Genomic DNA, 70,977 nt, shown 5'->3' with positions numbered 1-70,977 from the left:
AGCTGTTACAAGGTGGAACGTCATGAACTACCTTGCGTCATCAGTGTTGTCCGCTATTCACAGACTTTGTGTTATCGATCATCTGTGGTTCCTGGAGGGTTACAAAAGCTAAGCTCATTTCAAAAAGTACACCTGAGGTGCAGAATTGATCATTTACGTAAAACTGCATATCATTCTGCCTGTGCTGTATGTCCTGAGATTCAACTAAAGCAGCATTTATAAGTCATGAAAAAACGGTAAAGGCCCAAAATAAAACTATAGGTAATATGTACAACTAATATGTACAATTTCTCAACCGGACAACACTGTCCCTTTGCATGAGTAGTTTTTTTTTCTTCCATATCACACACTATTTATCATGCCTGTAAATTCATTATTCTTATAAAAAAAAACAAGAAATCCACAAATCCCATTATTGTTAAAACTAAGACCAAAAGATAATTACAAAAGATAAAAACAAAGACTAAGACAATGAGAAGTGCTAAAGGAGAGGTTGATGTTGTCTGAGGTTGTGTTGTTTTCTCTTTGGGCTTACTAGAATCTTCTGGGAGTCCTGGACGGATGACCCAGCTATGTGCCTTTGTGCCTCTTGGTAAAAAAAAAACAGTGGTTCTGTGGTTTTTTTCATTATTCTCCAACAAATTATTCTCTGAATGTCCATCTGCTGAGGCTGTGTGAAAAAAGGGGGCTTCCAAGCACAACAGATACCATTCGTAGATCTCCTCTGGCTTTGAAGCAATAGCTCTATTTGCAACCAGTCTTTGCATTGACATGAGTTTATATCTCGTCATCAAGACTGACAATCTGTCGCTGGAAAAGAAGAATAAAGAGCAATTAGGCACAACGGCACCACCAATCATGAGCTCTATACTAATATTCAAATACTTCTTAAAAGAAATGCTAATGCTAATGTAATGTTTACAGTGAAGAGTAAAGTAAAGTCATGTTGTATCTTACAGGTGGGTAGGAGTAGCCATCTGAGCTAAAGCTTTTGCATATGTGAACCTTGTCCTCTGTGGTCTTTTGGTAGACTGGATTTTCAAAGTGAATGCTGTTGGTGTTTTTTAGCTTCCAGGTCCTCCAGAGAAGCACACCGCCAATGCCAAGCAGACACAACACTCCTTAAAAGAGAATGTAAAATACTGCTGTTAGTAAGCGCCTTGACATTGATCCATGTAGCCCGCCAAATATTACTTATCTATAATGAGTTCACATCCAGTTGGTTATACTGACCTAAGGGCAATGTAACATATAGAGCCACTGATGCTGGAGATGTTGTCTTGGCCATGGCTGCAGCAATACCACTGTGATCATCTACAAAAACAAAACAATATCAAACAGAGAATCAGAGAGTGTCACATGATCTGTATGATCAACATATGTAGTACTGTTATACTTAAAGTCTTTTCAAATCATGCATTACTATATAATGCCTACGTTAATACAGTTTAGACTGACCCATACTTGTCTGTGTGGACACTCCGATTGGAGAGGTGGTTGGCAGAGCTTTGGTATTGCTAGCCTGAGTGGACTGGACAGGCGTAGGAGTGATGGCGCTTGGAGTTGAAGCTTTAGTAGGAGAAGGTTTGGGTACATTGTCTGTAGGCATATGAGTGTGAACTGTTGTAGAAGCTTTGGGTTGGACTGGTGGCACTGTCGTTGGCACAGCTGTCCAAAACAAAAACATAGGAAAATGTTTATAATGTATCTTGAACAAAGCTTGAACCTGTATTAACATTAAACTGACAAAGCTTATCCTTGTGCCTAATATAAATCACTAAAGCTTGATGTTCTTACCAGGGACACATTTCCTCATATTCGTGTCCAGCATCATGTTGTCAGGGCAGGCGCAAGTGTACTTGGGAGAGAACCTGTTGACTTGTGGGGCAGCCAAGCACAGGAACTCACATCCACCATTGGCAACCATGCACCAGTTTACAGCTGGAGAAGGGCAACAGTGTACAATAAGAATAGTGAGCAAACACAATTCTTTTTTTGTACAGAGATAAACAATGTGAGCAATCTCCTAATGTCTAATCTGTATATTGAAAAATCTGTGCTCTCCAGAACACTATTAGAAACATAGGCAGCCACTACAATGGGTACTGGGTTTAAAAAATGTCATTGTGATGGAAAGGCCCCTTGAGAAAATACATGTCAGTAAAAATGCATAAAGAAGTGTGAATGTAGCACAGCTATTAGAAATAGGCCAATCTCAAGCAAAACCACTTAGTTAATTACAGAAACTAATCACAGTTGACTGCAATATACTTTTGAAATTTGATTCTCACTGCTACGATGCTAATGACATTTGTTAGTGACTGCAGCCATCCCTACAGCTCTTGAAGCTCAAAGTCTGCTTTGCATTCGAGAAGGTTAAAAATAAGGAAGACAAAGCTGCAGCTGAACTAAAGACTATTAGTTGAAAATGAATGGGCCAGCACTGTAAAGGTATTGGTCTAGACAATGTGATTAGAATATACAAAATACAGTGCGAAATAAAAAGAAAGCAGCATTTTTTATTCAAAAGTTTCATACACTAATTTGACCAATATAAAAGATAAAATAACAATAAGAACCAATGTACCTTTAGGTTGCTTGAGGTTGTGGAACAGCACAATGTCCTCAGGGGATGAGAGATGCTCTGCCACTTTTGTGATGTCTCCTCCTGTCACTCGGTTAGCACTCAGGATAGCATTGTTGCTAACATCAGTCCAGAACACTTTCTCCTGAAGAAAGGAAATAAGGTTAATAAGCCTTCTTTACACATTCACAATGCAGTCTCTTAGCACTCAAGAGAACATTATGCAGAAGCTGCAGACTGAAAATTGAAACTAAAATTTTAATCAATACCTCATTTGTAATGAGTTACAACAATGAGGTACATTTAAATGCTTTATTTTTTGGTAATGAAACAAATAAAAAAAATGGTCTCAAACATACCAATACAAAATGAAAATCAGTAAAGGTCATTTTTTAACTAATTATGCAATATCATAGATAAATATGTGGTGTACATTGAATGGGCAGGAAAACATCTAAGCGTTAACTAGGTGCGCTCACCTCAAAAACAGTGACGCTCAGTGGGTGGGCCAGTCTGCCATGGTCTACAATGAGTGTGCGGCGACTGCCTCCCTGCACATCAATACTGGAGAGGGTGTGCAGTTTGGAGTCCACCCAGTAAAGGCGCTGGTTCAACAGATCTGAATGGAGGACATGGAAACTGGTTGAACCAAACTGATCAAATACACACGCCCATTCTGTCATGCTGAACAAAGTGCTGTGAGGAAAGATGTCAATACAGCCAGTGCACATACTTGTCACTGACTGACAATGAAGCTGTCAGACAGGTTCTTACCAAGAGTGATCCCATTGGGCCAGACAATGTTATCAGACACTAGGGCACTACGATCGACTCCATTCAGACCACCCCTCTCAATCTTAGCTGGTGTCCCCCAGTCAGTCCAGTACACAAAGCTAGAAAATACAACATGGAGCTCATGTTCCAAGTCTGGCTTCTTCATTTTACGTCATTACAACTGTATAAAATGGTAAGTAGGCGTGGTTTTATATGCTTTTAATTAAACTTCAGGTTTGGGACTTAACTCACTTCTTAATTGGGTCGACCACAATAGCTCTTGGCTTGGCCAGGTCTTTTCTGAAGAGCGTCTTGCGCTTCGTTCCATCTGCTGTTGCTACAGAGATTGTGCCACGAATACTGTCTGTCCAGTAGATGTTACCATGGATCCAGTCCACAGCGATCCCCTCAGGTGCATCCACACCAGTGCCAATCACAATGTTGTGCTGGGAGGAGTCTGCTGCTGAATCCATAGAAGCTCTAGGAAAAGCATAGCAGTCCAGTGATTACACAGTGGCACATTTTTTGTTGTTTTGATTCGACTTGATTCGATCTGAAATAACACAGTGACTATATAACACAATATAACAGGTCTGAATCTGAATCTATACTGTGTGAACCCTGTCATTATAGATCTTTATAAGCATTTATAAGTAACTGGATTATTGCTCAATAGGTTCATAGTCAGCTGTGTTAAAATCAATCAGAGACAAAGCCAAACTGACCAGTAAATTTACACAAGCAGTTTTAGATTTATATAATGTTAATACTGGTAAAATAGTTGTAGATCTGGTAAAACGCCCTACATGTATCTTCTAACTCTGCATATATTTAGAAAATATGTTTTAGTCCAAAACATAATTGCAAAAATAGTCTAATACAATCTCTGGCAACATATCTGGGTAATTATTTACTATTTTCATTTTATTTAACTTATAGTGCCAACATTTCAAATATCCTGTTCCTATCACCCCATTTTCTGGCATGGAACATTTCTCTAGCAACAAACCTCTGAAAGAGTCTTTGAACAGTTAAATTGAGCAGCTATTTTTGAAAAACTATTAGAAAAACTATAGAATTCTGCTTTAATTATGTCAGTGGTGAACGTCAGAAATGTCTTTTTTAATTCCTTGTCAGTAATGAAAACTCGAGTGTAATACCTGAATGCTTGCATGGCATGGTCACATAATCATGTTACATTTATTACATTAATTTGTTCATTTGGATGCATAACTTCTCTGAACCATCCACTTTTGTTTAGTAATTTGAAAAGTGATTAAAATCTCTGAGGGATAAATGCAGTGTGTCCCTTTTTTTTCCTTAAATGTGAGGCGACATCTGGCTGGAGATGTGCATCTGGACTGGACTAAAATGATCAGACCACCACTTAGCTTAGTGAAAAACTGTAAGTTACACGGCCTGTAATTATCTCAGGGGAGAAAAGAAGGGAGGAGAAAAAAAACAGACATTGCTTATCTGGACGGAAGGAGCTCCTGTGAAAGACAGCATTACCTCAGGACTTCAAGTAGATTTAATTCTATCTGAATATGACTAAAGACTATGTAAGGAAAAGTCCATAAACAGAAGATACCTAGCATCTGGGTCATAGACTTAAGTCAGTCATCAGCTGCAATGAAACAGCAACCTTGCACCAAATATGTAATTCATTTGTTCCCTTGAAATAAGAGTCTAAATACAAAATGGGCTTTGGCCACTGTATGATTCACGCAGTATAGAAATACCCTTGAAATAAAGCTGATGTTATGCACGTTTGGTACAGTCTGCTTGTAAAAAGCCAAAACCACACAGTTAATAAAATGGAAAGGTCAGCATTTGATGTGGGAGCATCCACAGGTGTAATAGGGGTTTCCTTATACCTGTAAATCTTTTTGAGGGACAGATCGCACCAGAAGATCTCCTTGGTGGCAACATTCATGTCTAGCGCAACTACGTTCTTTAAGCGAGAGAGAACCCGTGTGTACTCGCTCCGGTCCAGAGTCATCTTTCTCACTTCATGCCGGTTGGTGAAGAACAGGTAAGCAATAGTTCCTGAACAGGACACACAAGAACAACAATGGAGTTAACAAACCCACCCTGAACAAACATAACAGTAACTGCGTGCTATAGTTGGAGTACACACCAATAGCTTTGCAGGCTTTGGTTGCTGGGTCTATTTGGTATCCCTCCTCACACTCACACTTGTAGCTGCCCACTTGGTTTATACAGATTTGGCTGCAGGTGTCTGGGTTTGCACACTCATCAATGTCTGCATGGGGGGAAAGCAAATGTCAGACTGGGTGGTCATCATATGTCAGTATAGGAGTGGAACAGAATTTAAATGACATTTTTACACACATTCAAAAGGCTAGAGAGCACTTATTGGGACCATCTCTTAAGTCCTATAGCTGGGTGTCCTGTAATTTACTGATAATGTATTGCACCCTCCAAAACATACACATCCTGTCTTATATAAAGTCATGTGAAAAAGTTAGAACACTCTATAAAATCTCTTTTTAACATATTTAAACATTATATCACTAGGTAATATCACTAAACCCGTAAAACTAAAGAGATGATTGATAGAGAAAATGTATCTTATTTAAACCTCCGACATTTACTCTGGTTTGCTCTTGATTATTGAAGTAAGTCGTATCACCAAGGCTAGATTCAAAGAGCTCTCTGAGGCCTTCAGAAATAATTATATATGTATATGAGTCTGAGAAGGGGTTAAAAAAAGATCTCAGAACAATTAAAAATCAGCTGTTAGACTGTCCCGAAAATAATTCAGAAATAGTGGAGAACATTTAAACAAATACCAGCATGACCAATTCAGACCGTCCCAGCGAGTTCAGTCCTGGAGAGGTCTCCAATAATCCTAAAATGTCATAATGGGACCTACAGGTAGCTTTTGTCACAGTTCACATCAAAGTACAGCTTCTTCTCTTCATAGAGACTGTGCAAGTTTGATTTTCATAGGTGTGGAAGGAGGAAACCCCACCAGGACAAGACCCAAGATTCAACTGTCCAAAGCACATTGTTTCAGAAGGCAAACTTCAGTTTTACCCTGTTTTGGTCTTGCCAAGGCTCATATGTATCTTTACCCTTTTTTCTGATAACCTCAGAGAGCTCTTTGGATCTTGCCGTGGCGATACCACTCACTACAAGGTTTTCATTGGATGTCCTACTGTTTTGACTGTATGATAGAACATTTTGTGAACATTCTCAACATTGGATTCCCACCGATCCCGGCAACTGGGAAAGGGTATAAGCCATAACGTAAACAGAAGCTTTAGCCAGGAATTTTGTGTGTCTTGTTTGGGCATGAAAGCTTCTTTGGTTTCTTTACAGTGCATTAGATCCATTGCTGCATCATCAAGATCTCACCTTCACAGCGTTTCTTGTCCACTAAGTGGAATCCACTGGGACACAAGCATTCATAGCCAATCTTAAGGTCATTGCAGACATGAGAGCAGCCGCCATTATTGTACAGACACTCGTTCGAATCTGTTGGTTTGAAGGTCAAGGTTACTCACAAAATCTTGCAATCAGAATCCACTGGCTGTAATTAAGTAACCTTACAAGTTCATTTAGCAGACACAGCAAGATGAACAGCAATGCTTATTATTTATAGCTAACTGAACTTACCACACTCACGCAGTGGCTCATCAGACCAGTCTCTACAGTCGCGCTGCTTGTTGCAAACTTTGTCCATGCTAATACATTCGCCACTGCGGCACTTAAACCTGGATGGTGCTTCGCAATGGGATGCTGCAGAAATAGGTGGAGGACAGAGGTTAACACCCTGTAGCCATACTGTAATTCTGAAAAGAAGAGCTAGTGCACTGAAACTCACCGTTAACACAACCCAGTTCATCAGACATGTCCTTACAGTCGTACACCTGGTTGCACTGACGGCTGCCATGAATACAAGATCCATCACCACACCGGAATTCATCTGGTCGGCATGTGGATATGGCTGTTCAAAGAATTCCAGTTACTTAACATGCCTTTAACAAAGCAGTAAGAGCACTCTTACAGAAAGTCCACTATTTGGAAATGAATCACTGTGTGAAACAGAAGGACACAGCCTTCTTACATTAACATTTATTGTATTTGGAAGATGCTTTTATCCAGAGGTTCTAACAATGTACTCATGTTACAGTTAGTCTGGTTTAACTGGAAGACATGCAGTACTGTTTGAATAAAAATCAGTGTGGGGCAGTTTATGAATTGCAGTTTTTAACAATCTGCTGCTACTGATGTATTTTTCTATCCCATGTATCATGAGAAATATTGTTAACATACGTACAGAATGTCCTTACATATCATGATATAATACTTTTTTTTAACATACTGTCCACCCCTAGAAATGGTTCTTAAAATCTTTACTAAAGACAATGAGTCTACATTGAACTTTAACAACAGCTCATGTCCATGTACAAAGCCTATTCAGAGGGTGCTTTATTGAACTGTTTGGTTCTATATAGCACCAAAAATGTTTCATTATAGAAAACCCTTTAACGAAGCATGCTGGACAAAAAAATGAGTCACGTTGTGTATTTAAAGTGCTAGTAACTTCAAGCTAATGCAGATGCTGTTGCAAGAGGACGATCGAGCTACGAATACCTATTGGGAGTGCAACAGCATTTTTATAGATTGAGAAGAGGTGGCACTGTGCAGTGAATGTCTCGTTCGATGTGTGGAAAATGGGACGCAAAGCAGATGTTAATAATTGACAAAAAGAAGTGATTGCATTTGGATGTGCAAAAATCTACAAGATATACGTAACATTGTGCCCCACTTTAACGATGAATGGACCAAAAGAAATGTTTCAAAATAACTTGGAATATTTTGCTGAGATGGATTATACAGGAGTATAATTATATATAACTAAAAGTAATGTAGTAAAACTAGTAAAACTATACAATGAAATATCTGAAAATATTTTCACTATACAGGACAATATACTATTTACTTTTTTCTAAAATTTGATAAGCTAAAACTCATTGCACATAGTGCCACGTGTGGACTTATATAACTTATATTAGTTATCTTAGATCTTAAAAGGTGAAATTCGAAGGAATCAAGAATAACTGTGTACTATCATGGGTGTTCTTGTTTCTTATATGTACATACAGTGATACAGTCCTCAGAATTTAAGGGAATAAAAGAGCAACATAGATGATTTTGACTTACAGCAGTTTTTCTCATCTGATCGGTCCGGACAGTCAGCCTCCCCATCACATCTCCAGGTGTTGAGAATGCATTGTCCACTATCACAGTGGAACTCCAAAATGGAGCAGTGCCTGCTCCTGTTGGGAGGTGCTGTGGACTGTACTCCGCAGTTCTGTGGCCACTCATCTGAACCATCAGTGCAGTCCGTATCTCCGTCACAGGCCCACAGACGAGGGAGACACGCGGAGTTGTTGCAGCGAAAGGACGCGGAGCTGCAAGTGCTGGGCAAGCAGTGGGCTTCATCGCTGCCGTCGTCACAGTCTGCCTCTTCGTCACATACAAACGCCCGAGACACACACTGGCCACTAGCACAGCGGAATTCAGCATTCAGACACTGCTTGGGATCTGTGAAAGACGAGGAAAACATTGAGACTTTTTTAGCCTTTCAACAGAGACCCTCATAATAATGTTATTAGCGCTAGTGATTAAGTCAAAGGTAGCTCACCACAGCCAACCTCATCTGCCCCGTTCTCACAGTCGGCATTGCCGTCACATTTCCAGCTGTTAGGCACACACTGGTTTAGTCGTCCACCGCAGCTGAACTCGCTGGTTCTGCATGTCTTTGTCACTGAGGGGTAAATGTAGGTTGAGATTAGGATGTACTGGCTTTCAGTTTCAACATGACACCTGTTCTTAACAATATTCTAGAGAAATATACCAAGGTAAAGCAGACATTGTTGAGGTGCTGCTTTTTTGCAATAAAATAGGATGACAATATGGGAGGAGACAGTATGATATGGGACGAGGGAGAACATATTACATATTACTAATGTTTCATGCCAAAACAGTATCAAAAATCCATATTTACCACCATATATTACTATTCACAACATTATGCAGTTCCATCAAGCAGAGTTATGAAATAATTCATTTTAAAATCCTCCTCCTCCCAACCTAACATACTTTAAATTCCATCTTTGCCTTGTCCACATGTTCACAACAAAAAGTTTCACAGCCCACCACTACTCTACTGAGCAAAATGTCTGAGCATAGATGAGCAAATGTCACCCAAACTCCAGCCCAAAGTTTTTGCAGCCCCCCCACCCCCCTTCATACAGTGTCCTCCCATGTTAACGTAAAATGTACATCAAAATTAACATAAGACAAACTGATTATAAATAATCATCCCTTGAGAAAAACTTTTATCCACCACCAACTGACCTCTGACAAATTACCCCCCCCCCCAGTCAACCAAATATGGTGGATAACTGCAATCAACGAAACTAGACACACCCATGTTTGATTACAACCAGCCCTGTTCTAAACATCTAAACATCATGTAAATAGATCTTCAACAGTAATCTGAAACTGGTTACATTATCTCAACAAGCAGCATACAAGGAAATTGTGGAAGGGATTACTGAAACATATATTGGTCTGGAAAGCATTATAAAGCCATTTCTACAGGCCCAGGCACTTGTACCCCATTGAGATTCTGTGGCAGAACCTAAAATGGGCAGTGTATGTCTGAAAATTCCTGAGGTGGAAAGCTGATCTCAAGTTACAGGAAGCATTTTGTTACAGTTGTTGCTAAAGGTGGCATAACCAGTTATTAAGGTTAGAAAGGCAATGACTTTTTTTCACATGGGAGATGTAGATGTTGCAAAACCATTTAATTGAATAAAATGACATTTAGGGAGTGGCAAATAGCAATGTTGATGAAAACTCATGAGGACCCTGTCTCCCCGGGCCTACTGGTCATTTTGGACAGTAAATAAAACAGTTATAATTGTGCTGTAGAAGTTGCAGGTTTTTTCAATGGTTTGATTCAAGTATGTGATGATTAGCCAGCTAACGTTTGTCTCATAACTATATTAAACATTCTAAGGGCGTCCATGGGTAGGTAAAGACACACTCACAGCAGGCAGCAGGGAGTTCATCAGTGCCATCACCACAGTCATCTGTACCATCACACGTCCAGCTCATTGCAATACACTTCCCATTGTCACACTGGAAATTCCTGGAGCCACATGATGCAGCATCTGTGGAACATATAGATAATGGTGTTATTATTCATATTTCAGCACTGGCGCAGTAATAACGTCAGTATGATACGACGTGAAATCAGTACTCAGAAAGGACTGAAAGTCCAACTCACTGACCTTAAACACACATTTAGCAAGTTTTCCCAAATAGACAAACAGAATGACAAGCACACATCAAACATACAGTCGCCCTGGTTATTATGTGCCAGCTTCCAGCAGATCAGGAGCCGACTGCTGCTAACGACAGTTAGTTGAACCCTGTTACCTCAGGGCCCTTTTAAGACCAATGTGAAAATACACATACGAATAGAAGAATAAGATAAGATGTGGAGGTTGAATCTCAGGGCAGATAATTGTGAGATATTATTTGGAAGTGGTTTCACCACTTAAACCGTAAAAACGGTTAATCAGGTTTGACCTGTCTTGCAGCCAAATAAACATAAATGAGGGTGTGTAATATTACAGTTACTCTCTAACTGTAATAAACAGTATATTACTGTAAACGTTCTGTTTGTTAGACGTTACTTATTATTATTACTACTGTAAAAGTAGCAATAATAGTAGATGCATTCACATTCTTGTTATTTAGTACAACTTAGGATATTCTGAATATTGGGATATTGCACTCTCAAGCACTTAATTAGGAATATACTAATACTGCGTTGGAGCTTTTTGCTCTCTTCATGGCCTAGATTCCACTAGATGGTGGAAACATTCCTTTGAAACTCTGGTCCCTGTTGACATGATTGCGTCATTCAATTCCTGCATTCCTAATTTTTCAGGAGCACTTTAATGCTGCCAAGCTGTTCCACATCATCCCAAAGGTGCTCTTCTGGATTCAGATCTAGACACTGATAAGGCCACTAAAGAACAATGCACTCTTGCACATCCCTGAAACCAGTCTGACAGATGACTTTTGCTTTGTGGCGTGGTGCATTGCCATGCTGGACATAACAATTAGAAGAAGGATAAATTGTGTGGAATTCAAGAGATGATTGACTGGGATTCAGGCTCACGGTGTACCAAGAAAACAAACATTCCCCACACTATTACACCACCTCCAACAGCCTGGACTGTTGACACAAAGAAGGTTGGGTGCATGGATTCATGTCGCTGTCGCCAAATTCTAACCCTATTATCTATGTGCCTCAGAAGAAATCTAGATTCATCAGACCAGGCTAATTTTTTTCCACTCTTCACCTGTCAAGGCCTGCAGGTCCTTAGATATTACCCTGGGATTCTTAGAGACTTCTTATAACATTATTCGCTCTTGCCCCTGCAGTGTTTTTTGGGTTTTTTTTTTTGCTGGAAAACCACTACTTTGGAGAGTAACAATAGTGCTAAATTTCCTCCATATGTATATCACTTGTCTTACAGTGGCTGGGTGGAGGCCAAACTCTGTAGAAATGGTTTTATAACCTTTTTTTAGTCTTGTAAGCTTCAAAAACTCTTTTCAGGGGTCCTGAGGAATCGAACTTTTGAGGCAAGGCTTACTTTTTTAAACTTATGAGGTGAAGACTAGATTTGAATAGTGAAGACCCTAGTTAATGTTCTTGAAACATAGAAAGGCCTGCTCAGCTCACACCTGATTGCCAACCTCTTGATTAAAACCACTAATTTCAATTTCTCCTTTACATACTTCTGTTTTCTGAATAAATCAAAGTAAAAACTATCTTTCTGATATACTGCCCACTCCATAAGTACCTATCAAATCTCCTTAAAATGACCTCACTCTGCTTGTTCAGCCAACAAAGACCAACCTGCAACCCCCAACAGCTGAGCGAATTACTGTCCCGAGTCTGGACAAGCGTCAGGGGAATGATGGGGCACAGTACAGTCGGTGACAGGGTCACCTGTTTCTGATAGGAACTGAAGAGGAGGAGCTATTGGATCACACCACTGTCTGCCGATTGGGTTAACTGGACACAACTCATGATTAAACCATAGAACGTAGAACAAGTGCTCAAAGGGACGTATGCATAATTTATAACGTTTTTTTGACCATGTCTTTCTGATTCCACGTCTAATTTGGCTATAAAAGAATACAGAACGGCCTAGAAAACCATGTCAAAATCACAGCTGTGGGTTGTCAAGGGAACATTTAGACCAGGGGTCTCCAATAGCCACCTTCCTTCAAGTTTCAACTTCAACCCAAAGCTAACACACCCCATTCAAGCAACCAATGACTTCTGAAGGTAGTAATTAGTGAGGTGAGGTGAATTAGGGTTGAATCCAAAGTCTGTGGAAAGGTAGGAGAAGGTTGGAGACCACTGGTTTAGAGTGAACGGTAAATTTAACAGTGGTCCAGTGGTCGTGTAACATGATTACAACAGTGGTCTATTAATGATCTTCAACGCTGAGTCAATTGAACTTACAGTAGTTAAAATTACTGACTCGTTTTTTTTGTTGACATAGACTTCTATTCGCTATAGTTGCCCTGTAACTCCAGCGCAAAGATAAAAAAATCTAAGTTCAGACAAAAAAGTAAGGGCAAAATGCATAGATTCGATTTTTTTGTTGAAGTAGTTCTTTAAATGGCTGGCATGGACTGCATGCACGAGGCAAGGTTTCCTCAGTCTCGCTGTTCCTAGGTCAGTTCAGCACAAACATAAGATACAAAGTCAAAAGACGTACCAGATCCCCCTCAGCTGTGCTTCAGTAAAGTAACATATTAACCCTGCTCCTCTTATAAACCAACAGTGGCCATAGCAAGTGGAACCATGCAGCGGTGCTGGGAGATATACATGCTATCCAGTACCAGCACGAAAACCAGTATACCAGGGTATTGACATGCTGTGACACTGCTTTTCAGTTTCATTTCTTTTTTGATAGATGACAAGCAATAAATGCTCTAATGTAATGGTCATCAACTACACAGCAATGTGGGGTGACAGTGAATTGTGTCATTTGCTGGGTCCTTCTGGATCTTTTGGAAGACTATTTTTGGAAGGGACAGACAGCATTAAAACAATGGACATCGTGGACTATGTGTGTGTGTGTGTGTGTGAGTGAGTGTGTCGAAGAGGCCTCTGGTCTGGTTTGGTTCATAAATCAGGACAAGGAGGCCAGTTTCGACACGTTTGTGGTGTCACGCTTAGAGTAAACCAGACGGTACCACACTCACACAAACACAGGTACGGAGCGAGCGGCGGAGGGAGGCGGCAGGGGGCGAGAGCGCTGTGAAAGGCTGCCTCCCTTTCTGTCCCCTGCAGGAGTGAACGAGGGGATGCTGCGACTCTGAGTTTAACCGAGCTGTGATTCACCACAGAACCTGTTTAGCAGTAATTTAACGGACAGACGAGCTGACGAGCTTTTGTCAAGGTTGACAAACTACCGTAACCTGTTTCTGCAGCCGTTATGATGCTCGTTTACATAGTCTGAAAGGATTTGCCTGCAAAGATAGCTCACGAGCGACAAATGGATTTCACTCAAACTTGTGAGTTTGAGTTTTTTTTTTTTTTTTTAACTTTTATCATTTTTTATTTACTTAAAAACATAATACAAAATACATTTAAAAAAAAACAGCTGTGTCTTACCTGTTAGAAGAGGAGCAATTACAAACACAGTGACGAGCAAAAGTAAAGCTTTTCCCATAGCTTTCGACCGCAGTGTCAGCAACACGCTGCTCCTGGTGGGGCGAAGACTGTAGCACAACACACAGGGACTACTCAACCAACGTTACAGCGCTTTTCAGAGCCTGTTACAGCGCTTTTACTTTAACTGTACTTTTTTTGTAACTCTTCCCGGACAGTTAAACTACTCCACTGTGGAACAGGGTCCGTGAGACCACCCTGTGAAAACTTAGCTAGCTAAACTGTGGCGTGCACTGATGAACCAGTTCAATTTCAATAGGTTTTTGGGGCGGTGTGTGGGCGGGGCTTTGTTGCGGGGTGGTGTGAGGAGGCGTGGTCTGTGGAACACCCACACACTGCGGCCTCAGCTTCCCTCCAAAACATGCGACTCGTCGTTGAGGAGGATGGAGAGAGGAGAGAGCTCACACACCTGCACTGCACTTTCTCAGCTGTGCGGGCGAGATACCTCATATGCCCATATCTAGTGCGAAGGTGTAAGAGGCTGAAACTGGTGCGGGCAGATCTGAATTATTATTAATGTAACTGTGAGCTGTGGCTGTAGCTGGTCTAATCTCCTAATATACCACGTGGAGGAAATGCTACCAGCAGCTAGCTACCACCTCAGCATTTTCCAGTCAATATAAAATATATATTTTTAAATGTATTTATTTGTAGTGTTCTTTTCAGGTCCTTAAAGTATTGTAAGACTCTATAAATACTCTCTCAGCACTGATATAACACATTTAATGACTTTACAGCCTTCTGTCCTTGACTTGTTGCAGGGGCTAACTCTGCTGAACAAAGGTAAACAGAAGCCCAGAACCATAAAAATAGTGAGTAGCTATCATCATCATCATCATGATGCTGTTTAGATCAGTTCAGTTTATTCCTGATAACGGAGTCAGGGTTTTATGATCAGAAAACCAGGGTTACTACGTTAACAATCAAAACATGACCTGGAATGATAAAGGATATCGTCTCTTAAAATAAAGGTGCTTGAAATGGTTCTTTAAACAATGCCATAGAAGAGACATTTTTAATTTCATAAAGAACCGTGTTTGTAAGAGATTAGAACGGAAAAGGATCTTCTTTAAAAATGTAAAGGTTTCTTCACACCAAAACCAAAAGTGGTTCTTCTATGGCATCCATCAAAGAGCCATCTAAAGCACCTTTATTTTTTAGTGTATACAGAATATTTCTAATAGTGCTGTTAGCATAAGATTGCCAAGTTTCCAACCAGAATCATATCATTCTACGTCATTCTAAAAGTTTCTAGAAAGAAACAGGGTTTTTTTTTTTTATCACACTTAGCCATATATTGAAGAAAACATGTCAGGTCAGGGTGCATAATATTTGTACATGCTGCCCCTTTGTACCAGTGTTACGTATTTGTTCTCCTCTAGCATGGGAAGCTCATATTGATCAGCCAATGAATTACTAAACCAAGCGCCTCCCTCACATGCACATCCGATTTTTTAGCACACTCCCTCCAATTAAACAAATGAACAGTTCCCAAAACAAATAGGCTTAGCCACAAAAACAAGCTAGACGCATGAGAAAGGCCACAGGCAGTAACAGGATTACAGGGGCACGTGATGACCAAGTTAAAGAGTACTAATGTTTTAAGCAAGAACATTTTTATTGATATTTTACAGTTTCAGAAACCTCCCTGGGACAGCTTGGCAATATGCCGATATTTTATTGTATTGTGAGAAATTCTGTTTTTGTGATACACAATATGCTTTTCTAAGCATATTGAGGATACTGTAAGTGCTTAAAAACACTGATCAACTGGAGGATTCATTACCAACAGTGTAATTAGACTGGTTTAATTGGATGAAGAGCAGCAGATGTTGAATATGAATGACTGTATTCAGTACAGGAGAGTGTCTGAATAGCAGTCTTTAAGAATCTGTCACTACTGATGTACTTTGTCTGTGATAACACGTATGGTGATAAATATTGTGTATCGTGAAAACGTCTTTACATATCGTGATGTAGTATTTTTACCATATCGCATGGTTATTTCTTACTAACGCCCTTTTTGGCAAGTGTTGCAGCTTGTAAACACTTTTTGTAGCCAGCTAAGGCTTGGATGATTTGGAGGATTTTTGCCCGTTCTTCTTTGCAAAAGGCTTCTACACTCTAAAAAGTAGTTCCTTGAAAAACTGAAAGTAGCAGTAGTTACTCCAAGAACCTAGAGGCTCTGTTCTTCAGTGCTCTTAGAGATACCTGGAAGAACCTTTGGGATTCCTCACCTTTGGAGGTTCAATTTTAATAAGTGGATGAACCTTTTATGTTGCTTTAAGAAACCTTCAAGAAACCTTTTTCTTCTACAAACCTTTCCTTGAAGGCTTCTTAAAGCACCTTAAGAGGTTCCTCCACAATTTTAAACTGAAGAACCTTTTGAAAGTTCCTCGAGGATCTTGTACGTCTTGAACAGACATACCTTTGCTCATTGTAGCAAAAACATCAAAACATTTTAACTGCATCAGGCCACCAAACATGTTTCCGAAATGCATTAGGCTTGTTTAGATGTTCCCTTGGAAACTTCTGGCACTACACTTTGTGGCGAGGATGTAGGAAAGGGTTCCTTTTGCTGCCACTTTAACGAAGGTCATATTTGTGCAGGTGTTGCGGCACAGTGCAACAGTGCAGCAAACCACCACTCCAGAGTCTGCTTAATGTTCCTGAAGTTCTTCTGCGGTCTAATGGGGGTTTTGATTTGCTTTTTTAGCAATCTGAGCAGTTCTCTCTTTTCTTGGTCTTCCGGGCATGACTTCCACTGTTCCTGTTGAATGCCATTTCTTAATTACATCACAAACTAAGGAAACGGCTCCCTGAAAATTGCTGTGCTATGTTATTATTAGCCTTGTCTTGCTTTGTGGGCATCAGCTATTTTATATTTTTAGAGTGCTAGGCAGCGGCTTAGAGGAGCCATGTTTTAGGGACAAGGTTTAAGACATTTATAGTATTTATAAAGCTTTATACCACCCGGCCTTCCTGGCCTCCCTAATGATTGTGAACAAGCCTAAGTCATAAAAAGCTAATTAAGATCTGAGACATTGATAAAAGCTTGGTGTTCCTTTTTTTCCAGATATCACAGGGCAATTTTGTTTTGAAAATGACAATTATTTTTCTCCTAGGAAAAATGTCTTACACCCAGAGTTCTAGATTTGTCTACATGTGTTGTGTGTATGTGTGTATGTAAGTTTTTTCCTCCAGCATTCTGCACTCAATAACCCATAATGACAACGTGAAAAATAGCTGGATTTGGGAATGTTCTGCCATTCGTCTCTGCAGATCGTCTCAAGCTCTGTCGGGTTGGATGGGGATCATTGGCGGACAGCAATTGTCAGGTCTATCCAGAGATGTTTGATCGGGTTCAAGTCAGCTCTGGCTCTGGCTGGGCCAGTCAAGGACATTCACAGAGTTGTCTTGTCTTGGCTGTGTGCTTAGGGTCATTGTCTTGTTGAAAGGTGAACCTTTGGCCCAGTCTGAGGTCCCGAGCACTCTGGATCAGGTTTTCTTAAGAATATCTTTGTACTCTACCCCTGTTCCAGATGCTGAAAAACACCCCCACAGCATGATGCTGACACCACCATGCTTCACTGTAAGGATGGTATTGGGCAGGTGATGAGCGGTGCCTGTTTTTCTCCAGACATGACATTCTTCGGGCCAAAAAGTTAAGTCTTGGTTTCATCAGACCAGATAACCTTGTTTCCCACAGTTTGTGTTTCATGTGTATTTTACTGAGGAGAGGCTTCTGCCTGGCTGGTTTTGGCTCTGATATGCATTGTCAGCTGTGAGATCTTATATAGACAGCTGTGTGTCTTTTCAAATCATGTCCAATCAACTGAATTTACTCCAATCAAGGTGTAGAAACATCTCAAATATGATCAAGAAAAAATAGGAGGCCCCCAGAGCTCAATTTTAAGTGTCATAGCAAAGGGACTAAATACTTATGCATATATGAAATTTGAGTTTTTCCCTTTCTAATAATTTTGCAATAATTTTTTTCAGTTTTTACTTTCTCATTAAGGGGTACTGAGTGCAGACTTTATTATTTTTTATTTTAGCACATGGTCTCAAATTGTGAAAAAAATTGAAAAAAAGTCAAAGGGTCTAAAATCACTGTCCCATATTTATTTAAATAGGTGCAGAACTTATAGACGTCTTATTGATCAAGCTGCTCTGCAGGCAAATGGTGATTTCATAGATTTGACAGACATTGACCAGAGAGGCAACCCTTTAGAAGATGTTGGTTTATGTCACAACAAGATTTACTGCCTGTGTATTGGCTCAAATAGCCTACAAGTCCAGATTCACAGGTTAAAGGCCTGTAGGAGGAGTACAAGCTTTCTCTTAGCTAATGCAGTGCCACCACACAGCCGGTGTGATCCACTGCACTGTTTGCACTAGCATGAAGCCGGACTCATTACATTTAGGAGCTGTGATTCTCTGAAAAGCAGAAGGCTTTTGCCTTTAGACGTTGGGATGATACTTCTTGTCATTCTTTGCGGAGGTAACAGCTTTCTTCAGGCTCTGGTGAGATCAGCCCAACGACACTATAAACTGGCTCAGCCAGTTTTACATAGCCCTGGAAGCAAAGAATGATGAACTTATTCGTCAGGCATCTCAGTGAGATGAGCTACAACACTAATCTACAATCAGGCCTCATCGATTAATGTAATTCTGTGCTGTGTTGTATAAAAGAACCTACACTGATCCCAGACCAGCTATCTTACTCTGAGAAGTTAATAATGAATTAGTGCCCATTATTGATGGTTACAAGCTTTTGTAAACAGTGACATTTGTACACCTTCACTACAGACTAGAAACAGGTCTGCTTTGTAAAATCCTTCCTAAGCTGTTTATTGGCTTCAGTAGGGAGTCCTAACCAGCCAATCTAAATACAAAAGAAGGAAAGAGAGAGTGAGTGTTCCTGCAGGGCCAGTTGCTTAGATCACTCACGCTGTACGCCAGCTACACATATGATCATTTAATACACTGAGGGCGGCTTTCCTCTTTACTACTGATCAGCAATTTTTTATTTAGCCAGTAATGCTGTAAAGGCAGCTTTTGCTTTCTCTATTTATTTCACTGCAGTGGGAAACCTATCCAGATGGATACTGCAAGCTTTAAAAGCCCTATATCATACATTTCTCTCGTATTGTCCTAACGTCCACTTAGAAGGCTTGTGTGGGTTTCTGAATTAAAAACGTATAACTCATAATTCTCTTTACCATCCCTGTATTCCTTAATTATTAATTAAACAGCCTGGGCTCAGTTTCCCAAAGGCATCTTATTGAGTGTTCAGGTGATCTTGTGATGATGTGCAGTATGATGCTCGCTTGTCCTTTTAGAAAAATCACCTTTGGGATGCTTTTGGGAAGCTTTTGGGAAACCCAGCCTTATTTGTGTTACTGTGCCTTTAAAACTGATATATGTAAATAACCTTTGTTCTGATTGGTGGTCATGTATTTGCTCCATTCAGAAAGCAGTCCAGGCTGAGACACTACAATCCTTAGTGTGAATAGATGGGGTTAACCTGTTTGATTTTTTTTTTTAAGTTTCTCCTGCTCACAGGATCTTTGGAGCTCAGACAGAGTGACCATTAGGTTCCTGGTCACCTGTCTTTCATTGGACACCATGGCCCTTCTCCAGTGATTACTTTGTTTGGTGGGGAGTCCAGCTCTAGGAAGAGTCCTGGTTGTTCCAAACATGTTCTGTTTAGGAATTATGGAGGAGACTGTGATCTTCAGAACGTTCAGCGTTGCAAGGAATCTTTGTAGCCCGTTTCCATATTTATGGATCAGTGCGTGAAGAGCGTGGTATGGTGTTTAAACTTTAGTTCATTTTTTTGTGATATGGGACCTGGGACAGACATCATAGCTAGAATGCAAACCCACCACAGCAATAACATTTCCCCTGACGCTGTGGAATCTGTAGCTCAGTTTAACATTACATTTACATTTATGGCATTTAGCAGACGCTCTTATCCAGAGCGACTTACAGTTACTCGTATTACACAGGTGGGCCAATGCAGTGTTAGGAGTCTGGCCCAGGGACTCTTATTGGTGTAGTGTAGCATACACCACCTGGACAGAGATCACACCGCCGGGAATTGAACCCCAGTCTCCCACACGGTGTGGTAGCTCAGTGCCAGGTAGTGGTGTTATCTGTTGCGCCACACCAACCACCATTATTGCACTATAGGTTATTTACTATTACTTATCAAATAAAACTAAATGATACTACTAAATAATATTACATACTGTTAACAGGACATTTAAGTGGAGTGTGGAGGTTGCAGTAGGCATAGAATAGCATAGGTCATATTCATGTTTAAATCAGAGAGAACAAAGCAGATAAGTCAAAGATTTAAAGAAGCAGTATTTGTAGCTGTAATGAGATATGATGTGATTTGGCCTGTCTAACATAGTAAGTATTTCAGACTAAAAAAAATAATGTAATTTTTAAATCATTATGACATTATGACAGTTTTTTTTTTTTTTTGCAGAGGGCGCCATCTAGTGTTTGACCGTGGGGTAGTTTTTAAAATTGCACAAAAATATACGGTTTGCACAGTTGCCATTACATTTCTGTTCAAATGTTATCATCTTAAACAATTTATAAAGTGTGTGGAGTCTGAAACCCCTATGTAGTGTCTTCTTTTACAAAAGTGCACACATGATCTACTGCTGCCTCCACGCCCTCCAAGGAAATGCGGTGTGATCTCTGTCCAGGTGGTTTTGGTGGGGAATAGGATGAGAGCTCAGAGAAAAAGCTACACGACCCGAAATGACCTAACGTGGTAATCCTGCAACTCTTCAAAAAAAAAAAAAACTATAAAAAAAACTATTATATATATATATATAAAAAAACTATTATATATATATATATATATATATATATAATAATAATTATAAAAATACACTGTGAAAGATTATGACTACAATGATCATAAGCAGTGCAATATCTGCAGTTTTGGAAATTTGAAATATTTTGTTTTTAATAGTTTATTTAAAAATCATTTTAATCAGTGAGTCATAGCAAAATGCTGATATTTTTAGGAAACACGCTTTTAATGTGAATCTATCTAAAATAATATAATAATGTTTATTAAGATTTTTCTGACTGATAATATTAACCAACTCCTCCTTGAATAGCATATCGTCACTGCCCAATGAAAAGCATGCATCTCCAAATTGGTGACTTTACAGGGGAAAGCAAAAATGTTCTGAGCTTTAAATGGAAGTCAGTGAAAATAAGGGTTTAATGTCTGTCATCCAGAATTAGTGCCGCGCTGTACAGAGCAGCTTCAGGGTTTAAATGATGGAGAAAATTACAAACGTGCGTTTTCATTAGGATTCAGCAGCGAGGTACAAGGGGACGTTTGCAAGTTTACAAGGTGCTGCACCAACAATCCACCCAAACACTTTCAGTTTGTTCAGTGAATTGCAGCGAATGCTTTATGAGATGATCCGATGTTTGCAAGAGTTAGTTAGTTAGTTAGTTCAACTGGAATCACGAGCGCTTCTGCTGCTCCTCTGACGCGCGTGCACGCCAAAAAGAGTTGAATGCAAAATTTTAAAACTATTAACACATCCATTAACATTTCCATGTGGTTCCTGTGCATTTTTCATCAGTCTTCTCTTTAATTGCTCTCTAATGATTTCCAGAAAACTCACGTTCACGCCCACGAAACCGTTTGATTGACACAAAGACATCATTCACTTCCTGTGCATTGTGCGAATCATCCCTTCCGTCTGATTCATTGTCATTCATTCTTATGTAAGTTGGTTTCCCAAGATTTGCTTTGGCCTAAAGAGAACCTGACCAAACAAATGAGACAAAAATAGACATGATCATTTATTGAGAAAAATGATCCAATATTACATATCTGTGAGTGGCTTTCAGCATCTGGTGGGACCCCCGTTGATTAGTACTGCAGATCAGCTTGGAGGACTTTTAGCCCATTCCTCCGTCCAAGACAGCTTTAGCTCTGTTTTGTTGGTCGATTTTCTTTCCATGAACTGCTTGCTTCAAGCCCTTCCGCAACATTTCTGTTGGATTAGGGTCAAGACCTTGACTGCATGGCCCACAATCTCATGAGATTCAGCTCATGGAGAGACGTCCTGACTTTGCCCTTTGGACTCTGCTGGTATAAATCAGAATTCATTGTTCCATCAATGATGGGCAAGCCGTCCTGGCCCTGATGCCGCAAAACAGGCCCAAACCATGATACTACCACCACCCTGTTTCACAGACTGAAGACCCACCTCTTCAGAGAGTACTTGGACGAATAGTTCTATGGTCGCCTTATTGTATTGTGTTTAGCAATGTCTAAGCTTAGAGGTATCTTTTGAATTATTAGCCTATTCTAACTAGCTAAGGTTTTCTTGGGTAAATAGCAAAGCACTTTGTAAGTCGCTCTGGATAAGAGCGTCTGCTAAATGCCATAAATGTAAATGTAAATGGATTAGGTTTTTCAGTTTTCAGACCTCTGGCTTACCAATGTGAGTTTTAGCAAACAGCAGACAGGCAGCAATTTACTTTTTGGAGAGCAGCAGCTTTCTCCTTGCAACCCTGCTACGCATACTGTTGTTGTGCAGTGTTCTCACAATGGTGAGAAGCATCCAGTTGCTTGAAAGATACCTGGAGTTTCGTGACCTTAGACTAGTATACACCATTCCCTTGGCATGAGCTTTGTTGGTCAACCACTCTTCTTCTTCTGAGATCCACAGAAATCTCCTTGGTCCATACCATGATAAACTTCCACAAACATGTGTTGTGAAGACCAGACTTCATTACATCTCTGTTCTTTTAATAAAACAGGACATCCACTCACTAATAATTGTCCTCCTAATGATAGAAAACACCAGACTTTTAATTTCAACTCCAAATTATCTGCTAACCCTAAAGGTTCACTTACAGAGAAGCAATATTAGACCATTCTCCTAAATAAATAAATGTCCAAGTCTACATTTTTCTCATTTATTTGATTGGATTCTCTTTATCTAGGTTTAGGGCTTGTTTGATCAGTTTTAGGCCACATTTATGAAGAAATAATAATTGAAAAAAAAGGTTTGCAACCGTTCATGACTTTCAGTTATAAAGACAAAAAATAAATTAAAAAAATATATTTAAAAATGCCAGTAAAAATACTGACATTACATTAATTATGGCAGAAATACAAATCAGGCAGAAAATGGAATGAATTGGTGATTCAAGAAATCCACATGCAGCCAGAGTATGTGAGATGCCTTTATTATACTTTTCGAAATCCAGTGACACCGACACAGTACTGAGTCCTAAGCGCTACCCCTCCTTCTCATCGACTGAAGCTTAACAAGGGAGGAAGTACCTTGATCCTGCTAAGATCCTTAAATTAACCTCAGGGAAGAAATGGAGAGACAGGAAAAAGTGAAGTGAAAGAGAGAATAATGGTAGAACAACCCATCCACATTGCTCTTCTACAGACTCGCACAACATGCACTCTGGAGCGGCTTTTAAAAAACACATACCGGCAACTTTCGTACACTGTTGGAAAGGACAGTGAGGTCACAGGAAAACAAAAACAATTCACCTAAAAACGGTCAAATAAACTCCCCTATGGTCCACAGTCCGGTCAGCTTGCAATACCAGTCAATATCAGTTTCAATAGGAAACAAAATGAACAAAACAAAAACAGTCCTAATATATATATATATATTTATAAACTGGGAATGCCTGCTTAAATATGAGGGCTTATTTACTAGACATAGATTAAGGCTGGACTGCATTACTCTGCTTATGGGAATCCTCCATTTAAAAACATCATTACTCAAGGCCTGTCCTGTCTGCAGAAACCTGCACGAGAGGTTTCTCTTACATCATTATGGATACAATTTGTCACTAAAAATGAATTAATTTAGGGTAAAACTAGGCCCCCCCTGTGCTGGGTTCATCTGATTAATGTAAAGTAAAAAAAAAAAAAAAAAAAAAAAAAAAAATAATGAGATCTTGATCAGACTCGGGAGAGATGGAGGAGGAGGGCTTGGTCCTGCTGATGGTTTAATCCTCCTCACTGCCGCTGGCAGAATGCTCCTATGAGAATAAGAGGGAGAGAGAAGAGAATGCATATTAAGAGGTTCTTTTCTTATTTACTGAAACACAATGTAGTAAGATGCAGCCTAAAATCAAAACAGACCCTTGTTTTTCGTTTACGTTATTAGGTCATGTCCCTGGTGATTTTGAGCACAATGAGATTTCCCCAATTCCTAAAAATGTAATTTCTATTGCCTATTTCTTCCTGAATGTTTAAATAACAAAAGCCACATTTGGAAAGGATTTATTTGAAATAGGGCAACTCTCTTTCACAACTCTTCGGTCTCGATTGGCCAGGTCAGTGCTCTTCTCCCTCGTGAGAAAATTCCAAGCAGAATGGCCTACCGTTTTCCACTCAAAACAGAGCTGGTCTGATCATTTTAGTCCCGTCTGCATTCACATCTGTATTTTCAGGCAAATGTTACAAAATTTTGGCCACTGCTATAGGCAGTATTTTCCTCTCTGATCGCACGGCCACTGTATTTAAATGCATGTGCCATGCAAAAAACGTCATACGTCCAAAATGGCAACAATGCAGGGGAAAAAAAACATTCAATAGAAAATGGTTTGTCAATTTTATTGGTTTCATTAAATACCAGAGAATTTTTTTTGTGCTGACATTAGTAAAGCTAATAAAACCAATTTCTTTATTGTCCCCTTTTGCAAAAAAATATTTACTGTCATCTAAAACCACTGAATAGGTACTCCAGTTTTATAGCATGTGTTTTAGTGTGCAAGTTACCTCTTCCTGCTCCTCCTCACTGTCGTCGTCGCTGACCACAGGTTTGGGGCGTGAGCCTCGTCCAGTACGCCGCCTGCCTTTCCCTCCTTTCTCTGCCTTTTCCTTGCGGCTCAGCTTGATCTTCACCTTTACTGAGCGCGCTGGAACACACAAACCCACTTTATTTTCAACAGTCCTCTTTCCCCCCACATTCCTTTTTTACTCATCCAACAGAAACAACACTCACATTCAGACTCCGAGCCTTCCTCTGCATCTTCCTCTTCTTCTTCACTCTCCTCCCCCTCGCTGTCCTCTTCCTTTTCAATCTTCTGCCGCACGCTGGTGAACACAGACTGCAGCACAATGGAGTCTTCGTAGATCTGAAACACACAAATGTGATTAATTCATAAACTTTGTGGCCAGTATGCTGATAAGTCACAAGCACTCCATGCTTTTTACATCTTTTACACAGCTGGGGAGGCTCTTACCAGTGATCCCTCCAGGTTGAAGGTCTGAGCGTTCTGGCAGAGCAGCATGACGTCCTTCTCCAGGTCATTCAGACTGCGGTACTTATGAATCCTAATGCGTTCCTGCAAAGTGACAGACGTGTACATGACCTCATTACTTGTAATGTAATAAACAAAAACAAAGTCCAAGTAATTACTAATGCTAACATCCAATTAAGCCAGAGTTACAATTGGTTATTACTACTTTTATAAAAGAAAGAAAGAAAAAGCTGTGCCAGGGACACTTTACTTGGATGCTCCATTGTAGATGCATTAGAGATGCTCACCTGACATTCACCTGTGTCCATTAAATGTAACTGAATCCGAAGTTGAACTGATTGTCTATTAAATGCAACACTTCATCTAACCCTAACCTTAGCTTTTGGGTTAGATTGAGGCTAGGATTAAAAGTTGATTCAAGTGTAAATGTTACAATCAATTACATTCAACTTACAGTTCAGTTACATTTAGTAGGCACAGGTGAATGTCAGGTGAGCATCTGTCACATCTACAGTGGACCATTCAAGTAAAGTCTTTACTTAAATGAGGGGGAATAAAAACATCCACTAGAGGGAATGGAAAGGGGGGAGGGAAAAAAATTAAAATAAAAAATAAAAAAATAATGACAGGCTATTTTAGTCCTATATGTTACCTTAATCTTGCGGAAATCCACAGGCTTGCGAATGAGCTCATAGTATTCAGGAAGTTCCTTGCGAGATGGCAGCTGAATAAAGACTTCACTCAGCTGCCTTCCATTGCTATTATTAAAGAAAGCAACAGGACAGAGTGAGAACACTAAATAAGACCAACAGTCATGAAAATATAGATAACAAATGTGGGGGACGTTCTGGGGCACATTAAGCATCATGGCCAACAATGAATCTAGCAACACATCTATTAACCATGAATAGTAAAGAGCAAATGCCTACAATTGTAGATGCTTACAAAGTCTGATAGTACTCACCTGTCTTTGTATTTGATGACTGCATCAACAATTTTCTTCATCTTCTTGGTGAGGGACGCAGGGTTGGGAGAGAGTTTCTCAGCAGGAGGCCGGCCCCTCTTTTTCTGCTTCTTACTGTCCTCATCTTTATCTCTGCTTCGTCCACCGCTGGAGCTTGGTGTGGCTGGGCCAGGGAGGTCGAGGTCACGGTCTCGCTTTCTCTTCCGGGTTGTCTTCTTGTGCCGCACTTCCTCCTCGATCTCCTCAAGTGTGCCCTCCTCTATGGCCTGAGAGAGAAGAGGAAGAAAATGTATGGTAAAGAATTGTAGATTTCAGAGTAACTGAACATCAATTTGTACTAAATGGTCAAACTAACAGAAATGTCATTAAAACATTTAACACAACTCATCCTGCTGTGCCTCACCTTGAGCCACTGTTTCTCAGTGAGCGAGTCGCTGTAGTCCACCTCCTTTCTCTGGCGTGAGCCACGTCCAAACATCTTCTCCTCCTCTTCCTCACATGTCAGTCTCTCTACCTCTGCATCATCCTTCATGATCCAGGTGGGCAGCTCGTCTTCCTCCATGAGACGAGGCCTCCGCTTGGGGTTCCGTGCCTCCTCGCGGCGCCGGTCCAGATCCATTCTCTGATGAGCAGGATATTATGGAAAAGGTGGAGGAGCGGAAGAGAATGTGGTTAAAACTGTATACGTTTAAATTAGACAATGCAATGTGTTCTCTATGGTGAATGGGAAGAGCCCACTTACCATAAAGTGATCAAACTCCTCCTCACTTCTGGCAATCATCTGATTGACTGTTTCATCATCAGGTACCTCATCCTCCTCCTGAAATGAGAGAAATGAGAAAGACAAAATTGCTTATGCATGTGGGAAAACTGACGCTGTATTTATGCTAAATTAATCAAAACAATATTTAAGCTTTAAGCAATTACAGCATATTTTTTACCTCATCTTGCTCCTCATGCTCCAGGATGGCCTGCAGGAAAGCTCGACGCTCATGGCTGGAGGATTTCTGGTCAAACATGCCAGCCTGGATCACCTTCTGATCCACGTTGAGTTTGTACTTGGCAGCAGCCAGGATCTTCTCCTCCACACTGTTTACAGTGCAGAGACGCAGCACACGTACCTCGTTCTGTTGCCCGATACGGTGAGCACGATCCTGAGCCTGCAAATCCTGTATAAAACGCAATATGGACACATCAGTCAGGAGAGGACAAAAAAAAAAAAAAGGATGAAAAAAGAAGATGTGTGGAGTGGAGAAGATGACTGAAGAAACGTGTAAACATAAAGGGAGCGTATAAGCAATAACAGACAGCAAATGGGTTACAGTAGTGAAGGTCTCACCTGATGAGGGTTCCAATCGCTATCGAAAATGATGACCGTGTCGGCAGACTGCAGATTGAGTCCCAGGCCACCAGCTCTGGTACTCAGCAAGAACACAAAGTACTGGGAGGCCGGGTCATTAAAGTTCTTCAGCAGCATACCACGGTCCTCAGCCTTAGTGGTTCCTGAACAAACGAGCCAAACAATGTCAGTTACTGAGGTCAGGCCTTCTGACCAAAAATGTTAATCCTGCTTTTGTCGAGGTCTCCACTGTCCAGCTTTCCAAGGATGTTGGATGATCACCACCCCACCTCATTCCATAAGTGTTGGATGGTGCACCATCATTACAGAGAACACCGTTCCACAGCTCAATGCTGGAGAGCTTTACACCCCTCTAGCCCACCCGTGGCATTAGGCATGGTGCCAATAGGTACATGTTTATTTGCTCCTGACAGTCCTCAGTCAGCAGCCAGTGCTATTTAAAAACAGCTGCGTGCATTTATTAGAAGCAGTGTCTACAAATATTTGGACATGTAGTGCACCAAGAGGAGAACCGGGCAGAAATGGAAGGGTGCTCACCATCCAGACGAAGGTATTTAAAATTGCGGTATGCAAAGTAGTCCTCCATAATAGTCATGAGGGAGGTCATCTGACAGAAAAGCAGCACTTTGTGGTTGGTGGCACGCAGTTTGGGCAGAATGCGGTCCAACAGCTCAAACTTCCCTGAAGCACGATACAAGTCAGGCCTAGTTTGAGGCAAATGGGAACAGAGATTAGCTGGAGGAGGGTGGAGGGGGGGTGGGACAAGGAGGAAAGCAAGAGGAAGCATGAGGTTCTTACCCCTGAACAATTCCTCCTGTGAATCCCAAGTGCTCAGAGAAGGACTCCTAAAAACAGAACCATGAAGACATGGGTGAGGAAATGAGCTTAAGCACTTAATGCATGCACTTGCACAATGAAGAAAATACAGTCAGATGCAGAGAGGCTGACTGGTTTGCATTACCTCAATGTGCTGGAACATGTATGGGTGGTTACAGATCTTCCTCAGCTGCATGATGGTATTCATCAGTGTCTTCGTGCCTCCTTTACCCTGTAATGAATAATAAATATTAAATTATATTAACATTTCATTATTAATAATTCACACTTGCATGTACAGCCTATAGCAAAGTTCACAACACTATAGTGAGCCAAACATAGTAGCTGTAATCATTACCTTCTTGTCTTTCTCAGAGCCATCAGTGAGCAGGACTCCTTTAGCCTGCATGTGTCTGTACAGCACTCTCTGCAGGGCTGACATGTCACACTTGATGACATACTCCACCTGCAGACAGAGAAATGAACACAGGTGAACACTAGCACCAGTAATAGGGATAACTTGAAAGGCAAGTTACTTTTGCCAAGCAAATTCATTATGTACACAAAACAAAAATCACTCATGGCTGGCAAAGCATTGACTTCTGTTCCACTATAGAAGGCAAGAGAACACTTGAATGGGTGCAACAGACCTTCTCAGGCAGCTGCGCCTCTACTTCCTTCTTGAGCCTCCTGAGCAGGAAGGGGCGGAGCACTTTGTGCAGACGGCGAATGATCAGAATGGTCTCTTCCTCATTCAGGTCCACCTGCAGAATGAAAGGAAGGAGGAGGGCAAGCGCTGAGACCACAGCTTAAATAAAACACTTCCATCAGCCATTTACAATTAAGGTGTACAAATACTATTTTGCAGAACCTACTAAAGTCTACGAATTGTTTTCCACCAAATATGGTTACCTTTTCACCAGTCATGGCGAACGGTGCGTTGAACCACTGCTCAAAGGTGCTGCAGCTTTTGAAGATGGTGGGCAGCAAGAAGTTGAGCAGAGCCCACAGCTCAGGCAGCTTGTTTTGCAGGGGAGTCCCTGTAAGCAGCACGCGTCTGGGGGCCAGGTAGTGTGTGTTGAGCACCTGAGTCAGTTTACAGTGATGGTTTTTCATACGATGGCCCTCATCCACAATCATGTACTTCCAGCGGATCTGGGGAAAGACAGACAGTCAGATATGAGTGAGCAGTCAATATACGTTAAATAAAAAAAAAAGCAGACCGAAGGCATGCACAATGACACTGAACTTTTCCATGGTTCCCCAAAACAAAACAATAAAAATGCTGTACCTTGGCCAACACTTGTTTGTCTTTGATGATGTACTCATAAGTGGTGAGGAGCACGTTGAACTTGCCGCTGCGTAGAATAGGAAGAAAAGCACGGCGAGCAGCAGGAGAGCCCTGAGGAAAAAGAGAAAAGAATGTGAGTGCCTGCCCCTAGCTGTAGTCCAGGAGCCAGGGTGACAAATTATTTGTAGAAACATTTAGAGTTCATAGATAATCACTTTTTTTTCTTTTTTTTTTTTTAAATAAACAAGTTTTAATCACCTTGTAGGAAACTTTTACCACAGATGGGGCCCACTTATCAAACTCCAACACCCAGTTTGACAGAGTCCTGTGGAAAGACTACTGAGGTTAGCGCAAAAGAGCTCTTCCTCTCAATTCAACATGTATAATTTATTTCCAAAATACTGTATATTTAAAGACACGTCGAGTTGTAATGCCCCTAGAATAAAAAGGTTCAACTTTGAAAACCTAGAAACTGGTCTGGTTTTCTGGTTCACACAGTCAACTTTAATTACTGGGTGCATTGCCAGTTGTATTGTGGCAAAATAGAGGGGGTGTAAACAGTCCGGTTTAGCAGAAGGACAGTGTTTTTGACTGTAATGTGGTATTTTTGGTCTTTGCTATTTTTTCAAATGTGGACAGAAATAAATAAAAAATAAAATCAGTAACGAACAAAAAAATATATAATACTCACGAAAGGGGTACAATGATGAGAAAAGGTCCATTGATGCGTTTGAGCTCCATGAGGTAGGTAATTAGTGCAATGGTCTGGATGGTCTTCCCCAAACCCATCTCATCAGCCAGAATGCCATTCAGATTATTGTTGTACAGAGAGACTAGCCACTCCAGACCCTTAATCTATTGAAAAGACAAAGGAATACAAACAGCAAGTTAAACAAAATCATTTTGGCCCCTTTCTATATTCAAGTGTATATAAAAACAAACAAACAAACAAACAAACTTCAGCTACACATGCACACCCCTACATTCTTTGTATAAATAATACCTGGTATTGTTTGAGTGTTCCATTGACCATGAGAGAGGACTGCTTTTCCACCTTCTCAGTGACCGCGTGAGCCACAGAGTAGTAAGATTGCAAGCCCACAGCAAAGGCTGCACTGCCATACTCATCATCAACATCCTGCTTAGCATGACTGCAAAGAAACGGTCAACATTCAACAGAGTGTAACAGCCCTCAACTAACCCTAGTGCAACCAAGTTGTTAGTCCTAAAAACTGACTCGACTAGATCAGTAAATTTAATAGTTAACTAATTGACACATTTAATAAAAAAAAGGGGATAAAGACAGCTTAAGCATGTGCAAAGTTTCTACTTAATTCAAAAGTATCTATTAAACTCTCACATTTCCTGTTCATTCCATAGAATATACTCACTCAATGATGTGGCGAGCATCCACCTCAGATACATCCTCACTGTCAGGATCTGGTATTTTCTTCTTCTCTTCTGAAGCCGCAGCCTGGGCAGGCTGCTGTTCCTCCTCTTCCTCCTGCAGAGATTAAACAACAAAATGTTTGAACAAAGACAAATACATAAAATGTTATTAATACCAGCACATCTGCATGCGATCTGCATACACTAAGAGTGTACAATGAGAAAAATCTCTTAAATGCACTCTCCTGAAGCACACGGCTTAGTCTCTGTTGCATGCCCTAGAGTTCAGCAATGCTTAGCCTGTGTTCCCAAATAAGTGAGAGAAACCTCTTCCTTCCTTCCTTACCTCTTCCTCCTCTGAGCCACTGTCTTCACTGTCAGAGCGTGGAGCAACCTCATATCTACAGAAAGACATTCAATTAATTTTGATACCAAAAACCAACAGCACAACACAGAAAGACAAGAGAATATACAGCATTTATATGGACATGCTGTGCCCAGTCAGAGTCCATAAATGGGCTTGAACATGATTACAAACTGTTGTAAGAAATACCTTGAAGCAACAGCATGTCATTTTCTGACCTTCACTAAGACACTACATAAAATACCGATAAACATTCACATACCCAGGGTTCATCTCTAGCCAGGCCTCCAATTGGCCAGCTTTAGGAGCATCCATACCAGTCAGGATTTTGCCACTGTCCACATGAATGACTTTAACTGGAAGGTCACTCATCTGACTGGTCTCGTCAAGAGGCTACAGAACAAGGAGGAAAAGCCATTAGAATGGCTAATTTCACATAGCACTGTTTTTGTCTCAAAAATCACTAAGTTAAGCAAAAGAAGCCAACCAGTACCACACATGTCCAAGGGACATGACATAGATAAAGGGACAGCATTAATTTAAATTAATTTTACCTCTCCATCTGGACCCAGTGCAGCAGCACCACCTTCCCCATTCTCTGCCTTCTGAAACAAACAAAAAATAAAACAAGTAAAAAGTATAACAAACAAAAAAAATCTATAATCAAGAACTAGCCAGCTAACTCCAATATCTCAAATATTAGCACTACCTTCTTTTTCTTCTTTTTCTTTTTCTCTTTGAGCGCCTGCGCTGCCTTGTGGGCACGCACGAGTTCGGTGAGGTTAGCCACATACTCGTCCGTCTGCTGCAGCAGGTAGGCCAGACGCTTGTCCTTCTTCTGATCAATCAGCTTCCTGTAACCTTCTTCATCTTCTGCCTGTGAGGGAAACGGAAAGGGTTTTCCTTGTAAGTGTATTTGAACGGGTACAGGAGTGCTGCAAGCACGTACAGGCATTTACTTTTTGAGTTTTCTCACCATCAGTCTCCTCATTCTTTCTTTCTCAATGCGCTCATTCTCCTTCTTCTGCTCCCGCTCTGTGTTGGCATGGTAGGTGGCCACAGCTTTGGTCAGTTTCTGCATCTTTCCTGTGATGGAGCGATGGTACTCCTTAAAGTCCTTTGCATGCTGGAGGATACTATTCAGATATTCCTAGAGAGGAGGGAAGTCAAGATAAAGTCAAACTGGTGTGTTTTCAGATAAAGAAACTTATACTGCACCAGTTATCAAAAAATAAGTCAATTGTACTAACTGAAGGCTCAGTACCTGATGTTTCTGGCGGCGCTTGCGCTCCTGCTCGATCTTCTGCTGCTTCTCCAGTTTCTCAGTAATGCGAGCCTCACGCAGGGACTGTCTCTTGCTGCGCTTGTAGGCCTTGGCATTGAGTGCTGTCTCCAGGGCTGTGTCACGCCGCATGCACACAACCACCTCCTGCCGTAGCTGTGGGAGAGAAACCAAAATACGGGTTTACGTAACAAATCTACAAAACCATAGATGAAACTAGTCAAACTGTTTCCAGAAGACGGTCTCACTCACAAGTTACATATAAGTAGGGGCAATTATGGAGGAAGGCATCCTACCTGTCTCTGAAAGTTGAGGAGTCTCAACGCCTTGAGTTCAATTGTAGCTTTGGTCCTTAGATCTCCCGCCAGAGAGCCTGGAAGGTTCTCCAGCTCCTGGATACGATGGGTTATACGTGCTTGCAGTCTGACAAAAGGACAGCAGTGAGACTTGTAAGTAACCAAAAAAATGGTTCATCTATATACATTAATGGTTTTCCATTTACTAAGAGACAGTAAACAATTCTCACACATGCAGCCAATCTCCCTCACCTGTACTCTCTCTCCTGCAGAATTTCTACAGGATCCAGGCCACGAGGCTTCTGAATGGGTGTTATGCGGTTCTGTTTTGGGTGCAGCATCATGGTCGGAGGCTGGGCAGGTTGCCCGGGAGATTGGGTCTGAGGGGGCATAACCGGGGAAGCAGCAGGAGGTACAGATGGCGGGGCTGGAGATGGCCGACCAGTGGGCTGGGGAGGGATTAACTTTTGAGGGGCACTGGCTGGAGCAGCAGCATTCACCATGGGCCCTTAGAAAGCAAGCAGAAACATTGGCACATTAGCCTGGAAGAGCCATTACAGAGTTATCACTTAACTGCATGTGGGAAAATGAAAACCCAAGAGAATTCATTACAAGGCCACAAAAGCCTAGGTTGTAAACAGAAAGCTACCACCAATCGTTTACTTAAAATATATGTAACAGGTTTTACCTTCAGGCCATGATTTAGGTGGTCCATTGGGAGGCTGTCCCTGCATGCCTGGGGGTACACCTGAGGGTCCTGGAGGAGGCATTCCTGCAAGAAATGATCAAGTTAGCCTATTGATGTCAAACATTCAATTCTTCCTTGTTACAACGCAGGTTTTCCACCCAAGTCCACCCAAATGTTTAAGTTGGTGGGGTTGGCCTGTTTCTAAATCAGTCTCGGTCTAGTGCTTTTACCCATGAAGACATTTTACAAGCCTAAGGTAATCTTCAACCAGCAGGTGTCACTAAACTTCAAATAACCTTCCTTAATGAAACCAAACAAATCTTTTTAAAAACAAAACCTCAACCTTCAGGCATCCTTACCATGAGGTCTATTGTAGTTGGGGCCAGCTGGTCCAGGGCCTCCAGGTCCAGGAGGACCAGCTCCAGGTCCTGATGCTGGTGGCATGTTGGGCATGCCCTGCTGCATGCCTGGCATAGGTCGTTTACCCTGCACTGCCATTTGCAGGTGGTCAGGCAGAGCCTGCCCACGGGCCAGCATCTTGTAGGCCATTATCTGTGCACGGAGTTGGTGGAGTTGGTTCTGGTTGAAGGGTGTGGGTCCTCCAGGACCACCTGGTCCACCAGGACCTGGAGGTCCTCCGCTGGGCCCTGAGCCTGGGCCTGCTGCAGGACCTCCACCACGATTCTGTTGGCCCATGGCCTGAGGGTCATTGCCCTCCATGGGTACGCCAACAGGGCCTGAGGGCATCATGGGGCCGGAAGGAGGGCCGTTAGCTGGCACAGGACTAGGTGCATGTTCAGAGCCACCCAAAGGAGAGGGGTAACCTGCGGAAAGTAAACAAAGGAGGTAAATAAGCAGAGACAAAAACAAAAACAACATCAAATATCACATTTTAAAATATATATTACAACCAAACTTAAATAAGAATTCCAGAATGAGGAAATTTGACAGACAAACATAACAGAAGTATGAAAACTTGCAAGATTATTATGTAAATGAGAACTCTGAAGCCAACTGAACTCATTTAAGAGTCTGTTAAATGTAGGCTAATGTGAAACATTTGCCAGCTAGACCAGGTCTTACGACACATCTGCCAAAGGTTTGTGGATGGATAAGATCCACCTGCCAAGGAGGAGTACCTCACAACTGCCATTATACAAAATTCAAATATCATAGCAAGAATAAGCCAATTCATATTCCTAGAATATTGGCCTCACAATAATCCCTGCCTCACCCACCCCCCTCAATAATCTTGACAAATTTGCCTGTATTGCAAATTACTTGGGTCTACATATGCCATGCCGAGCAAATACCTTGGGAATGTTGATCCATTGGGCTGGGTGGTGGTCCCATGCCAGCGTGAGGACCTTGTCTCATGCCCATGCCCTTCATCTGGCCATAGCGAGGGTCATCTGGCATGCCCTTCTCATGCATGCCCTCCATAGGCTTGAAAGGAAGGACAGGATGTCAATTTCATGTTTATTTAGCAATGCACAAGAAAGGACTGAAATAAGTTATAACTTCAAAAGAGAACATAAATACAACTCAGGAAATACAATAAAAACAACTACACCTGATCTAGATCTCTGACATGACACAAAGGCTGCATATTATATTGTTTGGTAACATGATACTGCAAAAAAATAATGTTCTCCGTTCTAGATTTGCACTTGGACTTACAGTCTCTCACCCAAACATGTGCCTTCCGGGCTTAAAGCTAAAGAATCAAACTACAGACACCAGATTCATTTTGCTCACTTTGTGCATCTGGTGCATGTTGTCCTGAGGATAACCAGAGGGTCCTTGTGGAGGTAGAGGGTGCCCTGCAGAAGGTGGCCCTGGGCTAGGACCCATCATTCCATGAGCAGAGCCAGGAGAAGGCCCGGGACTAGGACCCAGCAAGGCCCCTGGAGAGGGCCCAGGGCCTGGAGAAGGGCCGGGCCGTGGGGTCCCTCCCATGGGGGGGTCCGGAGTGGACATCTCTCAGCAGAGCCGGGAGAAGCGCAAGAAGAAAAACCCTGTCCTGCACAGAACAAGAGGACATCCGTTTTACATCATGTGTGATATGCATTTTAATCATCTCTCTGTACATCTGCTGAAGCAAAGCCTTCAACTGAAATAAATATAGTTAAACAAACATCCAAGTTAAAACAGACGTAAGTATTTGGATATCTGCTTTGAAGACACTTCTAGTCTCATCAACAGTTAAAAACCTCCAGTTCTTTATAGTGTCAAGTTGGGATATTACCAAGCAATATTACACTGCCTTAGAAATAAGAGATGTTTTGCATGAAAGAAATGCCCAAATGTCAACATCAGCTTAGTGTTACTGATTCAACCATCACAGGAAAACCTGCAAAAACAGCACATCCTAAAAACAATATGATTCCAATTATTTTACAATTTAAAAACATTAAATATTTATTTTCTAAGTGCAACAAAATGTAATATTAGAGGGACGCTTGTTTCTTTTTCACAGGGTTCAGTCAGTCTTATTTTCAAATCACATTTAACAATCTGAGCTCAAAGAAAGAAACCGCAATACAAAGAAGTTAAGATGAGCCCAAAAAGCTCCCAGTGTTCCCAAAAGCTCTTAGTGTAAAGATCTGAGAGAGAGCTTGATGTGATGCTCACTCGTCCATTTAAGAATCACCTTCGTGCTTAAGAGAGTTTAAAGGACCCGATCACATTTGTTTATGTAGGTGTGTAATTTTTTTTTATTACACACAATATTTTATATATTTTTTTATTTATATATATATATATATATATATATATATATATATATATATATATATATATTTTTTTTTTTTTTTTTTTTTTTTTTCTAAACTCTTTTCTAAACTAAATTTATACAATATCCTGCAATAATTTCTGACTTAACATAAAACTCTACGAACCATGCAAACATTTACGTAGTATTACTACTTCTTTTATTAGAAACGGGGGAAAAAATAACCACATAACATGAAGATCGCCACAGAAGACCCAGGCATGGATCCAAGCGACTTAGAGGTTTTAAAAACAAGAACGATGTCCAACAGCCCCCTTAATCCAACACTTAAGTGATCACGGGGTCATTTTAGTTGAATCGGTTTAATGGTGAACATATAAATAAAGCTAATAAACATAGAAAGACTAAGATTCTGAGTAGATAAAACTTTTCTGACTAGCTTTTCTGTCCTCTCAGCTGTCAAACACTGCTAATCAGCTCGTAGATTTGCTAACAAAAACAGAGCCAACACAGCGACCTTGATACAAAGAACTATCCGGTCAATATCAGCTCGCTAAGTACCGGTTAGGCTAGTCCGGTGCGATATGCGCAGCATGATGGGTGAAATGAAGAAACCAAAAACGACATTACTAGAATAAAAAGTGTAATAAAAAACGAGCATAGCCAACAAATGAAACCGGTAGCGTTTACACAGTGTTAGCTAGCAAGCTACAAAGTAGCCATTGAACTAGTGCTAGCTAGCTAGCTAGCTACAGATGCTCCAGTGCAGATTTAGCCAGTGTCTTACAAACGCTGGGCCCTTTTATAATAATTAAAAAAGTGTCTAAACGAAATTAGCTAGCTAATGGAAGAATATTCACATTTTTATATATTACAAAAAAAAAGTTGTTTTTCGTTTGTTGCCAGCTTTCAGTGAGCTATCGGCTAAAGAGCCGGCAAGATGCCCAACGCAACCCAACAAAAGAACAAACTTACTTTGGAAAAAAAACCAAACAAAACATCCTTTAAGTAGATTAGGAAGAGACAACTTCACAAATAAGTTTACGGGTGTTGTAAAGAAATGTGCGCTAAAACCTGGCTAACTACATCGTAGCAAGTTCACAGCATAACCAGTTAACGAGGTTAGCTAGCGCCAGTGGAGGCAACTCCAGGTCCAGAAAGTAAAAATCCGCCCCAGGATTTTGTTCCGAGCGTCTGGGCGGCTCCGCTGCAGCAGGGTTCTCCAGCTGGCGGAACAAAATCCTGGGATGGATTTTTACTTTCGTGACCTGGATTTGCCACAAAATAAGCGCTCATCCAGCACTGAAAACAAGACACGAAACCCACTATCTAAGTAGCTAACTAGTTTCACCGGCCTCTTTTCATTTTAGCCGACGCTATTCCACAAACACAGTCGGTTGTAAGGCAGTCTGGAACATTTTCGATTAACACGCATTTGCAAAAAGTATTTTGGTTAAATAAAACAACGAGAAATAAACTCAATGCACCCGGTCTGTATCACACAGCCGGCCATGCTCTCCTCCCCCCATTTCTGTATGTGAATTGTTTTTCGGACGAGTCGAAATCAGCGCTTTAAACCGGCGAGCGAGAGGTGAAACGGGAAGCATCTTTAACTTTTTAAGTCGACTGATCCAACCCGCCTCCCGTACCCTTGGCTCAGTCCAGCGTTTCAGCCACATTTCCAAAAAAATATCCATTCATTCCCCTCTGTCGCCACCACCGAAGCGGCTGGGCTGTAAATGTCGGTCTCGCTTTGACTCTCGACCAACGCCAATCTATGTTGTTTTAAATAATAAAATCTGCAGTTTTGACAAAGTATTTTTTCTACTTTAAAAGTCAGTCGTGTGTCTGGCTTTTCCGTGCCGATAAAGCGCCTAAACATTACTTACAGTATGTGAAATCAGCCTTCGCCGGCGAGTCCCCCGTTTTCTTCAGCTAAGCTAGCTAGCTAGAAACAAAGAGCAGCTCAGCCTGTTCCTTTTTTTCCCTCTCACCCCCCCACCATCTCCTGTCTGATTGTAGCGTTCAGTAAAAGCACCATAAGCGTTTCACTAGCGCCCCCTTCCCCCACCAGGCACACGGCCTCAGCGCATGCTTACACGAAGCCTCGATGCAGGGCGGAATGCAGGCTGAGAGCACGTGGGGGGATGGGAGCTCGTACAGTAAGCTACTACACAGGAATATTAATATTGTACACTCACAGCCGCACATAAATGGATGGAAGGAGACTGCTTCCACAGACCCACTGCTTTAAACCTACTCCTAAACCTACTGTGCTGATGCTGATGGCACAATAACACATGCATGTTGTGGTTTGATATGATTTTTATATTCAGAAGGAAAGACTAGATTTTCTATTAGGTTTGTATTATTGTTATCAGATTGCACAGAGCTCTAGCTATACAATATACAGATATTAGGTGTAATGTTTTGCGAAATGAACAATTCCATACGATATAGTGGGGTCTGATGTGATTTTCTTTGATGCAGCAAAAAATAAGGGCCTGTTATATTTATTATATTTCAGTTTATTACAATATTAAACAGTAATGGAAAAAACATAAAATGTATATTGTAGTTTAATTGGTCTATGAAATCCCATTAATGACATTTTAGTGTTTATGTACCAAACCCAGTCATAATTTGGTTTATTATGATACATTTTCAGGTTTTTATTATCCCTTGGAATTAGCCGGGCTGTTTTTGTTATAATGTTAAGATTGATGTACAGTATGTAAATACTCTGCTCTGATTGGCTGTCCTGATTTAGGCGTCGCCTATTAAGTTTTTATTTAAAGCGTTTGGGCTGAAGCACTTCATTCAAATAGCCTGGCCAGGTTGATTTATTAAAATGCATTGGTTTTTGTAAGACGACAAAAACAACAGCAGCCTGTTCTTGCAGTTTACGCCGATTTTGTCTATGAGCATTTTCACACCTATCGTTCGTTTGATTTGGTCCGAATCAGTTAAGAAGTCTATATAATCGGAGCATTTCCCCTCGGTTTGGTTCATTTTCACACGGGGAAATATTTATAGGGTCTAAAACGCGTCACAACAAACCACGTGAGAACGTTCTCTCCGCTCATTGGTCAGACCTGTCGGGGGCGGGAGCAAGGAAGTAAATACAGGAAGACGTGTGCCCGTTCCTGTGATCTGAACTAGTGCATATATAATTTCTGCGCAGTTTAACGCGACGCGACGGCAGAGATTGTATTTGTTCACAGATGCAGTAATTATCTGGACAGCATACCAGGTTAAACTACACCTAAAGAATGTGTTTAGCTCAAACTGGCGAAGTACATCTGATAGTTGGGTGGGATCGAGGTCAGATGACCCTACAAACGAACCGCTCCGGAGTTCACTGCTCTCATCCGTCTCAGTGCGGTAGTTTTGGTGGAAAGGTGAAAACGGAGTCTGATTAACCACAAAAGGCAGGTGTGAAAACACCATAAGTGCACAGTATGGGGTATGCAATAAATTGTACGTTTTGAGGATTTGTGTACATAGTAGATCAACTCATCCAAAAAATGAGGAAAGTTCAGTTTCACATGAGACAGGTCCTGCAAAAATGCTGTACCACACACCACACTCTCTCTGAACTCACCTGCAGTGCCTTATAAACACTTACATAAACGAGGTCAAATTTATTTATACTACCATTTCATTTGAACAAGAGAAAAAGTATCATTTGTTAGAGAAAACATAACATGAAATAGCATTTAAACATTCAACAGCAATAGAATTCCCTGAATATCTTGCAAAATTAACTGCACATCAAGAAACTGCAGTAATGATTGTGGCCGTCAGAAGGCTTCAGCAGCCTTAGCAGAAGCTGAGAAGTATATACACTGGCTGGGAGGAAAGTGCTCAATTTGATCTCAACACAACTTTGAGCACCTTTTACTTGCATCAGAGTGTCCATGCTTATACAGTATATCTCTGAGAGTCATCTTAATTCATGTGCACAGTATATATGTTTGCATAAGGTCTTTTAGGTAATACTGTTAGTTTGATACAAAGGAATGTATCTAAGCCACCCTGAGTGTCTATTAAGGGTCTTGGAATAGATTCAAAAATCACATTGAGAACCACAGTCTGTTTTCATACATCCATGAGTATAAATGTATAAATCAAGGTAACAGGTACAACAAGTAAATCTCATAAAAAAAGATTTTCTGTTCTCTCCCTGAATGTCCTCAAAAGGTTCTATAAAGAACTACCTCAAGCATCATTCAGTCATTAAATGGATTATTTGAGGTGTCATGGTTCTACCTGTACTACAAAAGCTTTACAATACCCCCTCCCCCTCCTTTCCCTTTTTGTAAGATTGTACACACAGTAGAAGGCACTTCAAGAAGCTTCCATAAACAAACATCAAGGTTTCAAAAAAATAGCTACATATCCTGAATACAGGGCAAAAAATGTTTCTCATAGTCTGAAGGAGACACCTGCTCCTCCCATTCCTCATCTTCATATTCCCTGCTGACCTCTTCCTCACTGCTGTCAATCATCTGTCTGTAGTTGTTCGTCTTATGGAGATTCAAAGAATCAATCCTCTCTAATCTTTCGGGCTCTTGTAGCTCTTTATCTCCGTCTTCTTCACTCTGCGGCTCAACTTCTGGTGAATCTACTATGAGTTCATGAACTTCCTCTGGGTCAGGAAGGCTGTCAGAACCTGAGACTACCTCCACTTGAGAGATCGTCAGGGTGTTCTCTGAGGGGTTTTGAGGCACAAGCCATGATTGTCGGAACTGTAACACAGACGCACACAGATCATATTAGTTAGAACCCATCCTCAGTGTCTGTGAATAGGTTTTTTTTTTTTAAATACACAAACAGCTTATTAAAGAAAATGTCAGCAAATTAAATAAACATGCTTTAAATCAACATCACTTATTCCAGATGCAGCAGATTAGTCAAGTCATCTTTCACATTTGAAGTTAGACTGTTTAAGCACGTTTAAAGACTAGACTTAAATATGTCACCAATCTCATCTCTGTAAATACACGTCCAAAATATCCAAGAATTAGTCAATATATGCTAAAAGAAACCTCTCTGCATAGATGAATGATGGGCCAAATTTTTAAAGCAAATAAATCCAGCGTGTGTTAGCATTGCCTCTCCTAATGTCAGATACCAAAATGTGTCTTGGATGATTGATTACACATTATATATTTAAATGATGATTAGGACTGTATTACTCAAAATATCAGGCACAAAATGTTGATCACAGAAATACATTTTGAACTTTTTCTTAAATACATGAAGGTTGCTAAATGTGAGATCCTTGGTTTAGTTTAGAACTGCACAAATATAGGAACTGTGGGCCAATGCAGGTCTGACATTTTTCATATGTTTTTCATCTGTCGATTCTGATGGCAGTGCGGGAACATTTATAAAATGTAGAAATTGGGGTAAAAATGGGAACATTTACACATTTCAGATAGACTTAAATACAAATAGGTTCACAACTAGAATAAAATGCATTTTTTAGAACAGTGGTCCAGCGTCGCATACATGTTCTGCTCTATTGGAGTAAGATAGATGAATAAATTATCAAATATTGGTTGGAATTGTTTGCTTTGATGGCCACACATTTAAACTATATATAAAAAAGTTAGTGGGTCAAAAACAAAAATGTTTTGGTTCTGAGAAGTTACATTTATTATTTAAGGGGTTAATAAGCTCATCACCATTTTAGAGGTGTCTGGAAAGATACTTCTAAAATTCTTCTAAAAATGATGTAGAAGCCATACCACATCAAGGACGAAGTTACAGCAAAAATGAATATATAGAAAGTCAAAAGTAGTGATCAAGTACAAACACTTCTGTAAGTCACTTATGTGAGTGACTCTGTAAGTCATGGCATTATTATTAATCTAGGACAATTAGGAAAAGGAATCTACAAAAAAAAGTACATTCTAATGTATATTGTAATTTTTTGTTGTTCCCAAAATACCACATCCATTACTGATGTCCCTGCCATAATTCTTCTGTACTTCTTAACTACACAGTGGGGTGCTTTCCCTGTTCTAACACGATATGTCATGATTGAACTCATCACACTGTTTAGGGAGCAGGAGGCAGCAGTCTGCAGTCATGTCTGCAGCTTGGAGTCTTCTGAGGGACATGCAGATGACTACAATGTACTAAAGGACATAGATTATAGATCATAGATTACTCTCCCCCCACCCACTCTGACCTGATTGTTCATCGGCTGAAACAATTTGCTGTTGATGGGGTCTGGAACTTTGAAGAACTTCAAGAACTTCCCCTGGGGTCGTGAACAGCACCTAGACAGTTGGAAATATTAGAAAGTTGTATTACTTTTATTATTTTATTATTAGAGTATAATAAGATTAAATATAATAAGAATACACCAGATAACAAATAATACACCAACAGCACCCATACTTACCAAACTAACACACCAGCCAATATTACAATGACTAAACAGGGCAGTAATATGACAACTATAATTATGGCACTGTAATCTGAAAAACAAAACACAGATAAATAAGATGGGCTTCCCGGACAAAACGTCAGCCACAGAAGTGCTTCATAATAACCAGTAATGGAAAGTAATGTAGTTTTGTGCCATGTAGGATTACTATGGCTAGGTATAGAAACTGAAAGCTATGAAGAAAGAAGACATACTAGGGGTGGTTGTGGTGAATCTGGTAGTTGTCCTTTCTCCCTCTCCGGCCACAGTCACCCCACAGATCCACACTTCATAATGTGTCCCAGGATTCAGTTCTTGCACATGGACGCTGTTCTCATCTCTGTTTACATCGCACACTGTTCAAAAGACAGAGGTGTCAAGTAACAAATTACTTAAGTAGAAATTTTGGTCTATACTGGAGTAATTATGTTTCAGCCAACTTTTTAATTCCACTTACATTTTCACGTACTTATCTGCACTTTCTACTCCTTATATTTATTCTATTTATTCTATTTTATTTCAGTTTGTTTTCATTCCAGCTTGTCAGTGAAATGCAGATGTATGTAGCCTAGTATGAAGAGACTCAAGAGAACTCGAGTGAAAAGTCTCAACTAAGCACCACATTTAAGATCCAATAAAGGTTATTGATAACATGCCTCTGGAGTTTGACTTTTTACACCATTACAATACTTACAGGCAACTACTCATCATATTTTCCCTCCATGAAACACACTAATGCTAAGTAGTGCACACAGATGCTCCTTTAATATATTTGATATTACTAAAATGCATTCATTTTCAATGGGCAGATATGCAGCTAAAACAGGCAGCCTAGTACACCCCAATTTTTTTCAATATTAACATTTAATATAACATTATAAACATTTTGTGGCATTTTGTTAAAACAAGGAAGGAAAAACATTGAAGAGGAAGGTTTGTTTAAGACAAGCTTTTTTAAGCTGATAAATTACACCCGTCCCAAACCTGGCTAGGGCGCCCACAAATAGTGAGGATTTTCCCCCACTATTTCGTAGCAGTGGGCAGCAACTTTCCAAATGTTGAGGCTCCCATTGGTTGTCGTGGAAGAAGAAAATACTCCAATTGGTTGCTTTCTACCCTGCTCGCGTCTCATTAAGCCCTGTCTTGAAAGTGCTGAGTGGGAGGGGGACCAGCAGATATTGAGGGTGTATGTACTCAAAGTAGGGTGGGCAATACAATTTTCTATTGTATTGTGATACATTATGTTACGTTATGGTGATAATATGCTTTTCTTAGCATTTTGAGGATATTGGCAGTGCTTAAAGAACACTGGTTATATTATCATTTCATTATTAACAGTGTAATCACTCAGGTTTAATTAGATAAAGTGCAGCAGATTCAAATAAAAAGGAAAGTCCCCAGTGTAGAGGTTTTTAAGAATCTGTTGTGACTGATTTAAATAGTCTTAAATCTTTCATATTTAAAGGTCTTTAAGTATTGTGAATATTTTTACCACATCGCCCAGCCCTAATTCAGAAACTGCTACCACTTTGATTATCTCTGAAATGACCTCCCTATTTGTACGTCGATCATCCCTACAATACTGACCAGATTGCACTGTCCCCACAGAGCCATGGCAATTACACTGGCACTCCTCAAGGCTAGGCCAATCAGTAGCAGTAGCAGCGTTCCCTTACACTGACTCAAACTATCCACTTTAGAGGCTCATTACTATGAGCTACAATATTTTCAGTCTTTTCCTTCATGTCAGGCTGCATGACGTATGAAATTCTCCAGTGGGGTCATTGCCGAGAACATGTTGCAGTTTCACAAATTCCACAATCTGGTTCCCTGGTGACAACATTACCTCCCACTATGTCCTTGCACAGGAACATTTTAAGACATTTGGTTAGGTAGAGCACAGCCTCACAAGCCAGACTCATCAAAATCATCAAAAGCCTGGTGCAAAGACCTGAAACTGCTACCACTTTCATTATCTCCCTTGCTGGCCATTTTTAAAATGCATGATTAACTATGCAGATAACTACTGAATATTTGGATGGATATCTCCTAGGAGATTCACCGTCCCTTCCACAGATGTGTCATCACTGTTCAGCCTGAAGGGTTTTGCTCGATTTATTTTTGGTTCCCCAGGCAAGGAACCATTTTATTATGCAGGACATGGTGTGCCAGTCAGTGTCAGTCAATGTGTTGGTGTGTGAACACACTTCCGCTGGTTCAGGAATGCCTGTACACAAGAGACCTGCTGCTCTGTATCATTGTTTGTCATTTTTTTTGTGTTTTCTCTTGTCTACTAGATCTGTGTTGTGTTATGGAGGGGTTTGAACAGCTGCAGCTTGCGAGACTTTACATTGTGTTGGAGGAGAGTATGAACAGTTGAGAGGGTTTACATGACTGTGGGCTGTTAAGTAGCTTGAACATACTGTGGCCCAAGTAATTTTTTTGTGCTGAGAAGCAGTTGGAACTGGCCTTAGGCAGAGAGTTGTCTCCCCACCAGCTCTGAACTACATGTCTTGTTTGATTGATCCTTGCTCAGTAAGTGAAAAAGGACTTCAGATTTGAGAAAGTCACAAAATGAATAAACCTTTTTGTTACTCTTATAATTCTATAGCGTTCTCAGCAACCAATTTACAAAGATGATTCATTTTTGTATGCTAACAGAGTGCCTATTTTTGTATGACCGTTACCCTCCCAGGCTCTGCATACCAACTCAAACATTTTTAGTCATTTGTACGTCGATCATCCCTAGAATACTGACCAGATTGCACTGTCCCACAGAGCCAAGGCAATTACACTGGCACTCCTCAAGGCTGGGCCAATCAGTAGGAGTAGCAAAGTTCCCTAACACTGACTAACTATCCACTTTAGAGGCTCATTACTATGAGCTACAACATTTTCAGTCTTTTCCTTCATGTCAGGCTGCATGACATATGAAATTCTCCAGTGGGGTCATTGCCGAGAACATGTTGCAGTTTCACAAATTCCAGAATCTGGTTCCCTGGTGACAACATTACCTCCCACAACAGGAACGTTTTTAAGACATTTGGTTAGGTAGAGCACAGCCCCACAAGCCAGACTCATCAAAATCATTAAACGCCTGGTGCAAAGACCTGTTTACTTTGACAAGAAGAGGCCATTTCACTGACATGCAAAATCAACCACAGAATGTAGCAAAAGTAGCGACACTTCAGGAAAGAATTTCTGGAATATTGGATATATTTTGCTCTGAAAGGATCATTTTTCATCATAATGTCCAGTGCAGGCTGGGGTTTAATATTCCTGACTAGAATTTAAATGGAAAAGCAAAACTTTGTTTCCTGTCGAAGTGAAAATCAAATGTGGGTAGGCAATCAGTATCAGGATTGGCTCAGTACACATTTTAGTTTGTCTACATGATCTACTCATACAGGAACAAATATGGTTGAAACACCAGGTTAAATGCTGTAGGCAGGATGGTCTGTAATGAAACTGACATTACTAGTTCTCCTAAACGTTCCCTATCATTTGACAGTGTGTATGTTTTAGGTACAATACCTGTGCGATTATCGATGCCCACTACGTAATGCAGAATATCTCCTCTGCTCTTTTCAAGGGGAATGGGTTTCCATGTCAATTTTACACTAGATGGAGAGATTTCTGTAACATGCACATCTGTGACTTTTGAAGGCACTGAGAAGAGAGAGAAGAGGAGACACAGGTGAAATATAAACACCACTACACACCAGATTTGCCAACAAATGCAGAGTTCAAACTTTGCCCTGGACCACTGCAATAATTCCTAATCATTCCCAACTCCACTGTTGACTGTTGCTGCCAAATACACAGTTAAGTAACTAAGCAAATGTGATATGTGGTTATGCATTTTGTGGTCAAGTGTCTGGACATTCATGCAGTGAAATGCATGTGGTAAGACTCATGTGGAGGCAACTTCTCTACAGCAGAATTACACATTAAATGTACTATACTGGAATCTAAGGCTGAAACCTATATTAAAAACTCTGTAGTTATACAAAAAAAGCTGGCAATATATTATTTCAGTCCAATATAGTTAGTATACAGGCTGCAAAGCATCATAGTAATAATGGCAAGTATCAACATACCTCCTTGAACAGTGTACACAACAGCAGACTGGACTAAATGGCTCTTGTTGTTGATGACGGCATACAGAGACACGTTGTAGGGTGTGTAGTTACAAAATTGACCTGCAGATGGAGGCAAATGATAGAAGTTTGGCATCAAATGTCATAAGAGTCCGAGTGGGCCATGCTGACGGAAGTAAGCAAGCTTATCTGAAACTCTGTGAAGGGGCAGTGAACATTATGAAAATCAGTTGGGCTATTTATAAGCATTTATTTCTTTACTATTGTGTATTATTACATTATTAATGCAATCTGGTAATTTCCCAGCCATGTAATTTTATTTTGAGGAGTTCACAAAATATAGCTAAGGCTAAATTATAAAAAAAAAAAAAAAAAAAAAAAGATTACTGGACTGAATAACCCTATTGCACAGGCTTTTAGCAATCCTGGTTGGTCTAGTGGGTAACAGCACCGCCCTTTCTGTGGCAGACTGTTGTATTTCCTGACTATGCAACCACACCACTACATCCATAAAAGTCACTAAGAAAGACTAGTGTCTATAAGTAAATTTTTTTTATTCTAAGAACCCGTGAGAAAACTTGAAATATTTTATCGTCAAATAAACTGACAATAATCAATACTTATTCATTGAGAATGTTAAATGAGAATTTGATTGCCAGAGTGATCATGACAGCCCTAGAGTACTTTCTTAGGGAGAAAGTGAAAAACAACCATTCAGCTAGGCTAAAGTGTTTCCTAAAAAAATATACTTTTGTGCATTTCCTTCAAACACACATCTAAGTTTTGGCTATGTGCCACCTTAAAAGTTTTGTATAGCTAATTACCAACCCCTTCCTGATATTAATCAAGATAAACAGGGCAGGGAATCCACAAAACCGTATGGTGTAAACGGGGTGGTGCTGTGATCCACAGTTTCACTTCTGAATGGAGTGGAGTGAAATGTGATTTGTGGTAAACTGTGAAGTCTAACTAAAATAGCACGTACCCTATCTTAAGAGCTTGTTTCCTTCCAAAGAATTACTGATGGTTACAGGAGACATGACGATTTGGAAGTAACGAACCAACACATTCAAGCAAGCACGCACACACACACACACACACACCCCTACCTTTGAGTTTGACAGAGTTCTTGGTTTTGTTCACTTTGATCCAGTTTAGGCACAGTTGATGAGGTAGTCCTATGCGCTTATGTTGCACCACATATTCCTGTATGTTCTCAATGAACTGTTGGGGTGCTAACCACGATACATCCAGCGACTGGCTCTCCAATTTCACCTCCATAGATACCTCAGGTATCGGCAGACCTAGTAAAACAGACACCAGAGACCATTAGTCTAGTTTCTTTACGGCTCCATGGTAAACCTAACTTAATTAAGTGATGTCCATGTCCTTATCTCACTGTTAATCACTGCTTCAGAACATGCTGAGTGAGGCCATGTTTGAATTTGGTAATTACTTGTTGATTTATGTAATCGGAAGAGATTTGTAAAATCAGAGATGGCAATTAAGCTGCAGTGGTTCAGATGGCGATGTGTTAATTTCATGCCATAACATTACACTTTAGGTCAGTACCAAAGTCAAACCTTTGGAATCATGGTAATCTTACTCTGCACAAACTCAAATTCTGCTAGATTCCATTACTCATTTAAATTGTCTTGCCGTTGCAAGTTGGAACAGCCCTATGTACAAATGCCTAGTGACTAACAGTCACCACAAAAAGGAAGTGAACCCTTTTGGAATTACCTGGATTTCTGCATCGATTACAAGTGAAAATGCAGTCTGATTGTTATCTAAGCAGCTTATCTTACAGACAAACACATTCCACAGTGCAGGCTAGAAAAAGTAAGTGAACCTCTGTACTGATGACTTCTCCAGGGTTTCATATGCGCTTTGCCCATTAAATGAGGACACACAATGCCTGGTTACTGACAAAACTGTTATTCTTAGCCAAGATCGCTTAGTGTGAACCACGCCTCAGTACGAACAACTTTCATAAGACATGGTTTAGAAAGGCATGGAATTGGAAAAGGCCATAATACATTGCCTATGTACAGAGATACACAGGTTATTAAATTCAGGGGTCCGCTTACTTTTTCGAGCGATGTTTACTCAATGTGCTCAATAAATGACATGACATGACAACTACAGTACAACTGTATGCTGTGTGTTACTAGTGTGGTCAGATTGTGTTTGTCAGATTGTGACTTAGTTAACCATGAGGATATATATGATGAGAATTCAATGCAGAAATCCAAGTAATTCCAAAAGGTTCACTTACTTTTTTAAGACATGTACATGTGTGGCAGAGAGAGAAAATAAGGAAATAAGATGTTAACTGTCCAGAGACCAAAAAGTTTCATGAAATGGGAAATGCTGACGACAGGACCAGGATAAAAGTTACAGGAAATGCTGGGTGCAAAAAACTTTTACAATTAGGGAAGTTAAAAAATTTCAGATTTGGGTAAAGACATGGCTCATAGTGATAAATTGTGCTATACACTGGCCTGTTAACAACTATGTCAGGTTAATGCTAAATAAATGCATATTATTCCACGTTCATCACATGTATCAGAATTCAGATGCATGTTGCCTGTGGTCAGTTCATAACAATACTTTAAAAAGCAAAAGCCAAATACAATTTTCATTTTATGCTATCTTATAGACAGATGGATACATTATTGACAATAACACTTTTGAAAATCTCTGACATAATTTCACCATTTCAACTTTTTTCTAAAAATATCAACAAACCAATAGAATGTGGTGATCACAACCCTGCTGGGATAAAAACATGGTTGAAAAATGTGTTTATAATTATAATTAATAATGTGTTTATTATTAGCAAATTGAACATTCTCTAGTGGCATATTCCCTGGTGTGCATGCGAGCGTGTTACCTGTGCAAGTATGTGCACAAAAATTAACTGCCACATTACATTGGTCTTGTTTGGTTAATTTTGTTTTTTGTATGGTTTGTTTGAAGCAAGTGATTTTTTGCATGGTTTTGAATTTTTTTTTTTTATTTCTTGCACAAGTGCTATTTCCTTCCAAGAAGGCTGCTAGAGTGACTCTGCGCTACAACTTGGATATTTCCCAGGCCCGCCACTGGAGTGACTCTGCAATGCTGCTTGGATATATCCATGGGCCACTTCTGGAGTGACTCTACCTTTTGAATATTTACATTGTGGCTTGAATGTATCCATGGCCCACTGCTGAAGTGACTCTGCATGGTGGCTTGGATGTTTCCATGATCTACTTCTGAAGTGACTCTACATTGTGGCTTGGAGCCACAGGAGTTACTTAACTTCGTGGCTCTGTTCTTATCAGACTACGCGGGACTTTGTGTCTTGGTCTTGGTTTGTTGCTAATGTAAGGCATTCCTGAGTTTTAGTAAGATGTTGATGAAATTAAAACTTGCTATTATTAATATTACTATATTTAAAAATATCCCCAATAGCTTAGCGCATTGTTTGCATAGCCAATATAACAATATAATTCAATACAGCAAAACAAATGCAAGCTAAATCTTCAGTAATTTACCTGTTCTGGGTAACACTACGTGTGCTGGACTCGACTCCCCCTGCGGTGAATTAGCGGTCACACAAATATCCTCCACTTGCTGGATAGGAAACTGGAGCTGGCTATACTGGAAACAGCACTGGTCCTGCTCTTGGAGACAGGTGAGATGGCTCTGGCGAGGATGTGGAACAGCGTTTGCACCTAAATCAGCTGTCACCCCACATTGTGTACACTCTGCAGCTGTGTACCCTGCTCTGTCCAACTCTGAGCCATTATTTAGTTTCACTCGTAACTGGTAGCTGTTGATCTTGCTTCTTGCTTGGGTCTTTGGCATCTCCTTGACCATGATAGAAAAAAAAGACAGACCAATGATCAAAATCACAATACAACATCTCATATCAAAAATAATTTCATTTTCCATTTCTATTAGTTTTTGTCCTTTCCCCATGATACTGCGATATGCAAAGAACAGATGCCAGATTCAGATTAGCTCAAAAAGTGAAAATGGCAGCAAATTTGTTGGTATGTTGGTATGGGCCATGTCACAAAAGTACTAACGATACCCACAATATACACTGCGACCCCATGAAGAAAAAAAAAAAAAGTACTGTCCTATTGGTCCACCCTTAAAAAAAAACCAGCCAGATGCTGATCATCTCCTGTCACATGATCAGAGACAGACGAGGAGCTACACAGTGGAATCGGCCACTATATGTACTAGAAACCCATCCAATAAGTTTGTCCAGGGTGTCCAGTGAACACTGCTTTTCCAATTTATGTGTGGAAGCATACCTTCCATAGGACGTTGCATCTGGGCTCATCTGAATCAGGCTCACAGTCACTCCAAACATCAAGTATTCCTACTGGAGCTGAGGAGGTACAAGAGGAGGTACAAGAGGAACAGAAAATGATCTCTGTGATTTCTACACTGTAGCGCTGAACTAAAAATAGATAGTTTAGTTAGGAAGTACTTGGAAACATAAACAGGAAGAGCTATAAGCCGATGTACAATAAAGCCACTTGGGCTGTCTTGGTATGTAGTGTAAGGACAACTGACTACACCTAAATACAGACTGAGGGAAATCCAGCCCAGATGTTGGATCTTTATTATAACCACATACATCATAAAAAAAGTGAAAGCACTTATCTAAAAATGAGATCAGATGAAAATTTAAAGAATGAAAAACAACATATTGCTCATAGTTTTTGTGCATTAAATTACCTGTGGCAGGAGTCTCAACAGTGTACGAGGTCCAGTTACTCATAGTAATCCCTTCTTTGTAAGTGCCAAACCCACATCGAACAAGGAATGTATACTTGGTGAACGGCTCAGAGTCATAGAGCACAAAGACCCCCTCATATGTACCTTCAGCCTACATCCCCACCACACAAACACACACATATACACACACACACACACACACACACACACAGATAAACATCAGCAACAATTATCATCTGAAATATCTTTAAGTTTAAAAGAAATTACAGGCCATGCTGTCTTCACATTATTGGGAGTACAAGTTTAACCTGTGCAAAAAGAAAAAAAAAAATAACACCAGGGCAACATTCAAGAATACATTGTTCCAGAAGTCCTGGCCTTTGTCTAGGTGTTTCCTGGCAAACTTCTGAACTCTCTTTCTGAGGGTAGATGCATGTAGAGCTACCTGTTCATTTCTTCATGAATCTTGCAGCCTGCTCTTGGACTTGTTAGGACGGGCTGACCTGGCCATGTTGGCAGTTGTGTCACTTGTAAATGTATTTTGCGGACAGTGGAAGAACGGATTTCTAATGGTTCTGAGATCTGGTCAAGTCCCTTCCCAGACTTCCCCCATTATGCATATACAAATCTCTTTGGATTTAGTCATGCAGATAATACTACTCGCTTCAACTATTAAGAGCAAACCAAACACACGCTGCAATCCATTCCACAGGGTCCCTAAGCAGTGCCTTCACATTCCCTACACACTAACCATGTGACATCGGCTAAGGCAACTTCAGTTGGTTAAATCCTTTCATTTGGAATGCCCTGCAACATGATCACTAAAACATAGCGTTGCGCACACAGCACTTTTTGACTGCCCCTTTGCTTCTAAAGTAAGTAGCAAACTAATAAATGGCAGCCAAGTATCATTTTATTCATGTAATGCAGGAATAACTGAGTTTATGGACATACAATAGGTTTGTGTTGTACTGTTCTTGAGGAGCACTAGCGGTTTTAACCCTGACTGACCTTGCCTGATGGGTAAACCGTCAACTTCCTGTGTAGTGATGAAACATTACTCACTGCTCCCTCCTACGAAGTTTGAAGTTTCCTGTGGTTTGGAATCTCACTTTAAATGTCTGAACTTCGAGCATTTAAGTAGTAAGAAATGTGGGAGTGTCTTTACTTACCTCACAGAAACATTACAATTCTGTTTTACAAACAATTTTACAAAGTAATTTCTTCAGTTTAAATTGATTAGTTATGTTACCTCCATCTTTCAATACTGTTCAAATAAGGAGCAATCATCCATATGTTTAAATACACTAAGGCATTGGGAAACTTACACATTACACCTACAGGAGCATTAATATGCAGTTGGTACCACTTTGCAACTCTAACAGCAGGTTTGGAGCTCCGCATTAATTGAGTTAACAGAGAGTTGGAGACTTTCAAGCACTCTGTAACTTTACATGGTCTGTCAGTTCATGGCTGAGTTGCTGTGGTTCCTAAGTGCTTCCACCTTTCAATACCACCGCTCACAGCTGGTGGTGGAATTTCTAGGAGGGAAGACATTTTACTGACTGACTTGTTTCAAATCTTGGCGTCCTATTACAGTACAGTACACTGGAATTCAGTAAGCTTTGTAGCACAATCCATTATTTCACTCATGCTGGTAAAGGAAGACTGCATGGCTAGGTGCTTGATTTTATACAACTCTGGCAAAGAGACTGAATAAAACACCTGAATTCAAAGATTGAGATACTTTTGTTCAAGACAAGAAAGGAAAAACACAACTTAAACTAAATGTAAACATAAACCTTTACCACTGTTGTACTTCTGTGAAGTCTGCTCTTTGGCAGGCTTCCTGTTTTCCTTTCCCTGATAAAGTCACAACTGTAGCTGTGCTAGGATTGGTCCTTACAGTGAATGTGCAACAGCCTAAGCAACTGAAAAGATGTACTGAAACTCATCAACTGATCAGACTTTTGTGCACGCAACAATAAATAAATAAATACATAAATAAATAAATAAACTGCAGCTGTGATTTGAATGCATGTTTGATGATCAAATGAATATAAGCTGTGAGCTGCAGTTTCTACTTAGGTAAAATTAGATGTTGTCAAAATTTTGTAGCACTTGGCAAATCTCGTACCAGTTGCTGCCAATGAACACAATTTGTGGGTGTAGCAAGCACAGGCCAATATTTGAGAACCTCTTAGTGATTGTCCCCCTACAGTTGTGGAGTGCAGTTTGCTTTTACTCCATTGCAGTGAATACAAATCCCGCTTTGAGCTCCCCCCATGGACAGCTATGCAAGTGCATTTGACAAGCTGAGGAGTACAGAATCGGCATCTGAAGCGGAAAAAACATGTCTAAGGACACTGAGGAGTAACATTACGGGATGTTACACAAATACGATTCAAGGCTGTGCAGCATCACAGTTCTTGTGAGAGGTTTTGTGCAGCTCCACCACAGTTACATTGTGCAGTTAGCAGTGTGCTGAACCCAAAGTGGCAATGACAGAGACGCTGTTCTACCATTACAAGTCAGCGGAGCCATCGGCATGATTTTGAAGCTGTTATTTTGAGATAAAGTTGCTGCATCATGCTTCTTTATAAGGGGGGGGGGGCAACATTTCATAGAACACCCATCTCACCTCCGTCCAGTCCAGATCACACTCATTCTTGTACCGGACCTCACAATGGCAGTTTTCTAAGTTTGTGTCTTCTTTCTCCATGTCCCAAAAGATCTCCAAGGGGTCAAGTGTGTAATTGGTGATTAAGGGAGGGAGCGGTTCTCCTAAAGAAGACAAGGTTATAGAGGTTTTAGAGCAAAGGAAAGATGAACTAGTGCAACTACAGGAATCAGCTTCAGAGGGGTAGATGTGGAGTGTGCAAAACGTACTGATGCTGCCTGTGTGGAAGTGTGCAAAGTCCGAATGCACAGAGCCCAGTGGGCTTACAGCAGAAACCCACACTCTGATATTAAAAAAATCTCCAAAATCTGTACGTAGGATCCGGCCTCTGTCACTTTCCCATGGTCTTTTGCCATGGTACCTGTAGAACAATACACAAACATACACTGTTAAGTGCTATGAAAAGTTCAGCAACAGCTATTTTGCTCTGCTTAATTCAATAAATCGAATAGCTTGATCCAGTATGGCTCTTTAAAAATGTTCTTCATGAGTTCTTTTACTAAAGGACGTTTTATACTGACACAAGTTAAATAACCTTTTTGGTACTATATAGAACTAAATAATTTTTCTAAGACTACTGATATGACTTCCAAAACCCTCTAAAAGTCATCAGAGTTGTTTGAGATACTAACTACACCTACCAGTACACTGGTCAGTACTGGTACTGCAAACCAAAGCTTGCAAAGTACCTTTGTTCCAGTTAACTGCTTACATAGGTATTCAACTCCATCAGACTAATGCTTATCAGAACCATCATTTGCTGCGATAACTGAAAATGATAAATGAAAAGTTTCTTCCACACAGACTTGCTTCTTTGGTTGTTCAGGTTGGCTGGATGATGCTTGAGGACCACAAAAAAGCACCACAGATTATTGATCGGACTTAGAGCTGCACTTAAGACGTGGCCACTGTAAAACATTAATCTATTGTTCAACCACTCCTGTGCTGCTTTGGCTTGGGATGACTGTCCTATTGAAACATGAAGTTCTTCCAGCTTTTAGAGGGTGACCGTTGAGGAATGTTGAGGAACTCTCTCGCAAACTCCAGAGACACTCGGATTGTTCTTTTTTCAGTAATGCATCCTTCAATGACTCCCACACAAGCCAGCTGTGTATGCAGAGCTCCTCATTTCAGTTTCAGTCCTTGGGCTGGACTTTACTATAGTTCCTTCAAAGTGACTGATGGCCTGTTGTGCCGTTCCTCACAAGTTCCCTTTCCTGTTCCAACACCGAGTTTTGTAGGACGGCCTTGTCTAGGCCATGTCTTGTGCGATGTCTATAACTTTATCTTTACCTCATCTTCACAACGGTACTATCTTGTGGAGAGTGATGGAAATAACCCTAAGTCAAGAGAGTAGTCCAAAAGGTTCAGTGAAGAAATCACTGCCTTGCACAACAAGAAAAAGGATACAAAAAAGGAAATGTACTGAATGCGCCTAGAGATACAGTCAGAAGCATTGTTTGCAGGTTCAAAGTTAAAAGGAACACTGGCAACACAACCTGAACGTGGCAGAAAGAGGAAGCTATGTCCGGCTGCCACCACTTTCCCCACGAGGCAGGTGATCGATAACCCCAAAAGATATGCAGGAAGATTTGATGGGAGCAGACACTGTAAGTTTGCACAGTAAAGCAATCCTAGAAGCTGGAGGTCTCCATGCCTGTTCACCTGTTACTAACCCAAAAGCAATGCACCAATATCCTCAAAACCTTCTTCCTTGCATTGCTTCCTCTGGCACTGGAAATCTGGAGCGTGGAGAGCAAGATGTATTCACTCAAGTATCAGGCAATCCTAGGAAAAAAGGTCATGCCTTCAGTGAGGAAGCTGAAGCTTGGGCATCACTGGACCTAGCAACAGGACAATTATCCCAAACAGACCTCAAAGTCCACAGAGGCTTGGTTTCAGAAGAAGTCCTGGAAGATTCTGGATTGGCCATCACAGTCACCTGGCTTGAACCCTACAGAAAACCTTTGGTAAGACTTGAAGAAAGTGGAAGCCACACACAAACCTAAGAATAATAGTGAACTGGAGGCCATTGCCCACAAAGAATGGACTGAGTTCTCAGGACCGCTGCCAGAAACTTGCAGCAGGACATAACAGCAAATGGGTTCTGTACTAAGTACTAAAGACCCTTGTCATGAAGGGGTTGAATAATTTTGAGGCTGCAATGGTCATTAAAAGTGGCATTTTGAGCGCACTAGTTGTATTAGTTGTGTTGAGCTATTTAAACTGTTCTTGTTTGATTGGTTTATTGCAAACATCTGAAAATGTTTACATTTTGATTGAAAACTTGATTGCAACTGAAGGTACAGTAACAAAGTATATGTAGTGCATTACTGTTCACCTGTTTTTATAAACATTTCCCTGTGCCAAGCTTGCAGTGAATGTAAGTCTAAGTCTAACTTCTCCCAAAAGGTTTCCATAACCACTTTTTAAAAAATTGACCAGAAAACAGACTGATTTGTATAAAATGAGAGGCATTACGTGCTTCTAGGGACCTCGTCCCAATGTAGGGTGACGTTGTACAGACTTGAGGGATGATGCCCCCAGTAGCAGTGGATATCCTTCTTCTCAACGTTAAAATCTGGAATTAAGCAAGTGGGAGGTGGATCTGCAGAGACAGAAAGAGGATGAGTGCACTATCCACACAATAGGTGAAAATTCAAATACAATTAGCAAGAGACTGGAGGAAAAATATACAAAAGCTAGACTGTGTGTCACTGATCCTCAAACCCACCCTACAGAAAGATCAATACAGAGGCGTGTTCAAGGTTTCACACAAAGCTTGCACAACACTTTACGGGTTTATGCGTGCGAGACCACATGCACTCAGGAAGTCATGTAAGTAGGTGTGCAAAAGCAGGCCCACCACAGCATGCATTTACTCAAATGCCATTTTCCTTCCTTAGCCATGTGCTTCACATGCACGAGTACCACACTGCTGTGATGGCATTTTTAAACATTTGAGGTAAAAAACGGCATTCTTTTAGTGTGAACAATCAGTCACTTTAAAGGGTGTGAATATTGATGCAGCCACTTAATTTACATTAAGCCACTTAATTTTACTCTTTAATTTATTTTTATTTAATTGACATTGCTTTAATTCTAGTAAAAAAAAAAAAGCCAAATTATATTGATTCCATGTTTCCATTTATAAAAGCAAAAAAACCAAAAAAACATCCATGCATACTTTTTATAGGCCCTGTACCTCAGTAGGATAGCTAACATATTTAATGATCAACTTCCTTTGTCTACAATCCTACTGCCAGTAGGATCCTACTGCCTTTTGCTTTCAGTGTCAGTCTTAATCCTCCCCCTTACGCTTTTATCTCACTTCATTTGTGATCATTTTCCCCCGGTGTCTCCCCCGATTCCCCCCACACTTACTTTCCTTTTGGTCATCATACTTTGAACCTTAAGTTATTGTTTGACTTAAAGACAAAATTGACTACTTCAAACCATCCAGTCAACTTTCACAATTATGATTACAAGTGAGCTCTTTGGTTTTGCCATTTCTTTTCAGTGCTGTTGATTTATGTTTACCTTCTGTGTTGAACCTCAAATAGCTTATTAACATAGCTTTTTCTAGTTGGGATTATATAAAGAGGTGAGATTCAAACAGTTAAAAGAAAAAAGGAAAAAAAAAAAAAAAAAAGGTTTTTATTTCAGTTTAGGCCAAACCAAAGTTCCAACAGTGATTTGATTTAATTTATGTTTCACTTTTAAGTTTTTGATTGTTGTTATTGTTTATAGGTTCCCTAAAATTATTTGTTATTTATCTGTTTTCTTAATTTTAATTTGAGTTTAGTTGTGGTTTACTGAGGATACCTCTGATATACTCAGAAAAGTATAGCGTTGCCTAATTCATTACAATAATGATGATTTTAGATTTCAGGCCTCAACTTTTACCTCAGCATAATCTGTGGTATCATTCCACAGATTCCACTGCGGCCGGGTTTGAATAGTACTACAACGCGAAGTGTTGAAAAAAAATGATAGTGTAGCCCAGTTTATCTTAAACATCTAAATAAGGTCCATCTTTGCAGTTTTTCATAATAAATCACCTTTTCTGTTTATTTTTAAGCAAATACTAAGTATTGTTTGATTTTGGAATATACAGTCAAGCCGGAAAGTCTGCACATCCCTTTCACCTTCTCTACGTTTTATTACATTACAGACTTAATCTACACTAGGTAATTTTTTTGGCATCAAACATCTACACACAATCAGTAATAATTATGAAGTAAAAACAGTTATGCATAGGTTATGTAGGGGTTAGATATCTGTACACACCCTTAGCCTTGGTTATATACTTGGTTTATGCCCCTTTGGCAGCAATTACAGCTTCAAGACATCTTGGGAAAGAAGCTACGAGCTTGGCACACTGGTTTCTGGTCATTTTTTAACATTCCTTCTGGCATATCCTTGCAAACTCCCTCAGGTTTGATGGGGGAGCATTGGTACACAGCCCTTTCAGCTCCTTCCACAGATGTATAATTGGATTCAGGGTCTGGACTCTGGCTGGTCCACTCAAGGATATTCACACACTTTCTCTGAAGCCACTTCTTTGTTCTCTTGGCTGTATGCTTCGGGTTATTGTCATGTTCGAAGATAAACCTTCGCCCCAGTCTGAGGTCCAGAGTGCTCTGGAGCAGGTTTTCTTCAAGGATCTCTGTGTACTTTGCTGCATCATCCTTTCCACTGTCAGGACTACTCGCCCCAGTCACGCTGCTAAAAAACATCCCCACATCACGATGCTGCCATTGTCATGCTTTACTGTTTCCTACAAACATTATGCTTGGTATTCAGGCCAAAACGTTCAATTTTGGTTTCATTAGACTCATGCTTTATGAATCCTCTAGGTGCCTTTTGGCAAAGTCCAAGTGGGAAGTCATGAGCCTTTCACTAAGGAGCGGCTTCCGTCTGGCCACTCTGCCATAAAAGGTATGTAATGTGGAGTGATGCTTGGATGCCTGGATCTTCTGAAAGATTTTCCCATCTCAAAAAGCATGCACTGGAGCTCTGCCAAGGTGACCCTGCTCACTTCCCTGGCCAAGGCCCATCTTCCCTGATCTATGCCTTGACACAATCCTGTTTCTGAGATCTGCAGATAATTCCTTTGACCTAATGGCTTGGGGTTTGCTCCGACATCCACTGTCACTGTCTTTAGGCAGGTGTTAGCAATCACCAATCATGTCTAATCAATTGAATTTATCACAGGTGGACTTCAATTAAGTTAAACATCTCAGCTCACTTGTGGGTGTCATATCAAAGGGTGTGCCCACTTGTGTACATCTGATATTTTGCATTTTGATTTTTAATACATTGACACCCAATTGAAATGTCCTGCTTTCAAAAAACCTGCTTTCACTTTGGCATTGTGGGCTATTTTCTGTAGCATTTTGTAACAAATCTGAGAACTCTTAAAACGTCACAAAACGTGGACAAAGGGAAAGTGCAGACTTTCCAGTTTCTATTAACACTGATGACAGTCTGAGTCCAGTGTGTGTTCGCAATGGAATGAAAGCCTAGAATTTCCTGTTCTAAACTAAAAAAAAAAAAATTACCTATTTTAATTTTTCCAACTACACCTTTAATATGACTGTTTTCCCCACTGGTTCATTCTCCAATCTGAACATTATTTCACAGTTAACACAACAACATTTCTGATTGGCCAAGTTTTTGTATAGCCCAAGTGGCCTTTTAATGCGGGTTAAGCTTTGGACTGGACTTTGGCAGCATATCCCTACATGTTAAACACATGTGTATTCTTAAAGTGGATTAGTCCAGAAACTCACACTCACACTAGACAACAAAACACAAGGTTATTTTATACTGGCAAACTTGTTTAACGCATCAGATATCCATCCAAGTATCCACCTTTTTCATACCGCCATACTGTCCAAAAACTGTATCGCTTTTATCAATTTACGGTATTACCGAGGGCTTCCATACCATCTCATCCTGCAAGTGATATAGCTGCACAATTTAAAAATCAACAATACATTTTAAACCAATAGTCCAACAAAAATTACAAATGAAAAAGTGTGATGAATCAAGACAGACAAGATGGTTAATATTAGCTTAGTTAGTATGATAACATTCTGTTAACCATTCTACAAATTCTAGTCTGGCTGACTGAAAGCTCACTTATAAACTTTTAGACGATAATGACTCGTATCTAGGGCTGGGCGATATGGTAAATTACTATATATCTCGATATTTAAAGACGCAATAAACAATATTTATCGCGATACATGTGATGATACATCTGCTCCTCTTTATCGACTGGTGTTGGGAGTAACAGAAATAAGACAAGGTTCTGACACTTAGATAAGTTAGCAGGATAAACACCACAGCACAGACCATGTCCCAACCGTGTTAACTGAGGCTCTAATCACACATGTTTAGAAGACTTATAGTTGAGACTGCAAAATCAAGTGATCTGCCTTTAGGGGTGTATACAACTGTCTTGAGACACATTTAATAGACTGGTTCATCCAGGTTTGTTTTAATCAGACTCAGCACACCACTAAACTCGCAACTACAGTGTACTCGGAGCATCTGTTTTCGGAGCATGACATCACCTAACAGTCAGCCCCCACCTGTGGCCATCTTAAATGCACATGAATGAATGGGCTATTTTGACCAGGCATTAGAGAGACACAGAACAGAAATTTGACCCGTGACAGGCAGTGAACTTCTTATCAACGTTTTTTTTTTCTGCCTGTTTGTTTTCAGAACATGGAAACTAGGTCTTAGTCAATCTTTTACTGAACATATGGCCAAATGCACATTAGTCTCCTGCCCACAGTTTACACCATTTGGAGTATGGCTTACTAAACAGCCCACCATGTTTTGTTTACAACATATATAATACATTATCAGCCATGTTAAGGTAACTTTTTGATGTCAGAGCAATATTAATGTTATGCAGTAATGAAAATGAGGATTTACAGTATGGGCCCACGCTCAGGCCCTTGCAGTTTAATGGCTTAATGGAAACCACAAATTATTGTTAGTACAGCATTTTAGTAACATGGTGCTTGCTGTCAACTGACGCCCCCAGATATTTGTTTACTACTGGTGACAAATAAAAAAAAAATAAAAAAAAAAAAGTACTCACATCCTTCTTTCACTGTACAGTTCTCAGGTCCCTGGCCAGGGCACGAAAGAACGCAGTTTACATCCTGCATGGCTTGTGGTGACAAAGCGGCGGTGAAATTTACAGTGTTGCGGGAGCACTGATGGAGCACAGCCTGAGTTTTGTTCTTAGACGTGATGAGATGAAGTTGACAGCGGCCACACTTCTGCAGGAAACTCGGTGGACTTGCATGGCACTCAATAGACACATTCTCGCCATCGTATGTGACCCTGTTCCACCAGCACCTTACATTCTGTTTGAGAGAGGCTGAAAGATCAAAAGAAATACAAACAGAAAGAATTTGTGAAGCATGAGAAAGGCGAGCGCAGAAGGTCAGTGTAGAAATGTACAATAGGTTATGTGATGACATTAATATTATTAATATATAGATATATTAATATAACTATTATAATGAAGTTCAAGCATCCAGTTACAGATGAATGTGTAAGGTGACTTTTAGCATATCTCAACTAAAATCATCAAAAATCGAACTGTACTGAACAAAATAAGTGCTTGGTATGGATACATATGCATGGTGTGGACAGGGGCGCTGGCAGGGATTTGGACCCCATGAAAATATATCACACTGGGGCCCCTAAAATACTCAATTAATAAGGACCGGTCACTGTCACAGACCCTTAGAATCATCTTAGAATCAATCCCCTGCCCCCTGCCCCAGCATATGACTACTGTTACTTAATGTTATATAGTCAGAGACCACCCTTCATTTGTTCAATCTCCAGTCAAAAAGGGGCATAAAAACAAACGCAGACTGAAGACCCACCTCTTCAGAGAGTACTTGGACGAATAGTTCTATGGTCGCCTTATTGTATTGTGTTTAGCAATGTCTAAGCTTAGAGGTATCTTTTGAATTATTAGCCTATTCTAACTAGCTAAGGCTTTTCTTGGGTAAATAGCAAAGCACTTTGTAAGTCGCTCTGGATAAGAGCGTCTGCTAAATGCCGTAAATGTAAATGTAAGTTAATTTCATCATCAAAAATGACTACAGAGAAGGGTTAACAGAAAGACACACAGTTATCAACAACTATTTTTAACATTCATTGTTTTAGTGTTTTATCTGCCCCCTATTATTTCCCTTTATTATAGCTGTCCAATCGTCAGTACATTGAACTACGACCACCCTCAAGCTTCAGCAGTTTTGATCTGACGTTTTGCTTTTCGTCTCTTTCATACTCTCGGAAGAATGGACGGAAAAAACAGAAGATATCTTCAGATCTTAAACAAGAGTGGAGCTTGGTTGAGTCCTTTCTTCTAAAAGATGAAAGCTTTACATGCTGTTAATCTGATTGGGCAGTTTTGATGGCGTGGTTATGGGTCTTGCACAGTTGTTATGAGTCCCACTTCTCTAACCAGAGAGTAATTTACTTAACCTTAGAGTAAACTCAAAGACTATTGTTTGAATTTCCACTACAATATAGTGAGCAAGTGGATTATCTTATATAAGACCCCTAACCCCTAAAAGTGAATGGCTTGTATTTAAGGAATCTATAGTAGATCTCTTTAGTAATGTGGCCAAATTTGACTGTGATTCTTCCAAACATTTTTTTTTATTTAAAACAAGAATTTATTTATTTATTTATTTATTTATTGCTAAATTTACATTTTTGTATTTACCATCTATTTTTATAGTTTAGTATTATACAGTAAAAATGCGTATTTTCCCCAAAGTTTAAAATATAGTACAGCATTTACTTTGGAAATAGTATCGTTACTGTAATCGGCCTATCGGCAGTCGAACCAGTCCTAAACACAAGCTGCGTAAACACACGTTAGATATCCAGCTCCTGAACGTGATGCAACTTGGCAAAATTAAACGAGTCACGAGTTTGACTCACAGCAGTCCAGGCTAGTCACTAATTCACTTTTCCGACCATTTCAACACTTCTGCTTTAGAAATAGCACTGATAATATCGCTCACCGTAAGTACAAATCCAGACGAAGTTCAGTGTGAAGAGCAGGAGGACCAGGGCGCCATTCTGCCATGCCATCACTCACTGCATCACCCTTACACCCACCTACCCAGTCCCATATACTCAGTCTGGAGTTCAGACCAGATACCAGATACAGCATCAGCTCGCACTCAAAAGTCACCAGTGGTACAGCTTAGCCTAGCTTAGCTTAGTTTAGTTTATCTACAGACGAACTAACCACGCTGCTGTGAGCTGAAAAACACAGGCAGCTCCTGTGACTCCTAACTTTGCTACCGGCTTCAACTGCGCTCGCGGACGATGACGGAAAGCTGAACTGCTTTCTACAGTGCGTGCGTGTTTACACACATGGCCAGCACCATTTCTACAAGCGTGGGGGTGGACGCACAGAAACATTGACGTTTATACTACAGTTTCAGATGTAGAGTTTTTCGCATGTAGTTTATTTGTTACATTTTAAGATCTAGCTAATTGTTAAGGCCCATAATACAGACCCAAAGCGGATAAGAGCTGTGTTTTAACGTTTAAAGTTCTAGCTCCAAGTCGAAGATCCCTATTCTGGACCAAACCAATTGAGGCTTCACGTCGATGCTGGGATTTCTCGTAACGGGCCCCTCCCTGATGTTACTGAAAGCCATGTGGACTATCTTTACGGCCCGGTTTCTCGCGATGTTGCTGTCGCGGGTCACAGTTACCAATCAGGGAAGCATGAATTCATTGTGAGTTAAAAATCTGTGCAGTTTACAATCGTAACCTGCCGTCGCGACGACGAACAGCCCACGATAAAGTTGTATGAGTGTCCGCAATGTGACGGTTGCTTCAACCCACGTTTAAACAGCCAATGAGCAGCTTGGAATCAGGCTCAACCCAATATACAAACATGGCAGAGCGAGTGTCCCACCACTACATCCCGGCCCTTCCTGCTGGACGTGCGCGAATGTCCTTCCAGCACCTCCCCAGAGCTGAGGGAGCGCGCGGGACGGCTGAACACGGCTCCCTCCTGCCGGCTGCGGGACAGTCCCAAAGAGGCCGTCCCTCTGCGCCCTGCTGGACAAGCGCTTCTGGCAGAGAGAGTGCCGAGTGTGTGTGTGTGTGTGTGTGTGTGTGTGTGTGTGTGTGTGTGGCACGATGGCAGCAAAGATAACGCTTCCTAAAGTCTTTTCTGAGATTTACCACGACAGAGCGAAAAAAGGACATGGCATAGAAATAAACAGCTGATGAATTACAGCTTCCAGGTAGATTTTGGGGGTATCTGGACATTATGGCATAGCATTTTAACTACATATCTCTGCTCCTTATTCCCACCACACACATGCAGGACTGAGTGCCGTGTTGAGCTACCACACCATTTGGGAGACTGGGGTTTTACAGACTCCTCGCACCCTGGTCACAACCTCTTTCAGCTGCTCCTGTCTGGCAGACACTACAAAACTATGTCCATTAAGACTGTCAGACACAAGAACAGTTTTTACTCTCAGGCCATCACCTTCATCAACAGCGGATTGCCATCATCAGCTATAGGCCATGGGTATTACTGAAAAACTATTATCACCATTATTCTACAATTACTGCACCTCTGCACATTACTGCACCATTTTCCATGTCACACATGTGTACACTGCTGTGGTTACACAATATTTAATCTGCATAGTGCTGCATACTGCTATTCTGTGAACAACACTGTAAAGTTGTGTATTGTCTGTAAATGATATGTAGAGTAGCTGTATATTGTTAATACTAGAGAGACACTAACAGCTGGAAACAAAGGTCTTGTGTGTGTCAACTTACTATATGTAAATGATGTCTGTTCTAACCAGAGAAAATTTCACAAAGCAGGCTTTCTTAGGTAGATAACATAGGCCTGAAGTTACAGACTCTTCAATAGCAATCTCCCTCAATTCTTTTCCAATTGGACAGGCTTGACTTTGGGCATACGTTATTCAGCTAAACTGAGTGATCCTGCTTTGGGAAATTCTTCAGAGCAGGCCTGTATTCGGCTTTGTTTAAAAACAGTCCAGGCTGAAACATGTCTTATAATGTCAGAGTAATGGGCAGAGCTAAACCACTGCAGGCTAAATAGATGAGTATGTTTTATGACCTAGTGAATTCAAAATGGACTGTTTTTTTTAGTTCCCATATAGCCTATGAATTGCATGGACTGGAAAATGAAGGGCAAATTTGAAACCTTGAATGTTTACATAGTCCATCAGAATATTAATACCAGTTTAAATTGTTTAGGAAATGTTTATTTTCTTGTGATTCAGCACATTTTGAATGCAGAATCTTGTTGGCTCTTTATTATTTTCAAAGTATCATTGGGGAGCTACTCTACCTCTGTGTGTGTGTGTATGTGTATGTCAGACACTATGGATATATGAAGATACATACTGAAAGTACTCAACCAAAACACTGGAAACTGTTCATGTGGTTATGAGGACTGACTCAACAATGGCTTTATTGAAGGGTTCACCATATTTAAAAAACAATAAAATACAATAGAGCTCAGTAGCGACCATAAGGACACACTTCAACTAAAAATCAAAACAGAGGCATTTTGAGACTGTGAGCATCTTAAAGGCAAAAGTACACACTAGCAGTGATCATGAACCGTCTGTCTCGGAGAATCAGGTTCACAGTAAAAACAGGAAGACGCACAGACACACTGCACACACACATACGCACCATTGAACACACACACACACACACACACACACACACACACAGGATTTGTGTGTGTCCATCAGTGCAGTTTATTTCAGCACAGGGAGCTTATCTCGCTCTTGCTGCAGCCCCATTTGCAGCAGGCGTTAGAGAGTCCCACCACCACATCCCGGCCCTTCCTGCTGGACGTGCGCAGGGCCTCCAGCACCTCCTCAGAGATGAGGGAGCGCGCGGGACGACTGAACATGGCACCCTCCTGCCTGCTGCGGCTCAGTCCCAAAGAGGAGGCCTCTACGCCCTGCTGGACAAGCGTTTCTGGACCGGCGGGCAGCACCCAGCCGTCGGTGGCCTCTCTGTCTTCTGTGCCGAATGGGTCTAGAGGGAGATCATCTGGGGAGAATGGGAGGATGGGATTACACTACTGATAAAAGTTCAAAATCTCTGTTCGAAAGTCTGAAATCAGTGCTTTCAATCATAAATAAACAATACTGCAGCTTTCAAATTATGTGTAGAGTGTGTAGATGAGTGTATGAGGGTGTAGTCTGACATATTATGTTACTAGTTCCCTTTAAACAAAGAGAAACGTCAAATCTTATACAGTTCATACAAAGTAACTCATAAGAGAAGTCAGATTAGTGTCAGCATATGTGTTAAGTTGCATTTTGCAAATACATTCAAAGCAAAAGAGGAAGTCCCCTTAGTAGGAACATACAGCTACAGACATTATGTAAGAATTCATAAAGAAACCTGCACGTATTTAGCAAAACTCCGGGAGCGTTACACAGAGAAAATACTATTGTAGGCCTGGGAATGACTAGAAATGTATGTCCAGTATAATTCAGTTTATTGATGTCACCCAAAAGATGTGGATTAAGCCTGGTCTTTGGTGAAACTGGTGACTTTACAGGAGAAGGCAAAAATTCTTAACCTTGAATGGAAGAGAATTTTTATTGGTCTATTCATCCAGAAGTATTTACACAGTATACATAACAGCTACAGTGTTCTAACTACAGAAAAATCTTAAAACGGACAAAAATGGAAATATGTGGTTTTCATTTCACAGCAGCGAAATTCTTTTTAGTCTAGTTTAGACTTAACTGGGTTTGGGAAACCGGCCTACAGACCTCCATTGTTCTTAGCTATAATGGTCTTGTGCTATGGCTTGTTTCAGAGAGGAAGCCTAGACCTAGGCTAAGAACACATCAAAAACTGTTCAAATGTAGTTCATTTAAAGCCCTAAATCAATATAACAGTATATTACCTCTAAATTACTGTATCTAAATAGGTAGATAGACAGATGTACATGACATAGGCCTATTGATACCATACTGTGTTGAGTGGGTTATGCTGTTAAGGTCATGTATAGGTAAGTATATGTAAGTACATTACTGTAGTCAGTTGTGCATGGTATGTGACTTTGGTCACGTGCCATGCACAATGAGGTTTGGGTTGCACCCCTCGTCAAATTAGCCTAGATGTGCTGTTTATATATATACACTTATTAAGTAATGTCACGCAAAAGCACTGTGATGCAAAAACCTTGGATCTCCTTTACATGGAAGTGGAACGTTCATTTTGGAGCATTTCTATTGGTCTACTCATCATGGAATTTGAATCTAAATCTAGCTGCTAGTTCCACATTTTGTCAAAAAACTGCAAAAATGGAGATACAAGGTTTTTGTACTTTATTAAGTACTTTATTAAGTACTTTATGTACTTAATCCAGTCATACTCTGCTCGAAACATCCTATACAAAATCTCGTCCTGAGATTCATATATATATATATATATATATATATATATATATATATATATATATATATAACATTTGAAAGACGGTTCAGGCTGAAATCTTTACCTGTGCTCATGATGGAGCGTCTCCAGCGAGAACCTCCACAGGTGAAGATGACTGCACGGATGAACTCTCGGCCGCACAGTTTGACCCCATATGTGGGCCCGTCCATCGCCCTCACCCCAGCCAGTAACAGACATGTTGCCAGAACTGCAGCTTTCCACATCTCGGAGCAGATGATGAAAAGGCGAGGAGAGGCTGGATGTCAAGTGGTCAGTTTCTGGTCTTCTGATGCTGGCTGTTGCGTCTGGCTCTGTCTTGGTCGTAGAGGTTTCTGCTTGTTCTGAATCCCAGGCCACCTTTATAAAGGAGTTTAATGCCCATGCACACACACACTCACACACACACACATTCTGTGCTCATACCTTCCAGTCCCACCTGACTGAGGTGTCATAGATAACCCAATGAGGTAAAACCAGAGACCTTTCCATGGACAAAAGCAGTGACCAGGAAAGGCATAATTAACTAGGGCACCTAAAATGAAAAACGACAAGACAATCTGATCGAAGGGGACATTTGTCTACGTAAGCAGCACTCACTCATCTGTTTTTTAATAATTTTTTCCTGTGCATTGCTGTACCCACATGCCATTTACTTAAAGTGTTAATTTGATAGATTATTAAAAATACGTTCAAATTTAGCTTTATTGTTATTATAGTAATACAGGCTTGCACAGTACAGTGAAACACTGTTAGTCTCCAGTGCAGAATAGGTAGGCCATAATACAGTAGTGCAAGGACAACAGAACAAAACGCAAGACAAATTACATAGACAATACGTACAAAGACAAGAAATATAATAAATACAAATATAATATAAAATATACAAATACATATATGTTGGGTGATTAGGGTCCAAACTAAGTTACTATACTAATAGTAAAATGGAACAAATATGTAGTGCAGCGATGTGTTGCGTGTGTAAATGTAGAGTAAAACAGGGAGTTTGTATTTGTATGCTTGTAGTCTGTAGTTGTAAACAGCACAACGCATGTAAGCAAGGTGCACAATGCAGTAATACATATGGCAGCTAGTGTTCAGGTAGAGAGAACAGTACAAAGCTTATGGGCAGAGAGGGAGTTCTAGTTAAAGTCCAAAGTGCATACAGTCGAGAGTAGCGCTCGGTGTGAATATGGTGGGTGAACTTGAAGGATCAGCATAATCAGTGTATGTGTGTGTGCGTAGCATAGTCAGAATATGCAGTATTGACTCTTATGCATATTAAGAAATTAGATGTTCAATTCACCCATTTTTTAATGCACGCTAAAAATAGGAAATGGGTTTGAATTTATATTTTTCTATTGCTGGAAAGAACCATGTGCTAATGCCAGTGTTGTTTCACTACTAGAAATCATATTTAGTCTAGGTCATCTATAACTTTCTATATATAATATTTTTCAACTAAATCTGTCTCACTTCTCTCAGCTTCTTCAGCTCTTTGTTACCTTTAGTACTTTTTACTTCTTAAAATGTATCCCCTATCCTATTTATTGTTTAGTGTCATTTTCCTTTAGTTTAATACTGTAAATAATCTGTGTTCTGTGTTTTTGTTACTTGTCATACGTGTTGCTCTCACCAAGACAAATTCCTTGTATGTGTAACATACTTGGTGAAATAAAGAGATTCTGATTCTGATTCTGAATCTGCATCAAAGGAACTGGATTGTGATCTTCAACAAATGGCAGAATAATGAATATTATGCAAATTATGTTTAAACTGTGAATAAGTTACTCCTGAAAAAATCTGTGTTACCCAGTAACAGACGCTCTGTTCCCTGTATCGGCTGTCATGCTGATGAGCTTTCACGTGAGCATTGTCAGTTCAAGACAATTCTCGTACCAGCGCCTTGAGAAGCTTCTTCACTCGGTTCTTTAAACTGTAGCTGGGGTTGTGAGAGTGTGTTGAGGCCCAGGAAAGAGTGACGCAACACCTCATGTTGGTTAAACTGTGATTTTTGGTTGGTTGATGGAAAAAGCTTGTGGGTTATTTATTCATATGATTTTAATGTTAAAAAAAATGTCAACTTGAGGACTCACTTGGGTGTGCCAGTGCTAAAAAACAATTAGTGGCGTATGACTACCTGGTTGCCATAATTTTCTTTTATTTATTTATTGTAATGAATCTGTGTATGTGTGTATGTGTGCATGTGTGCATGTGTGCGTGTGTGTAACAGTTTCCAAGAGGTGAACAACGTTGGCCGTCACAGGCCGGGAGGGGTTTGGGGTTGAGAGCCACGCAAGATTCAGAGAGCATGACATTTTCGAAATGCGATAACGCATTTCACCTATCTTCCCAACCGCATAGACAAAGGTCCCCTATTTCCAAAATGACAATGGAATAATGAATGTGTAATTAGCGTGTTGATAATAAGCCCAACAACATGACATTTGAAGGGACATTCACCAAAATACGTCCACTGCCACATTGTCTGCAGTGCACAGGGGAGAGGTCAAGGGCATGGTGACAGAACTGCATAGTATTTTTTTGTATACTTATAGGCTTATACTTGCTTAAATATCACGCCAGTGCTCTTCTGCATTTCTTCATTTGAACTTAGTATATGATCTTGATTCGGGCCTTGAGTAACAGGTGATGCTTCTGTTAGTATCTGTGTGTGCAAGTTTGTAAAGAAGAAGCTTTACAGCTAAATGCTGCAGTTTGCAAGACTTAACTATGTGATTCAAGCGAATTGCAGACATGTGTGCATAGCCCTGCTGCAAACATCAGCTCCAAGATCAGGCTTTTGGTGCGTTCTGCCAT

The 70,977-nt window shown here is 40.5% G+C and overlaps 4 protein-coding genes across 8 annotated transcripts in view; all 4 read right to left on the bottom strand.

Moving 5' to 3' along the window:
* ldlra (low density lipoprotein receptor a) overlaps window positions 1-14,358 on the bottom strand; it is a 15,946-nt gene extending 1,588 nt beyond the window's left edge. The window contains exons 1-18 of one of the 4 annotated variants that reach the window (XM_072693209.1): window positions 14,115-14,358; window positions 10,453-10,575; window positions 9,039-9,161; window positions 8,555-8,938; window positions 7,212-7,334; window positions 7,004-7,126; window positions 6,743-6,862; window positions 5,499-5,624; window positions 5,236-5,407; window positions 3,611-3,838; window positions 3,359-3,477; window positions 3,064-3,203; window positions 2,588-2,729; window positions 1,798-1,941; window positions 1,459-1,668; window positions 1,234-1,314; window positions 958-1,121; window positions 1-810 (exon numbers count right to left, since the gene is read on the bottom strand). The exon at window positions 1-810 is cut by the window's left edge and continues 1,588 nt beyond it. In XM_072693209.1, coding sequence (XP_072549310.1) covers window positions 778-810; window positions 958-1,121; window positions 1,234-1,314; window positions 1,459-1,668; window positions 1,798-1,941; window positions 2,588-2,729; window positions 3,064-3,203; window positions 3,359-3,477; window positions 3,611-3,838; window positions 5,236-5,407; window positions 5,499-5,624; window positions 6,743-6,862; window positions 7,004-7,126; window positions 7,212-7,334; window positions 8,555-8,938; window positions 9,039-9,161; window positions 10,453-10,575; window positions 14,115-14,172 — 2,613 coding nt within the window. In that variant the 5' untranslated portion in view covers window positions 14,173-14,358 and the 3' untranslated portion in view covers window positions 1-777. Of the gene's footprint in view, window positions 1,122-1,233; window positions 1,315-1,458; window positions 1,669-1,797; window positions 1,942-2,587; window positions 2,730-3,063; window positions 3,204-3,358; window positions 3,478-3,610; window positions 3,839-5,235; window positions 5,408-5,498; window positions 5,625-6,742; window positions 6,863-7,003; window positions 7,127-7,211; window positions 7,335-8,554; window positions 8,939-9,038; window positions 9,162-10,452; window positions 10,576-14,114 lie in introns of all 4 variants that reach the window. The other 3 variants (XM_072693210.1, XM_072693207.1, XM_072693208.1) reach the window with 3 other exon arrangements.
* Window positions 14,359-23,407: 9,049 nt separating this feature from the next.
* Window positions 23,408-38,635, bottom strand: smarca4a (SWI/SNF related BAF chromatin remodeling complex subunit ATPase 4a). 2 transcript variants are annotated; one of them, XM_072694419.1, is made up of 34 exons: window positions 38,543-38,635; window positions 35,678-35,942; window positions 35,233-35,365; window positions 34,279-34,743; window positions 33,920-34,003; window positions 33,484-33,739; window positions 33,232-33,358; window positions 32,918-33,091; window positions 32,630-32,803; window positions 32,363-32,530; window positions 32,208-32,258; window positions 31,916-32,046; window positions 31,636-31,690; window positions 31,292-31,404; window positions 30,904-31,051; window positions 30,592-30,755; window positions 30,159-30,225; window positions 29,901-30,011; window positions 29,522-29,764; window positions 29,260-29,373; window positions 28,968-29,075; window positions 28,755-28,841; window positions 28,592-28,638; window positions 28,331-28,497; window positions 27,773-27,936; window positions 27,375-27,602; window positions 27,176-27,253; window positions 26,837-27,055; window positions 26,434-26,699; window positions 26,122-26,227; window positions 25,452-25,553; window positions 25,211-25,343; window positions 24,985-25,124; window positions 23,408-24,242 (listed from the first exon to the last, which is right to left on the bottom strand). In XM_072694419.1, the coding sequence occupies exons 2-34, from the start codon at window positions 35,897-35,899 to the stop codon at window positions 24,210-24,212; spliced, it is 4,878 nt and encodes a 1,625-aa protein (XP_072550520.1). In that variant the 5' UTR covers window positions 35,900-35,942; window positions 38,543-38,635; the 3' UTR covers window positions 23,408-24,209. The 2 variants fall into 2 exon arrangements, with proteins under 2 accessions (XP_072550520.1, XP_072550521.1); XM_072694420.1 differs by having other exon boundaries at window positions 32,208-32,255.
* A 1,641-nt stretch (window positions 38,636-40,276) lies between these two features.
* On the bottom strand, window positions 40,277-64,004 carry il12rb2l (interleukin 12 receptor, beta 2a, like). The gene is made up of 15 exons (XM_072694421.1): window positions 63,696-64,004; window positions 61,739-62,023; window positions 57,097-57,223; window positions 54,825-54,976; window positions 54,577-54,719; window positions 51,936-52,086; window positions 51,506-51,582; window positions 50,735-51,050; window positions 48,305-48,499; window positions 47,196-47,297; window positions 46,630-46,764; window positions 43,311-43,451; window positions 43,072-43,147; window positions 42,856-42,946; window positions 40,277-41,404 (listed from the first exon to the last, which is right to left on the bottom strand). The coding sequence occupies exons 1-15, from the start codon at window positions 63,763-63,765 to the stop codon at window positions 41,048-41,050; spliced, it is 2,418 nt and encodes an 805-aa protein (XP_072550522.1). The 5' UTR covers window positions 63,766-64,004; the 3' UTR covers window positions 40,277-41,047.
* A 2,456-nt stretch (window positions 64,005-66,460) lies between these two features.
* On the bottom strand, window positions 66,461-68,487 carry rln3a (relaxin 3a). The gene is made up of 2 exons (XM_072694035.1): window positions 68,225-68,487; window positions 66,461-66,756 (listed from the first exon to the last, which is right to left on the bottom strand). The coding sequence occupies exons 1-2, from the start codon at window positions 68,382-68,384 to the stop codon at window positions 66,461-66,463; spliced, it is 456 nt and encodes a 151-aa protein (XP_072550136.1). The 5' UTR covers window positions 68,385-68,487.
* Between the last annotated feature and the right edge of the window lie 2,490 nt (window positions 68,488-70,977).

The sequence above is a fragment of the Salminus brasiliensis genome, chromosome 12 (assembly GCF_030463535.1).
Source record: "Salminus brasiliensis chromosome 12, fSalBra1.hap2, whole genome shotgun sequence".
NCBI classification, from domain to species: Eukaryota; Metazoa; Chordata; class Actinopteri; order Characiformes; family Bryconidae; genus Salminus; species Salminus brasiliensis.
The sequence above is the reverse complement of the archived record's forward strand: the minus strand, read 5'-3'. Positions and strand labels throughout refer to the sequence as shown.

Excerpts from the sequence above, each read along its gene's own strand:
- smarca4a (XM_072694419.1), bottom strand. The coding sequence starts at position 35,899 with ATGTCCACTCCGGACCCCCCCATGGGAGGGACCCCACGGCCCGGCCCT. Across the intron at positions 30,226-30,591 it reads CTCATCATTGTACCCCTTTC|GACTCTGTCAAACTGGGTGT; the intron begins GTGAGTATTATA and ends GTCTTTCCACAG. Across the intron at positions 29,076-29,259 it reads AGGCGCAGCTGCCTGAGAAG|GTGGAGTATGTCATCAAGTG; the intron begins GTCTGTTGCACC and ends CTCTGTCTGCAG.
- il12rb2l (XM_072694421.1), bottom strand. The coding sequence starts at position 63,765 with ATGGCATGGCAGAATGGCGCCCTGGTCCTCCTGCTCTTCACACTGAAC. Across the intron at positions 62,024-63,695 it reads CGTCTGGATTTGTACTTACG|CCTCTCTCAAACAGAATGTA; the intron begins GTGAGCGATATT and ends TTGATCTTTCAG. Across the intron at positions 57,224-61,738 it reads CTGTACAGTGAAAGAAGGAT|ATCCACCTCCCACTTGCTTA; the intron begins GTGAGTACTTTT and ends CTGTCTCTGCAG.
- rln3a (XM_072694035.1), bottom strand. The coding sequence starts at position 68,384 with ATGTGGAAAGCTGCAGTTCTGGCAACATGTCTGTTACTGGCTGGGGTG. Across the intron at positions 66,757-68,224 it reads ACGCTCCATCATGAGCACAG|ATGATCTCCCTCTAGACCCA; the intron begins GTAAAGATTTCA and ends CATTCTCCCCAG.